The following is a 72089-nucleotide window of genomic DNA, read 5'->3' as shown; positions in this document are numbered from 1 at the left end:
ACTTGGCGAGCTCGTTTCTTACTTTGAGTAATTTGATCTGGTTAGCCGGTTGATCTCGTCAGTGGAGCATCAGATTTGAGAGTGGTTTTGACAGCTCTGACTGCTGCAATTTCAGAACAGAATAGTTTTGGGAGACGAATAGTTTGGGTAGGCAAACGGTGTTCGATTGAGCTACAATTTTGAGAGGATCTCAGGAACTCGTGTATCTACTTGTCTGTCAAATTTGATGATGTTTGATTCAGATGTTTAAGAGCAGTTTACAAAATACTGAAGTGGACAGAAGGTGTGTGTACTCTTGTGGTTGTTGTTGCTATTGTCGGTTGACAATGTAGAGAGTGTGTTGTAAATCTCTCTAGATGTTCTAGAGAAGACTTTGTACTAATCATTTTCATAGTGAGTTGTGTGGACCGGTCGGTCCACAACCAGTGTATTTTTTACTCCTTAACTTGAGGAGGTTTTTCCACGTTAAATCCTGTCACATGTGCATGTTATTTGTGTTATTCCGCTGCTTACTTGTTGGTTGAAGCTGTCATCAAAGTTCAATACAAGTGAAAGGGCTTATGTACTGTACATATTTATCATATCGATGAATTTGTGTAACTCATTGTTGTTGTCCAGCTTCAACACATCAGTACTATTTGGTTGCACGGATTAATGTCCCAACTGGAAGAGCTACCAAGGAGATTATGTTGCTTTGACTGTGATAATCAGATATCCCGTAACTGTTTGACAGTGCAGAGCACGAGTTTTTATGTCTGCCCGTTGTAGTTCTGATCATAGTTTTAAATAATTGACTATAACCTATTGACTATAACCTTATAACCTTTTCATTGAGATGTCGTTAGATGGTATCATATATAAATAGACCGCTATAGCGTATTATAGCTTTTTTATAGCTGATTTAAAGGTCCGTCGTTATTTGCCATAATTCGTTATTTAAACATTGGTTTTGATATGAAGCATGGTCACGGCGAAAAATATCTGGAGTGCAAATTCGAAAGAGGTAAAATTGCGAGTGAGTGCCATCTCCGCTCAGTTGTCCGTGGTTGCCGTACAAGAGCGTGGTCGTGACACTCAACCTCCCTGGTGCTGAAGGTTGCAGTACAAGAGCGTGTTCTGTCTATTGCTTCTGCGAGATACTATCTTAAAGTGGACAACTCGATTATGGAAGAATGGAGGTATTTATTTCCATGTCTTGTCTTCTCTTTACAGTGGAGGTACGTAATACTCCCTCCGTCTCTTTTTATTTCCACGTAATACTTTCTCCGTCTCAGTTTATAAGTCTGACACATGTACTTAGGTCGTCAATTTAACCAACTTAATGAGACATATATATAACAAATAATACATTATTAAAAACTTTAAAGGTTTTATTTTTTAAAGATATATTTTTTATGTTAAACAATATATTTTATATAAGTCATTAATGATCTAGGTACATGTGCATGTCTTACCGTTACCTCGGGACTCTATCTCATCGTATTTACTTCTTCCGGCTACTCATAATGGGGAGTATCATATAGTAGTATCATACATATGATACTATTGTATGATATTACCTTCATAGTGTATAGTATCATAAACTACTATCATAGATATGATCTTATTTATTGACATGCATGACACATAGTACCATATCATTCAAGATTATATGGTATCTATATATGTTACTCTAACCCCCTCTCTTCTTTAATTACTTGCCACATCAATATGTTTACTAGTTCTCAAAAAACAAGATACTAGCTATGATACCCCCACTATGGCCATCATCAGTCTTCACCGTTACTTCGGGAGTGCTCGTTGCAGGCAGAGCGAGAGGGAGTAGCTCACCCCATAGCCTTAATGTGTTGGGGAACGTCGCATGGGAAACAAAATTTTTCCTACGCGCACGAAGACCTATCATGGTGATGTCCATCTACGAGAGAGGATGTGTGATCTACGTACCCTTGTAGACCGTACAGCAGAAGCGTTAGTGAACGCGGTTGATGTAGTGGAACGTCCTCACGTCCCTCGATCCGCCCCGCGAACTATCCCGCGAACAGTCCCACGATCTAGTGCCGAACGGACGGCACCTCCACGTTCCGCACACGTACAGCTCGACGATGATCTCGGCCTTCTTGATCCAGCAAGAGAGACGGAGAGGTAGAAGAGTTCTCCGGCAGCGTGACGGCGCTCCGGAGGTTGGTGATGATCTTGTCTCAGCAGGGCTCCGCCCGAGCTCCGCAGAAACGCGATCTAGAGGTGAAACCGTGGAGATATGTGGTCGGGCTGCCGTGGCAAAGTTGTCTCAAATCAGCCCTAAAACCCCACTATATATAGGAGGAGGAGGGGGGAGACTTGCCTTGGGATCCAAGGACTCCCAAGGGAGTCGGCCGAGCCAAGGGGGAAGGCCTCCCCCTCCCAAACCGAATTCTACTTGGTTTGGAAGGTGGAGTCCTTCTTCCCTTTCCCACCTCCTCCTTTTTTTTTCCTTTCCTCTTTGATTTTCTTTCCTATGCGTATAGGCTCTTCTTGGGCTGTCTCACCAGCCCACTAAGGGCTGGTGCGGCACCCCAAACACCCATGGGCTTCCCCGGGGTGGGTGGGCCCCCCCCGTGAACTCCCGGAACCCATTCGTCATTCCCGGTACATTCCCGGTAACTCCGAAAACCTTCCGGTAATTAAATGAGGTCATCCTATATATCAATCTTCGTTTACGGACCATTCCGGAAACCCTCGTGATGTCCATGATCTCATCCGGGACTCCGAACAACATTCGGTAACCAACCATATAACTCAAATACGCATAAAACAACGTCGAACCTTAAGTGTGCAGACCCTGCGGGTTCGAGAACTATGTAGACATGACCCGAGAGACTCCTCGGTCAATATCCAATAGCGGGACCTGGATGCCCATATTGGATCCTACATATTCTACGAAGATCTTATCGTTTGAACCTCAGTGCCAAGGATTCATATAATCCCGTATGTCATTCCCTTTGTCCTTCGGTATGTTACTTGCCCGAGATTCGATCGTCGGTATCCGCATACCTATTTCAATCTCGTTTACCGGCAAGTCTCTTTACTCGTTCCGTAATACAAGATCCCGCAACTTACACTAAGTCACATTGCTTGCAAGGCTTGTGTGTGATGTTGTATTACCGAGTGGGCCCCGAGATACCTCTCCGTCACACGGAGTGACAAATCCCAGTCTCGATCCATACTAACTCAACGGAGACCTTCGGAGATACCTGTAGAGCATCTTTATAGTCACCCAGTTACGTTGCGACGTTTGATACACACAAAGCATTCCTTCGGTGTCCGTGAGTTATATGATCTCATGGTCATAGGAACAAATACTTGACACGCAGAAAACAGTAGCAACAAAATGACACGATCAACATGCTACGTCTATTAGTTTGGGTCTAGTCCATCACATGATTCTCCTAATGATGTGATCCCGTTATCAAGTGACAACACTTGCCTATGGCCAGGAAACCTTGACCATCTTTGTTCAACGAGCTAGTCAACTAGAGGCTTACTAGGGACAGTGTTTTGTCCATGTATCCACACAAGTATTGTGTTTCCAATCAATACAATTATAGCATGGATAATAAACGATTATCATGAACTAAGAAATATAATAATAACTAATTTATTATTGCCTCTAGGGCATATTTCCAACAGTCTCCCACTTGCACTAGAGTCAATAATCTAGTTCACATCACCATGTGATTCCAACGAATCCAACACCCATATAGTTCTGGGGTCTGATCACGTCTTGCTCGTGAGAGAGGTTTTAGTCAACGGTTCTGAAATTTTTTAGATCCGTGTGTTCTTTACAAATCTTTATGTCATCTTATAGATGCTGCTACTACGTGCTATTCGGAAATGCTCCAAATATCTACTCTACTATACGAATCCGTTTCACTACTCATAGTTATTCGGATTAGTGTCAAAGCTTGCATCAACGTAACCCTTTACGACGAACTCTTTAACCACCTCCATAATCGAAAAAAATTCCTTAGTCCATTAGTTACTAAGGATAAATTTTGACCGCTGCTAGTGATTCAATCATGGATCACTCTCTTCACCTCTCAACAGATTTTGAGTCAAGGCACACATCTGATGCGGTACACAGCATGGCATACTTTAGATTCTACGGCTAAGGCATAGAAGACGACCTTCGTCTATTCTCTTTATTCTGCCGTGGTCGGGTTTTGAGTCTTACTCAAATTCACACCTCACAACGCAACCAAGAACTCCTTCTTTGCTGATCTATTTTGAACTCTTTCAAAAACTTGTCAAGGCATGTATCTTGTTGAACTTCTATTAAGCGCTTTTGATCTATCTCCATAGATCTTTGATGCTCAACGTTCAAGTAGCGTAATCCAGGTACTCCTTTGAAAACTTCTTTTAAACAACCTTGTATGCTTTACCGAAATTCTACATTACTTCTGATCCACAATATGTCAACCACATATACTTATCAGAAATTCTATAGTGCTCCCACTCACTTCTTTGGAAATACAAGTTTCTCATAAACCTTGTACAAACCCAAAATCTTTGATCATCTCATCAAAGTGTATATTCCAACTCCGAGATGCTTGCACCAGTCCATTGAAGGATCGCTGGAGCTTGCATACTTGCTAGTATCTTTAGGATCGACAAAACCTCCTGGTTGTATCACATACAATGTTTGCTCAAGGAAACCGTCGAGGAAACAATGTTTTGACATCCTACGTGCAATATTTCATAAACAATGCAGCAACTACTAACATATTTCTAACAGACCTTTAGCATCGCTACGAGTGAGAAAGTCTCATCATAGTCAACTGTTTGATCTTGTCGAAAACATCTTTGCGACAAGTCGAGCTTTTCTTAATAGTGACTTATCACCATCATCGTCTGTCTTCTTTTAAAGATCCATTTTACTCAATAGTCCTATGACCATCAAGTAGTTCTACCAAAGTCTACACTTTGTTTTCACACATGGATCCTCTCTCGGATTTCATGGCTTCCAGCCATTTGTCGGAATCTGGGCCCACCATCGCTTTCTCCATAACTCGTAGGTTCACTGTTGCTCAACAACACATGACCTCCAAGACAGGGTTACCGTACCACTCTGTAGTAGTATGCGACCTTGTCAACCTACGAGGCTTGCAGTAACTTGATTCTATGCTCGATGATCACCATCATCAACTTCCACTTCAATTGGTGTAGGCGCCACAGGAACAACTTCCTGCGCCCTGCTACACACTGGTTGAAGTGATGGTTCAATAACCTCATCAAGTTCTACCACTCTCCCACTCAATTCTTTCGAGAGAAACCTTTCCTCGAGAAAGGATCCGTTTCTAGAAACAAACACTTTGCTTTCGGATCTGAGATAGGAGATGTACCCAACTGTTTTGGATATCCTATGAAGATGCATTTATCCGCTTTGGGTTCGAGCTTATCAGACTGAAACTTTTTCACATAAGTGTCGAAGCCCCAAACTTTCAAGAAATGACAGTTTAGATTTCTCTAAACCTCAGTCTATACTGTGTCATCTCAACGGAAATACGCGGTGCCCTATTTAAAGTGAGTGCGGTTGTCTCTAATGCGTAACCCATAAACGATAGTGGTAATTCGATAAGAGACATCATAGTATGTACCATACCAAATAGTGCGTGGCTATGACGTTCAGACACATCATCACATTATGATGTTCCAGGTGGCATGAACTGCAAAACAATTTCCACATTGTCTTAACTGCGTACCAAAACTCGTAACTCAGACATTCATTTCCATTATCATATCGTAGACAGTTTATCCTCTTGTTACGACGAACTTCACTCTGAAACAGAATTAAACTTTTCAACATTTCAGACTTGTGCTTCATTAAGTAAATACTCTTGTATCTACTCTAATCGTCAGTGAAGTAAGAACATAATGATATCCACTGCGTGCCTCAGCACCCATTGGACTGCATACATCAAAATGTATCACTTCCAACAAGTTACTATCTTATTTCATCTCAATGAAAACAAGGCCTTGCTCATGTGGTATGATTTGCATGTCACTAGTGATTCGAAATCAGGTGAGTACAAAGATCCATCAGCATGGAGCCTCTTCATGCAATTTATACTAACATGACTCAAGCGGCAGTGCCACAAGTAAGTGGTACTATCATCATTAACTCGTATCTTTTGGCACCAATATCATGAACATGTGTAACACTACGATCGAGATTCAATAAACCATTGAAGGTGATTATTCAAGAAAATAGAGTAACCATTATTCTCTTTAAATGAATAATTGTATTGCAATAAACACGATCCAATCATGTTCATGCTTAACGCAAGCACCAAATAACAATTATTTAGGTTTAACACCAATCCCGATGGTAGAGGGAGCGTGCGACGTTTGATCATATCAACCTTAGAAACATTTCCAACACGTATCGTCACCTCGCCTTTAGCTAGTCTCCGTTTATGCCGTAGCTTTCATTTCGTGTTACTAATCACTTAGCAACCGAACCGGTATCCAATACCCTCATGCTACTAGGAGTACTAGTAAAGTACACATCAACATCATGTATATCAAATACACTTTTTTCGACTTTTGCCAGCCTTCTTATCTACCAAGTATCTAGAGTTGCTCCGCCTCAGTGACTGTTCCCCTCATTACAGAAGCACTTAGTCTCGGGTTTGGGTTTAATCTTGGGTCTCTTCATTAGTGCAGCAACTGTTTTGCCGTTTCACGAAGTATCCTTTCTAGCCCTTGCCTTTCTTGAAACTTAGTGGTTTTACAAACCATCAACTATTGATGCTCCTTCTTGACTTCTACTTTCGCAGTGTCAAACATTGCGAATCGCTCAAGGATCATTGTATCTATCCTTGACATGTTATTGTTCATCACGAAGCTCTCAAAGCTTGGTGGCTGTGACTTTTGGAGAACCATCACTATCTCATCTGGAAGATTAACTCCCACTTGATTCAAGTGATTGTCGTACTCAGACAATCTGAGCACGCGCTCAACGATTGAGCTTTTCTCCTTTACTTTATGGACAAAGAATCTTGTTGGAGGTCTCGTACCTCTTAACAAGGGCACAAGCATGAAATCACAATTTCATCTCTTTATAACATCACTTATGTTCCGTGACGTTTTACAACGTTTTCGGCGCCTTGCTTCTAAGCCATTAATTATTTTGCACTGAACTATCGTGTAGTCATCAGAAACGTGTATGTCGGATGTTCATAGCATCCACAGACGACGCTCGAGGTGCAGCACACCGAGTGGTGCATTAAGGACATAAGCCTTCTGCGTAGCAACGAGGACAATCCTCGGTTTTACAGACTCAGTCTGCAAAGTTTGCTACTATCAATTTTCAACTAAATTTTCTCTAGGAACATATAAAAACAGTAGAGCTATAGCGCAAGCTACATCGCAATTCGCAAAGACCATCAGACTATGTTCATGACAATTAGTTCAATTAATCATATTACTTAAGAACTCCCACTCAAAAAGTACATCTCTCTAGTCATTTGAGTGGTACATGATCCAAATCCACTATCTCAAGTCCGATCATCACGTGAGTCGAGAATAGTTTCAGTGGTAAGCATCTCTATGCTAATCATATCAACTATACGATTCATGCTCGACCTTTCGGTCTCATGTGTTCCGAGGCCATGTCTGCACATGCTAGGCTCGTCAAGCTTAACCCGAGTGTTCCGCGTGCGCAACTGTTTTGCACCCGTTGTATGTGAACGTTGAGTCTATCACACCCGATCATCACGTGGTGTCTCGAAACGATGTACTGTAGCAACGGTGCACAGTCGGGGAGAACACAATTTCGTCTTGAAATTTTAGTGAGAGATCACCTCATAATGCTACCGTCGTTCTAAGAAAAATAAGGTGCATAAAAGGATTAACATCACATGCAATTCATAAGTGACATGATATGGCCATCATCACGTGCTTCTTGATCTCCATCACCAAAGCACCGGCACGATCTTCTTGTCACCGGCGTCACACCATGATCTCCATCATCATGATTTCCATCAACGTGTCGCCATCGGGGTTGTCGTGCTACTCATGCTATTACTACTAAAGCTACATCCTAGCAAAAGAGTAAACGCATCTGCAAGCACAAACGTTAGTTTAAAGACAACCCTATGGCTCCTGCCGGTTGCCGTACCATCGACGTGCAAGTCGATATTAACTATTACAACATGATCATCTCATACATCCAATATATCACATCACATCGTTGGCCATATCACATCACAAGCATACCCTGCAAAAACAAGTTAGACGTCCTCTAATTTTGTTGTTGCATGTTTTACGTGGTGACCATGGGTATCTAGTAGGATCGCATCTTACTTACGCAAACACCACAACGGAGATATATGAGTTGCTATTTAACCTCATCCAAGGACCTCCTCGGTCAAATCCGATTCAACTAAAGTCAGAGAAACAGACACCCGCCAGTCATCTTTGAGCAACGGAGTTACTCGTAGCGATGAAACCAGTCTCTCGTAAGCGTACGAGTAATGTCGGTCCGAGCCGCTTCGATCCAATAATACCGCGGAATCAAGAAAAGACTAAGGAGGGCAGCAAAACACACATCACCGCCCACAAAAACTTTTGTGTTCTACTCGAGAAGACATCTACGCATGAACCTAGCTCATGATGCCACTGTTGGGGAACGTCGCATGGGAAACAAAAATTTTCCTACGCGCATGAAGACCTATCATGGTGATGTCCATCTACGAGAGGGGATGTGTGATCTACGTACCCTTGTAGACCGTACAGCAGAAGCGTTAGTGAACGCAGTTGATGTAGTGGAACGTCCTCACGTCCCTCGATCCGCCCCGCGAACTATCCCGTGAACAGTCCCACGATCTAGTGCCGAACGGACGGCACCTCCGCGTTCCGCACACGTACAGCTCGACGATGATCTCGGCCTTCTTGATCCAGCAAGAGAGATGGAGAGGTAGAAGAGTTCTCCGGCAGCGTGACGACGCTTCGGAGGTTGGTGATGATCTTGTCTCAGCAGGGCTCCGCCCGAGCTCCGCAGAAACACGATCTAGAGGTGAAACCGTGGAGATATGTGGTCGGGCTGCCGTGGCAAAGTTGTCTCAAATCAGCCCTAAAACCCCACTATATATAGGAGGAGGAGGGGGGAGACTTGACTTGGGGTCCAAGGACTCCCAAGGGAGTCGGCCGAGCCAAGGGGGAAGGCCTCCCCCTCCCAAACTGAATTCTACTTGGTTTGGAAGGTGGAGTCCTTCTTCCCTTTCCGACCTCCTTCTTTTTTTTCCTTTCCTCTTTGATTTTCTTTCCTATGCGCATAGGATCTTCTTGGGCTGTCTCACCAGCCCACTAAGGGCTGCACTACTGGAATCAGCTATTTTGCCGTCTGCTGCTTCTTTGCCGTCTGCTGGCTGATGGCAAAGACACTCTTTGCCATCAGCTACCAGAAGCCAGACGGCAAAGAGCTGGCTGATGGCAAATAGTACCTTTGCCATCAGCCACCTCTTTGCCGTCCGCTGACAGACGGCAAAGGTAGGGATGGCCGACGGCAAAGCTGTCCCACCCCACCCCTCCTCTCTCCCCATCCCACCCCGGCCCCACCCACCCCTTTGCCGTCTGCCTGAGTAGCTTTGCCGTCCGTGGCAGACGACAAAGGGGATCAGTGGCAGACGACAAAGGAGATGGACCCCCGAAAAGTTAACGGCGCCGCGCGCCTAGCTCTCTCTCTCTCCCACGCGCTCTCTCTCTCCCACGCACGCCCTGCGCCCCCCCTGCGGGCCTCCTCCTCCTCCCTACGTCCCCAGCAAAGCCGCCGCCCCACCGCTGCCGCCGCCTCCCCCCCACCTCCCCACCGCCGCCCTGCAACCCCCACTGCGGTCCTCCTCCTCCTCCCTGCGCCCCCAGCGCCGCCGCCGCCCCACCGCCACCGCCGCCGCACCGCCGCCGCCTCCTCCCCACCTCCGCACCTACACACCCCACCGCCGCCCTGTGCCCCCCCCTCCTGCGGCCCACCTCTTCCTCGGTGAGTCCTTTTTTCCTTTTTTCGTTTAATTCATTAATTAGGTTAGTTGTTAATTACCTATTGTTAGTTAGGTTAGTTGTTAGTGGTTACGTACTGGTAATTAGGTTAGTTAGGTTACTTGTTAGTTGTTAGTGGTAATTAGGTTAGTTGTTAGTGGTATTACCCCTCGAGCTAGGTTAGTTGTTAGGTTAGTTGTTAATTACCTACTGTGTGTTAGGTTAGTTGTTAGGTTTGTAGTTGACCGTGTAGAGCCCTCCGGTCGCCGCCTATGCTTGCACTAGCCACAACGTTGAGGATATTACAACAGCTCGCAATAGTAGTTGTCGCACCGACACGACATCTCGACGACACCCCTGACACCCGTCACGATGCCCCGAAACCCCGACACGACGCCCCGACACGACATCTCGACGACACCCCTGACACCCGACACGATGCCCCGAAACCCCGACACGACGCCTCGACACGACATCTCGACGACACCCCGGCATGAAATATTTTTTTATGGAACCTGGAAAGTTTTATAAAGTAGTATAGGTAACCTGGAAAGTTTTATAGGTAACCTAGAAAGTTCTATAGGTAACCTAGAAAGTTTTATAGGTAACCTAGAAAGTTTTATAGGTAACCTCGACCCCCGACCCCCGACCCCCGACAACACTCACCCCCGACCCCCTACCCCGACCCCCGACGCCTGCGCCGTGGTGGCCGGTAGCGACTGTTCGGGCAGCCCCCCCCAGCGGCGCGGTGGTGGCCGGCCACACCGGCCAGGGAGTGCCCGCGGCGTGGTAGTGCTGCAGCAGCAGCTGCGGCGGTAGTGGCGGCGCCCCTCCATGGAGTGGCTGGAAGTCCGGGGTGGCCCACGGCAGCGACGGCGGCCCGTAGGTAGTGGGGGCGACGCTCGGCGGCGGGGGTTGGGTCCCAGCGGGGCGGTGGTGGTGGTTTGCGGCAGTGGGGCGGTGGTGGTGTTGAGCGGCGGCGGTGGTGGAGGGAGCGACATGATCAGCCTGGAATCTCTGGATACCAAATTGGTAGGACTAGGGTTCCTACCGGGCCTCCGGCGTAGGTTGTAAGGGCAGGGAGGAGGGGAGCGAGGGCTGGAGCGGACGCGCCGGTGAGATGGCGCCGTCGCGGCTAGGGTTAGGTGCGGCGGAGGCTAGGGTTCCGGCTCCTTGGAGAGCCGAGCAACAGAAGATAATATCTATATATTTTAATATTTATTATTCATGAAAATATTATTATTCATGTCAGTCATTCAATTTTTTTATGTTGTACTAATTTCTTTGAAACTTTATCATGGCAGGTGTTGAAAGATGGTGGGCGCGGGTCCAGAGCGCTCGACGGGTTCTTCCGAGGCGCCCCGCACGAGGGGTGGTACTTCCCTTCCACCCCTATCTCTCCGTAGAGCCTTGGCAGACAGTCTTTCGACACCAGCCGGGGGTTCTTCTTCGTCGGCGGCATTGCCCGCTGGTAGAGGTGCTGGTCTGGTAGGGAAGAAGGGGAAGGGTACAGGGAGAGGTGGTGGCTGCGGAAGATCCAGGAGGACTGTTGAGCCGTCCTCGCCACCACCACCAGCTCATTCACCCGAGCATAGGACTAGTATGGTCGACCCGTTTGCGGAGGAGGCTACGGGGACTCCGGTCCAGGAGCCTCCTGTTCACGGGCATTCGTCCCATGAGACTCCGGTCCAGGAGCAGCCTCGGGTCGAGGTGCATTCGGCCCAGGAGCAGCCGGAGGAGACTACGGTTCCGGAGGCTTCACCCGACGTGGAGAGGTCCGGATGGGAGCCTTGGCCGGATCGTACCGAGTTGCCGGATTGGACCGAGGGTCCGGGTGGCTCAGGGGGCGGGGATGGCGGGGATGAGCTTACGGATAGCGAGGGCGATGTGCAGGTGGACGGGGCCCCGGCTACCGTGTACAAGCGTGGTAGTACACGTCTCCCGGTCGCCCCGGCTACCCGCGAGCAGAGGCCGGTGATAAAACCTGAAGGAGATAGGTAAGTACATTTACCCTTTTTTTAGCTTTTGCCTTCAAGTTTGTTCAAATATCTAATGCGCTGACCTTATCATACTGCAGGGGATGGGTACAACCTCTTGGAGTCCGCAGGCCGAACTCCGTCCTTGGTGTGCTTTGCCGGACAAATTTCCCGGGGTTTGTCACGTTGCCTGGTGAGGGTCAGGTTCCTACACTAGGATTTACCTGGGAGCACTACCAGGCTGCGCAGGCCCCGCTGAAGGAGATTATAGATGGTGTCTTGTGCCATACGAGGGCCGAGATGGTGATCATGAGCTTTTGGGTAAATTATCCTTTTACAGAATCTAAAATTAAGCATATACCTCATTATTGTACTAATCGGTGTTTTCACGTTTGATTGCAGACCTTCTATAGGTGTGAGGATGGATATGAGGAGGCGGCGGCCAGGGTTCTCGAGGTCGAGTGTAGGAGGTTACTACAGAACTTGCGCCACGAGGCTGGGCCGCAGGCTATTCGAGATTACTACGCCACGCGTGGTATTAAGAAGCAGAAGAAGGATTGCCGCGGAAAGTTTCTGAAGAAGGAGCAATACATGAAGGTAATTACCTATTCTTAAGTCCTTCTACGTAGTTTTCTTGATTTCATTCATAGGCGTAGCGCTGAAAATTCTTTCTAATAACTTACAGGTGCTCCCGAGATGGTGTGCGGATAAGATGGATTGTTGGGAGGCGTTGGTTGATGAGTGGTGCACAGGCAGCTGGCGAGCCGTCCACGATAATGCGAAGGATCGGCGTAGCCAAATGGTTGGTGTGCCACACCATCAAGGCAGCGCCAACTTACTTCAGTTTGGACGAAACTGGGTATGTGATTTGCTTCATGATTCATGCAATTCATTCTTATGCTAATATTTTGTTCCTCTCTTTTAGGCGCATCACAATAAGACTGAGATGCCACACTTGTACGACCTTTATGGCATGGCTCATACTGCCTCGTACAAGAAGGCGAAGGCATTCTCTGAGTCTGACCTGGATGATCCCAGTAACTTCACCAACATATCATCCCACCAGAAGCTCGTGGCATACAGGGACGCGGGGAAGGCTACGAAAGGGGATGACTTTAACCCTAGCCAGGAACCTTTGGATCCAGAGCTGGTGATGATATCTGGTGGCGGGAGGCCCCATGGCTCGATAGCCATTGGAGATGGGATAATACGTTGTCCACTCACTCTTCCGGAGATCAAGGCGCGCCAGTCGAGCAACTGTCCTGAGATAACGCGTCGTCCACGGCCAGTCGAACTTGCCATCGAGGTTAGTTGTACGGACTAAGAACACTTTCATCCATTTCATTATGTGTGTCACCATAGATCATTACTGTGGTAGCGAGGAATGGTTTTTCAGGCTGCTCTTCAGAAAGAGAGAGCGGCAAACCAGGCTGCTCTTGAGAAAGAGAGATTGGCAAGCCAGGCTGCTCTTCAGGCTGCTCTTGATGAGAGGGACCAGAGCACGGCACGATTGCTTGAGGAGGAGAGGGCCCGGAATGAGGCGGGTCAACGGGCCCTGTATGAGCTTTTTGTGGTATGTTTTTTTTCACATTAGCCAAATCATGTGTGTAATGTCTGTTTCAATACTAACTAATACGACCCACTCTTCAGGGTCTGTGCGAGAAGAGCGGTCAAGTCCCTCCGCCGATGCCCGTCTTCTCTTCGATTGGCACGGTGAGTTTCATTATAAACTAGTATTAATAATTGAGTGTCATCATGCTAACTGAGACATTGCAAAATATCTTTTCTGCAGAATAACTCCCGAGCGGCATCGCACGACCCTTCTCCAGGGCAACCGTCTCCAAACGAAGCCCGCGCGAGCAACCGTGGTGTTTCTCCTCCTTGATGACCACTACGGTAAGTTTCTCCTCCAAACTTAGCTTGTTTTCCTCTAAAATGAGATAATTAGCCAATTTAGCTCCAAGAAGACATAATTAGGTAATTTAGCTCAAAAAAGACATAATTAGGTAATTTAGCTCAAAAAAGACATAAAGAGGAGGAGGAGGAGGAGGAGGAGGCCAAGGCCAATTTGGCGTCCCAGCCGCCAGAATGTCATCGTGAGGGTGTCGAAGTCCCGGATATGCCTGGCGCGTGGCATGCCAGGGCTTGGAATCGGTCGGCGTAGTCCTGGACCGTTGAGGTAAACGGTAAGCGGCCGAGGGCTGCCAGTCAGCTGCCACGGATGGGGGGGCCAAACCGGAGAAGGCAGAGCTCGCGAAAGCGGTCCCACGGTGGCATGGTGAAAAATTGGAAGCGGGTAATATGGTGAAAAATTGCGGTTGCTCCAAACCTTCTAAAAGCGGCTTCTTGCGACCTGCCCAGAATGCTCAGACATACCTTCGGTTCCAAGAGCTTGTTTATCTTTCGGCTTTTTAAATAAGATAGACCATTACAAAAACAAGGTATAACAATCAACGTTCCTATGAGGATTTTACAACCTGAATACCAAGGGACCACTATTAGAAGAGACCATAATAAGTAAATGCCGGCGCCATCTTTGATAAGTGATTCATTGGCCACTAGATCGATAAAGAACCTCTCAGAAATCCGCTTTTTGCTGAGTCATTCACCAGCCACTAATTCTTTGATACCACCTTATTCTCAAGCCAGGTGGCTCCCTTGATTGGCACTCATGTAAGCTCATCTTGCATGCAAATTTTTGTAGTACTAGGTCCTGCATCCACCAAGAACATTTCATCCCTTAAGCGTAAGCGTAAGCGTAGCTTTTTTTTCCTCCTATTCCTATTGAACAGAAGTATCCAGCAGCGCCACGCCAAAGTGACTTCTGAAGTGCTATGGACGGGACGAAATCAGGCCTTACTCACCAAGTGGTGGTATAAGCTTCATTGCGGATGAAAAGAAGTCCTTTTGTGCGGAGCTACAAAAGGAAGTTCAAGCTCAAGAAATCCTCTCAATAGGGATTGGGCAAGCAATTTGTTTGTTTATTAGATCTTACACGGTTGTGAGACGGGATGTCAAGTCAACCAAGTACGTGTGTGTTCATAGTGTCCCCGACACCTTCCTCATAGCTGAGTATGGATGCTGAAGTTAGCTGGAGTGTGGGTCGAGTGCGTGGTAGATGGAACTCCTATTTACCGCATTTCTTCTTACACTTCCAACTTGAAGAGGAAGAAGCATCTCTCTATGCATTTTCAATAGATAGGAAAGTAAGGAAATCGGGAAAGGTCTGATACAAAAGAAAGGGTTGCAAGGCTTAACGATTTAGAATATAACTGTTGAGGTGGCACTTGTTCCCCCAGGGCAGGGGTATATGCATGTAGCTTTCTTCTGTCACTTCTTTCAGATCAATGAAGTGGAAAAGTAATAAAGTAAGGGACCCTTGTGTACAAAGAAAGTTGTCACTCCAAGAACTCGAAGTCAAGCATGTTAGGGAATATCCAGATTAGTCTTCAACTAGAGAAAGGATAGGAATATCCTTTGCTGAGTTTTCTTCTCCAGCAGATGTAGCGGTAAAAGATTATATTATTTTCACGGTCTAGTTACGTCTTTCCTCTCCCTATCTAAAGAGCACTATTAACATAGACCCTCTCCTGACTCTCTATCATTTTCAGAAAGTAGAAGATCCTTCTCTCTATTCTACTATCCGATCTCGTCTGTTGAATTGATCAGAAATATGGTCATATCTTCGTTATCCCAATAGTAAACCTTCTTACTTCTCTTCGCATATCGAAAGACGCAAAAGATCTATTATTAGCTTATATATAAGTTGTCGAAGGTCCGTAAAAGCCTTGATGAGGAGAAGATGATATTGGAGTTGGATGTTGCCGAGGTGCGTGACGATCACAAGATCAAGATGAATGCAATGCACTTGAAGATTAGAAACATTAGAAAATATGCCATAATAAGCTCCTCCTCTTTCTTCTTCTTCTCCTCCTCCTCCTCCTCCTCCTCCTTCTTCTTGATTTTTTCTTCTTCTCCTCTTCCTCCTCTTTCTTCTTCTTCTCCTCCTCTTTCTTCTTCTTCTTCTACCATAATAAGCTCAAAATGAAAAGAAAGAAGAAGAAGAGATGAAGAAGAAGAGAAGAAGGAGAAGGAGGAGGAGGAGGAGGAGGAGGAGAAGGCCAAGGACCTTCTATCCTTCTCCTCCTCCTCCTCCTCCTCCTCCTCCTCCTTCTTCTTGATTTCTTCTTCTTCTCCTCCTCCTCCTCCTCTTTCTTCTCCTCTTTCATATTATCCTTGCTTTAGTTAACCCAACAATGACATAGTTAGCCCATTTAGCTCAAAAATACCGTAATAAGCTCAAAATGGCATAAGAACCTTGGTTAGCTCATGAATATTATATACTTAGCTTCTTTTCCTCTAAAAGGACATAATTGGAATATTTAGCTCAAAAAAGACATAATTAGGTAATTTAGCTCCAACAAGAGGAGAAGAGGAGAAGAAATAGGCAAAATGAAAAGAAAGAAGAAGAAGAGATGAAGAAGAAGAAAAGAAGGAGGAGGAGGAGGAGGAGGAGGAGGAGGAGGAGGATGAGAACGCCCCTGGCCTTCTCCTCCTCCTCCTCCTCCTCCTTCTTGATTTCTTCTTCTTCTCCTCTTCCTCCTCTTTCTTCTTCTTCTCCTCCTCTTTCTTCTTCTTCTTCTACCATAATAAGCTCAAAATGAAAAGAAAGAAGAAGAAGAGATGAAGAAGAAGAGAAGAAGAGAAGAAGGAGAAGGAGGAGGAGGAGGAGGAGGAGGAGGAGGAGGAGGAGAAGGCCAAGGACCTTCTATCCTTCTCCTCCTCCTCCTTCTCGTCCTCCTCCTCCTTCTTCTTGATTTCTTCTTCTTCTCCTCCTCCTCCTCCTCTTTCTTCTCCTCTTTCATATTATCCTTGCTTTAATTAACCCAACAATGACATAGTTAGCCCATTTAGCTCCAAAATACCGTAATAAGCTCAAAATGGCATACGAACCTTGGTTAGCTCATGAATATTATATACTTAGCTTCTTTTCCTCTAAAAGGACATAATTGGAATATTTAGCTCAAAAAAGACATAATTAGGTAATTTAGCTCCAACAAGAGGAGAAGAGGAGAAGAAATAGGCAAAATGAAAAGAAAGAAGAAGAAGAGATGAAGAAGAAGAGAAGAAGGAGGAGGAGGAGGAGGAGGAGGAGGAGGAGGAGGAGAACGCCCCTGGCCTTCTCCTCCTCCTCCTCCTCCTCCTCCTTCTTGATTTCTTCTTCTTCTCCTCTTCCTCCTCGTTCTTCTTCTTCTCCTCCTCTTTCTTCTTCTTCTTCTACCATAATAAGCTCAAAATGAAAAGAAAGAAGAAGAAGAGATGAAGAAGAAGAGAAGAAGGAGAAGGAGGAGGAGGAGGAGGAGGAGGAGGAGAAGGGAGGAGGAGGAGGAGGAGGAGGAGAAGGCCAAGGACCTTCTATCCTTCTCCTCCTCCTCCTTCTTCTTGATTTCTTCTTCTTCTCCTCCTCCTCCTCCTCCTCTTTCTTCTCCTCTTTCTTCTCCTTCTTCTTCTCCTTCTTCTTCTCTTCTTTTTTCTTCTTCTCCTCCTCCTCCTCCTTCTCCTTCCCCTTCCCCTCCTCCTCCTCCTCCTCCTTCTTGTTTTTGTTCTCCTTTCTCTCTTATTGCTTCTTCTCTTTCTTCTTCAATTTAGCTTATTTTTCATATATGTTGTTGTTCTTCTTCTACTTACTTTCTTATTCCCATTTTGCAGATTGGATGTACTACATGCATGGAAGCTGGCGTTGGAGTGCTTTAGTTTCCTTTTTTATTTGAGTTGATGAACAATGTGTTGGTTCTTTGTATGTGTTGATGAACAATGTGTTGATGAACAATATATGTGGAACTATATGTATATATATATGGATGAAACTTTGTATATGTTGGTTTCTTTCGATATATGGATGTCCATTGATGAACAAATGACATTGGTGAACTTTATATGTATATCATATATGTGTTGTGAACTATATATCATATATGTGCTATGAATTATATATATTATTGCTGTGAAATAACATAAAATAAACAAAACAGTGACAATATGGGCTCTTTGCCGTCTGCTGGCTGATGGCAAAGGCCTTTGCCATCAGCCAGCAGACGGCAAAGGTGCCACATGGCACCCATCTGTGCTTCCTGGGCAGTATTAGCTGGCCATATAGGCTCTTTGCCGTCTGCCTGCTGGGGGGGGGGGGGGCAGACGGCAAAGAAGAGGGCACAGAGGAGGGGCAGGAGTGGAGAGAGGGGGAGGGGAGGACACGGCAGACGGCAAAGATTGACCAGCAGGCAGACGGCAAAGAGCCTCCGTTAACCCCTAACGGAGGCAACGCCTCTCGGCTGCCGTCTCAAGCTCTTTGCCGACTGCTCCTCAGGGAAGCGGACGGCAAAGAGCTTTGCCGTCCGCTTTGGGGGGGCAGACGGCAAAGAATGTCCTATGCCGTCGTAGGCTGACGCAGAAAATTTGCTGGCCGTGACAATCTTTGCCGTCTGTGGTACTGTCTTTGCCGTCCGGGTATTTGTCTTTGCCGTCTGTGATGGTAGACGGCAAAGAAGGTGATTCCTGTAGTGCTGGTGCGGCACCCCAAACACCCATGGGCTTCCCCGGGGTGGGTGGGCCCCCCCGGTGAACTCCCGGAACCCATTCGTCATTCCCGGTACATTCCCGGTAACTCCGAAAACCTTCCGGTAATCAAATGAGGTCATCCTATATATCAGTCTTCGTTTCCGGACCATTCCGGAAACCCTCATGACGTCCGTGATCTCATCCGGGACTCCGAACAACATTCGGTAACCAACCATATAACTCAAATACGCATAAAACAACGTCGAACCTTAAGTGTGCAGACCCTGCGGGTTCGAGAACTATGTAGACATGACCCGAGAGACTCCTCGGTCAATATCCAATAGCGGGACCTGGATGCCCATATTGGATCCTACATATTCTACGAAGATCTTATCGTTTGAACCTCAGTGCCAAGGATTCATATAATCCCGTATGTCATTCCCTTTGTCCTTCGGTATGTTACTTGCCCGAGATTCGATCGTCGGTATCCGCATACCTATTTCAATCTCGTTTACCGGCAAGTCTCTTTACTCGTTCCGTAATACAAGATCCCGCAACTTACACTAAGTCACATTGCTTGCAAGGCTTGTGTGTGATGTTGTATTACCGAGTGGGCCCCGAGATACCTCTCCGTCACACGGAGTGACAAATCCCAGTCTCGATCCATACTAACTCAACGAACACCTTCGGAGATACCTGTAGAGCATCTTTATAGTCACCCAGTTACGTTGCGACGTTTGATACACACAAAGCATTCCTCCGGTGTCCGTGAGTTATATGATCTCATAGTCATAGGAACAAATACTTGACACGCAGAAAACAGTAGCAACAAAATGACACGATCAACATGCTACGTCTATTAGTTTGGGTCTAGTCCATCACATGATTCTCCTAATGATGTGATCCCGTTATCAAGTGACAACACTTGCCTATGGCCAGGAAACCTTGACCATCTTTGATCAACGAGCTAGTCAACTAGAGGCTTACTAGGGACAGTGTTTTGTCCATGTATCCACACAAGTATTGTGTTTCCAATCAATACAATTATAGCATGGATAATAAACGATTATCATGAACTAAGAAATATAATAATAACTAATTTATTATTGCCTTTAGGGCATATTTCCAACATAATGATGGTGCTGGAGTCTTTCGCCTGTCGGCTTGGAGACCGTTTGTTCCACGCTCGATGCATCAACCAGTCGATCACACCCATTAGATGCTGGATCTTGTCAATCAATTTTCTTCTCTTCGGGTTAAAAAAAGCCGACTCCTCGATCTTTTTAATTGAAAAATAACAGAAGTAAAAAAATATCCATATATTTTAAATTATTGTTTTTTCTCAAATTCTAAAAAAGTGTTCGTAATTTTAAAATGTTCATGAATAGACCTGTTCTCGGATTTTAAAATATATTCTCAGATTTAAATATTATTCTTGTTTTCCAAACATATATTCTTGATTCTACAAAAACTAGCAGGTCGCCGGTTCCATCCCCTCAATCTGTTACTTTTCCAATCCAAATTCAGTTGTACTATTTAGGGGCTTTCATATAATTAAATTAAAAGCTACGGTATTTTTCACACACAAAAATTGCTTGGAGATCGCCCAACGCCATTCCTGCTTCATGGCATGCATGTGGGCCGCCGTCATACTGGCACACCTTGTGGGTAAGGCATACACCCGGATATGGTAGGAGGCACCGTATTTGCCCGTTTGGATAAGTTATGTGATCATATTATGTTTTTTGCCAGTGTATGAACTATATTAACAATTCAATGTAAGTTTTATGAACGCCAGTGTATTTTATCTCTTTTTTTTCAGATAAGATTTTTTAATTTAGCAATTGTTTGGTTTCAAGCTGACTTCAACTTCAGACGTATTACCGAAGATATATGGACGATTTTTTCTTCTTCAAATTTTTGGGGCCGAGACTCGAATAAAATGGTCCGTAGAGTATCTATTCTAAATTATAAGATTTGTGGATATTTTAAGGAAACACATAAAACTTTATCATAGTATTACATGCTACCATGCAAATTTTAACATAAAGAAGTATGACCATGCACATGTCAGAACGTGCAAATTTCGATGCTAAAATGACATATGACTCCTGTACCAAAAATAAAAAAACCATACAACTTCAGCTTTGATATTTCTTTTGAAGGCGGAGGCCAAAGGCCTCAATCAATTAATTAAGTATAAGAGAATTGCTCAATTACTGAGCCTTGAATAGTATGCTACTTGGGGGTGCGAGATTATCCTTGGAACAAAGAGTACCATGTCATATTTTGCATTTTAAAATTTATCGTTCAAGGTTTGGCTTTTTTCACTATTCAAAATGTAGTCTTGTACGGCTGAGATCAATCAATCCTTTGATCTGGTACCATCTTTTGTACCATCTATGTTATATACTGTTGTTTGATGTCTTGCTTTATTAGTTGACCCAGCATTGAACAAATACATTAGTTGGATATTGTGTGTAGGTTTTCATTAGTTATGCAACATACCGTGCTTTTCATATGCCTTGAAACTTGGTCTTTTTATGGTATTTTTTAGCCTTTAGTTTCTCGTTTGGGGTGTCAGCCAATCCTGACTCCGCCACTTTATGAGGTTGTTGGAGAATGGATTTTTTCATTGTTCTAACCTTTTTGTTGAAGTTGTGCATAAAATGAACCCGGTTTAAAAATATTTCACGATCTAACCCTTTTTGAAACGCCACAAGCGGTGACGTTGCTGTTCCACTACAAAACGCCACTCAAGTGTGGCGTTTCTTACCACCACCCTAACGCCGGTCTGCTGTGGCGTTTTTATTTCCTCGCAACGCCATGGTTGTCTGGCGTTTCTGGCAAGCATTGCAACGGCAAAAGCTATGGTGTTTCTTCCTGCCTATTTATTATGGGGCCACCCTCCACTCACCACTCACTCTCTTCTTCCACCACTCTCACTCTCTTATCTTCCCGAGCTGCAGCCCCTTTTCCCCCATTTCTCCCCCATTTCTCCCATCTCAAATCCTTTCAAAAGGATTGGTTTGGTCCGTGGATCCGGTATCATTTGCGTTGCTTCAGGTAATCTCCTTCATCTCCCCATTTTTTGTTGGTTGGAATTGTCTATTTGGGTGGTTTTTTTCTCATGTGTTGTAGCCCTAATAATGAGTATAGTTTTTGTAATAATTAGTATAGATGTTCTTAGTTTATCTACTAATGAGTATAGTTGTTCCATTTATGTTGCATTGTATTGGTTGGTTTATGATTATTGATAAGATTTAGTGTTAGGGTTAGGGTTAGGGTTTGGGTAATGCCTAATTTGGATGGACAAGGGTTAGGGTTAGGGTTTGGGTAATGTTTTGTTAGTTGTTTTGTTAGTAATGTGTTATACTTAGCATTGGTAATTTTGTTCCCTTTTTTAGATGAACAAGATTGTGAATATTCATTATGTTGACAAAGAGGCATTCATGAATGTTGGTATTGTTGACAAATATGAGGAAGTGTTGACATTTCATGAGAGTCCTACTTATGAAGAGGTTGTGGCAGAAACTCGGACAAGATTGAAGTGGGTTGATCCAAGTGACCAAGTAGAATTATTAGGAAGATATAATGTTGTGTCTGCACACAAGTGTCGAATGAAGACAATGCCTATCAAGTCCAATTTGCATTGGGTTGCATACAAGGAGGCTGTTGCATCCTCGATAGTCAAGTCACTCGAAATGGTTGCTAGTATGGTTGTCAATGCTCCTCTTTTTCATGTTGACTTGAACCAACCCTTAGTAGATGATTTGAGCCCATATAGTGGTGTGGCACCTATTGTTGAGCATAAAGTTGAAGTGGAAGCCAATGAGTATCCCCAATATGAGTTCGGAGGTAGTGCACCGATAAAAAATGATGGTCATGACTCCAACGAAGAGTATGAGAGGCACCACAACATTGTTGGTGACGTAGAGGCTCAAGTAAGGCATGATGACATGGATCCTGACATTGTGTATCAGCGTGCTTGTGTGGATGAGTTGGATGATGAAGTCCCAGTGAATGAGTTGGACGAGGATGCCTTCACTGAGAAAGAAGCGGAGTGGTATACAAAAATCACCGGTAGGGATCACAAAGTTCCCTTGTTTTGTGATGTTAGCCTTGTAGAGAAGGCTATAGTCGACGGTGGTATGGGCAAGACAATTGAGGCTAGAATGTTCCCAAATAGCACACCCGACGCGATTTCTACGTCTTACCTAAAGAAAGGTTTGATGTTCGAGCACATGCTAGAATTCAAGATGTGGTTGTGTGAGTATGCCGTCAAACACTACATGCCTTTCATAGTTGTGCACTTGGACTGCCACAAGAGATACACCGTGAAATGCGAGGTAGAAAAATGCAAATGGAAAGTCAATTGAAGACTCAGGAAAGATGGTTGCTGGAAGATAAGTAGTTGCAGTGCAACTCACCAATTCACACCGCCGACCGATGAAGCACCGACGACACACCGTCAGCTAACCTCGGAATTCATCGGTTATAAATACTAGAAACATATAGCTGAGGATCCAACCATTAAAGTGAAGTTGTTGATGAGTTGGGTTTACGAGAGGTTTGGATATAAGGTCAAGTACGAAAAGACATGGAAGGCCAAACACGTCGCTTTTAGAATGTTGTACGGTGGATGGGAAGAGGCGTATAACATGCTACCCGGTTGCTGGGCGCGATGGTCTATAGAAACCCCGAAATGTACCACTATGTCCAAGGTACTAAAGGAGTGCTCCATCATGCCTTTTGGATGTTTGGCCCATGCATTGCAGCTTTTGAGCACTGTCGTCTTGTTTTGTCTATAGATGGAACATTCCTGATAGGCAAATACAAGGGCACACTAATGATAGCAATGACACATGATGCTAATGAACTCCATCTCTATGTGCACTCTAAATCGCTATGGGAACTCCATTGTGTGTACTCTTAGTCGCTATGTGATGTTTGAACTTTAATTGCTATGAATCTATGTGATGTGTGTATTTTATATGGGCTATGTGATGTGTGTACTGTTTGTTCTTTAGTAATACTCTTTATGTGATGTGTATACTATATGAATCTTATATCCCATATTACATTTATCAAGGAAAATGCATAGTTGCAAAAGCCTCTGTGTGAAACGCCAGCCTTGTTGGCGTTTCAGCCTCCTGTCAAAACGCCAGAGGCTGGAAGACAGACGAGCGGTAGAAACACGTGGTCGGCTGGAAGACGGACGAGCGGAAGAATGCACAATTCTGTCTTGACTACATGCCCGCACATCGGTGGATGAAACACCGTGGCAAGACAGTAAAGCGGCTAGTGTGCGGCATCGATTGGCGACCTTCTGCACAATGAAAAGACATTGACATGTTAATATGCTAACAGAGCTACGACAAATAAAACAAAGGTTAACAAGGCATCTAACCTGCAAGTAGTTCTAACAAGCCCGTCTGTTTCTGGACCTGGGGCACGGCCAAGCACCACATTACTATCATTGATACATCTCCATAGCTCCATGCCCTGGATAAAAAATATATGACACACCACCCATGAATAAATGACACATGCTCATATTTCAAAGGAGGAACGTATCACTCGGTCATGGAGAGGGCCATAGTCAAGATGCGCTCCAACTGCCTCCCTAATAGAATTGTTGAACGCAGCATCAGCAACCCCTCACTTGGCAGTAAGTCCAAGCAATCCGAACGAGGCCAAGCACCCTTGTGAATAACTCTGTACTCTTTACGCATCCACTCCAAATGCCTTAAATATGTCGCCTCGTCAGTGTCTGGTGTTTGATCAGTTTCAAATCGAGCATTCCTCTGAGCATTCCACATGTCCACCCACATAATGTGGTGCTCCTCCCAATTGATGACACTCTTATTGGTTTGCCGGTTTGTCCTACAAAGCAATATAATAATACATCAATTCCAAAGTTGAGCACAAAAAACTCACTTATGTAGCACCACACTTGTCTCGACGTGATCCGGCGGGCTGCATTGTTGGACTCCGAACTGCTTTGAAACACGATGAGGAAGATGCCACTCCACCGCAAAAAAGCATATCATGGGGCACCGCACACGCCAAAGATGTTGGTCACGAAGGCACATGTTGCTCAGAGGGAACTGCCTAAGTATCGTGTACGTCCTCCAGTTGACCTACATCACAACAAGTCACTCGATCATCCATGAAAAATTTCAGAAAAGTTGCTAAAGCATTTGGCTAATTACCTGTTCATAAGTCAACATGTCAAGTTCGGTTATGTATGCCTTATACCGCCCCATAGCTCCCATACTCGTCCATTGGACATTAGCCCATGTGTGTGCGCTAGTGGGGTACTGTTCCTCATCTCCGTCAAACGGGTACCTCCAAGGTTCTTCTGGAGGAAGGCTGAGGTTACAGCCAACAGGGATACACTCCCACATCCAAACCTGTAGGGCCCAAACGAGACCTCCAAGAGTGGACGTCGGCTTACTCCTCATACATGCTCCATCCAACTACAGATTCAATAAAATGAAAAAGCAACATATACCCATTTAATATAATGAAAATGCATCATATACCCATTGAATAAAATGAAAATGCATGATATTAAGCCGTACCTAACGGTACAAGAAGGCTAGTACCGCCGAACCCCAACTCCACTTAACATCCCAGTCACGAAGAGGATCCAAGAACATCCACGAGGTTGTGTCCCCCGTGCCATCCGAAAACACCACTTGGGTCAAAAGATTCAAGAGGTAAGCCCTGGCGAACCTCTCCACAACAGCCGGACTAGCATCCTTTGGGCACTTGCGAAAATTTCTATGTATCCAAGAGAACAACACACCGGATGGCCTAGGATTCTTCCTGGTTTCATGAGTCCATGGCTCGGGTTCAACACCAACCAATGCTGCAACCCGTTGTCGCCACCCAACGGACCGAACCTGCCCTGTAAGAGCCCTGCCCTCGATTGGAAGCCCGGTGATCATAGCAATATCCTCCAGAGTTATGGTCATCTCACCAAGAGGAAGGTGAAAAGAGTGTGTCTCCGACCTCCAACGGTCCGTAAGGGCGGTAAGGGCCGTGGCGTTCAACCATGGTGGTGTGCCTTTAAAGTTGAGCACAAACTGAAGAAGATCAATTCTTCTAAAATAAGGCTCATACCGAGGGTCATATAAGAGAGATTCATTTGGGTTGTGCCCCCTCAAACAAAGTAGTGGAGGAACCTAAACAAACAAACGCATAATTTGTTACTTCTCTCAACTTGTCACAATATAAAAATCATGGAATATAGAAAAATAATCATCAAGACCAGCATAATTACCTCTCCTCTTTCCACTAGCACCGCACAATGCTTCTGCTCGTAGAAATCATCAAGGCCCGGATATTTATCCGGCTGAAATATCCTACATAATATGAACAAAATTCTTTTAGGCATTAACCTAGTGCCAAAAACAATCACACAACAGGTAGTGCAAAAAACCTAGGCATTCACCTAGTGTCAATAATATGAACAAAACATAGGCATTCACCTAGTGCCAATAATATGAACAAAACTTAGGCATAAACCTAGTGCCAATAATATGAACAAAACCTAGGTTACACCTAGTGCCACCAAAAACTACACCTATTGTCAAAAACATAGGCATTCACCATCACAAATTTAGTTTTACTTTAAAACATATGCATTAACCATCACAAAATAGATTTTACTTGAAAACCTAGGTTACACCTAGTGCAAAAAAAGCTACAAAAATACAAAGGTATTGCAAAAACTAATTGGAGGGATTGGAAGAGCTTACCGGCCTCTTCGATTTGGCCCAAAGAACCCACAAAACGGTTGAAGGAGGAGGGAGATCGAAGGGGGTGATATGGAGGAGGAGGGAGAAGTTTTTCGCCCAAGCTCGAAGGGAAGAGGAGGAAGAAAAGGTGGTTGGTGGGCGATGGGTCGGGCTGGGCAGATATGTCCCCTAGAAACGCCAGGGAGGTTGGCGTTTCTAAGGTGACAACCAACGCCATGATACACTCGCGTTCCAATGAAGGCAGGAAACACCACATTAGAACGGCGTTTCATTGTTGACCTGCAACACCATGGTGTATGACATTTCTAAAAAGGATCAAAACGTGAAATTATTTCGGGGCGAGTTCGTTCTGTGAATTTTTTTATGTCATGTGGGTCAGAACAGTGAAAAAACTCTTGAAGAATGGCAATAAAGGTCGATGGCTGCTTTGTCTCTCGGGAGTTGCGCCCCTAGTTTAAAAACAGGCCGGACCGGCGGATGGACCGAAAAAACCCGGAACCTGCAGCCTCATCGATTTTTTAAGCTAATAAGACCGTTCTACAATCGAACAGGAAAAAATCGGTCAAACCGGGAAAATCAGAAAAATATTTTAATAGAAATTGGAAGAAGTGAGATTCAATCCCAGGTTGTGTGAGTAATACACGAGGCCTCCCCATGGCTCTATAACCAACTCGACTATGCTATTTTGTTGTTTACTACATAAAAATAATTTTATTTGATCATTGTTTCATACCATATTAGCACATATATTATTCAACATTTATTTTTTTTGGCTTAAAAACTGACAATCGAACCGGTGAACCAATGGTCCCACCGGTAAAAACGTGAACCGATTATCTTTTCGGTTCGATTTTCGGTTCGGTATTTTAAACTATGGTTACGCGAGCCCGTATGTGGATCTCTGTGATTCAACGGCGCAACACAGTTGGATCAAATGGCATGCACGCGACCGATCTGGTGTCGCCGGTCGCCGGTGCAGAGTAGTGTTTTTTATTCTCTCCTTTTGACCTGTGACTGTGAGCAACCTGATTATTCACTTTAACTAGCAGGAGAATGGTCAGTATGTGTTTTACACATATCGTATATCGGTGCCTAGCTAGCACGGTGGAGCTGCAATCGTACTACCATGCATGCACGTACGAAAGGTCCATGGCTGCAATTAACAGACACTGAATCAATTTGTCTCCACAGTTTGTAATTATGTGAAACAATGACCACCGAATTGATTTGTTTCACTAGTGTCGACAAACGTCCTACATTATGGGACGGCGGGAGTACCATATATTTGTGGAATGATGAACACCATAACTGTATTTTGTGTCCTATATATGTCTGTAACATTATATCTGTGGAATGATGAACATCAGAAATATGTATGCGGTTCAGTTTCCCTGGAATAGCTACCAAGGAAACTGTTTTGCTTTATCTGTATTACCAGTTTATCACGTAACTGTTTGACAGTGCAGAGCATGAGTTTGTCTATGTGGGGCCGCTGTTGTTTCGATAGTTTGCACCGCTGCGGTACAAATATTTGGACTGCAAATTCAAAAGAGGAAAATATTCCAGCGAGTGTCATCTCTGTTCCAACTTCCTGTGCTCGCGGTAGGTCTGATGTTGTTCCACTCACCAGCAGTTTTAACATGGCCCCTCTTAGATATTGATTTCATGTGAAAAGAGGGGTAAGACTTAAGAGGGACCATGTTAAAATTAGCCTCCACTTTAAGCCATGTATTGCAGGGCATTCTTAATGGTGAGCACTACTGCTATTTCTCAGGGATTTATCTCTTCTGTCACGTGGTCGTGGCGATTCCGCTGAGTTTCAGACATACAAGTGAGTTCATACGCAGAATTGCAAATGTGATACTCAACCTCTATGGCGCTGAAGGATGCAGTACAAGAGCCGGTTCAATCTCGAAGATGACTTGTTTCCATGTCTTCTTTTCTCTCTTGCTCTGTTATTAAAAAAGGCTTTCGCCCCGCTTCATATATAAAGCAACGACCAACAACAACCCGTTGCAGACAAGAACAACCTCTCTTGCTCTGTTACACCATCGGCATTTTCATTGAATAGTAGGTCTGAGTAACTCTTACATTATTACCTCACATGTGAAAATAGGTGGTAAGAGAGATCATATCAAAATTTAGCCTACTTCTTTAGTCTTGACCCTTACCTCCGGAGTTTCCCTTGCAGGCAGAGCGGGAGCAGTCGATCACACCCTGGGCTGGCCATTAGATGCTGGATCCTGTCAATAGATTTCTTTTGTTTCCGTTTAAAAAACTGGCCGCTGGATATTTTTAATTCAGAAATTACAAATTTATAAGTTTTAATATTTTATCCTTTTTATTAAATTCTAAAAAAGTGCTCACAAATTCAAACATTCTGTGTTTGCTTGACATTACGACCTAGTAAGCTTCAAATATGATCAACCCTTCATCTGGTCGCATCCACCATTGGCCTTTCGTTCGAGCGCCCATATGTCTCGCTTTCAGCGAGATAGAGGGAACCGCTCGCTGAAAGATGCTGCAGTTGTGCTGGCCCAGGTGCGCGGGATACAACTTTTTATGATCCTTTAGCATGGCCTTTAATTTCAGCTTCTCTTTTTCTGTATCGCATTCTCTCTTTGCAACAGAAATGACTCAATCAAGACCATCAGCGGGCTCATATGATGCCCGTTGTTCTTCACCTCCTTCTTCTTCATTATCTTCCATTGTAGTATCACCGTATTCTTCAGTGAACATATGATAGTTGTCATCATCATCTTCTTCTTCATTGTCTTCCATCCTAACCCTTCTTTTTCCGTGCATGGTCCAAAAATAATATATGGGCATGAAACCTTTCTGAAGCAAGTGGAGATGATTATTTTTCGAGCTAGAGTACTCCTTCACGTTTCGACCGCTAACGCGTGGACAAGGCATAAAATTATCCACTTTGTTTGCCTCAGCCACATCGATAAATTTATGTAGGCCTGCAATAAATCCGGAACCATGTCGTTCGTCGTACATCCATCGCTTCCGTGCATCGATCTGGCATCATACATAAACAGTGAAATGACCACCGTACATTAACACATGCAATATTATTGTATCAATTACAGATGAAAAGGATAAGGTTGCTAACCTCGGTCGAGGATATCATTTTGTGTGAACTTAAGTGTGACTCGAACGTTAGTCACCGTACATCCATTGGCGGTTTATCTGTATTATGAAATTAAGTATATAAAAAAACCATTGCAGAACATCATGAATAGAGAAATGACCAAATTAATACAAGTTCATCATCACATTAAAACCAAAGCACAGTAGTGATCAAATGTTATTATTACAAAAATAAATACATAAAGTTCTCTCATAAAACAACATCCAACTATGTAAAACATTTAAATGCAACAACAAATGTGATCAAAATCGCAACTAAGGTAACAATTGACCCAACAACATAATGATACCAAGCCTCTTTATCAATGACATATTTTCTAATATTTCTAATCTTCAAGCGTATTTCATCCATCTTGAAGCGCATTGCATTAATATTTAACCGCATCCCATCCATCTTCATCTTGCGATCGTCGACGACATCGACAACATGCAACTCCAGTTCCATATTCTTCTCCTCAATTATTTTTAATTTTTTCTTCAATTATTGTTTTTCTTTTTCAACCAAATTTAACTTCTCGATCTGAATTTCTATATGGGTTGGAATTTCCTGTTCACCTACCTCCTAGATTAAAAAAATATATGTCACGTTGGTCGTCATAATTGTCATAAACACTAAATAAAACAAATAGTTATAAAAGATAATATATACCACATCCTAATCATAGACAGGACGAGGGCCGACGGAGGCGGATACCAAAACCATCGCACTATATAATAACAAGAAATAATGAAAGTAAGTAATTTATACAAGTATCTATCTATATCATACAAGTAAGAAAAAAGTTCTTTAAAAAAGAAGACAAGAATAAGAGGCTCACCACAGTGGTGCTCGCGACGAGATCGGCGCGGGCGATCGACAACGGTGAGGACGGGCACAAGACACTTGTGTAGTTGGTGCACGGCCAAACCTAGACAAATATTGAGCAAAATGGAGCTTGAAGGTCGAGCTTGGAGAGGAGAAAGCTTAAGTAGTGTGGCTCGGGCATTTCATCGAACACCTCATGTGCATGAACTAGAAGGATGGCAATAACATAGCATGCACACCTCAACAGCCAAAAAACAGAGGAGAGGGTGGCAGGGGCGAGGGTATATATAGGCGACACTTTAGTCCCAGTTTTAGACAAAAACTGGGACTAATAGCCTACCATTTAGTCCCGGTTCTGGCCAAAAACCGGGACTAATGCTCCGCGGCACGCCACGTGGCAGTTGTTGGATCTTTAGTCCCGATTTTTGCTCCGAACCGGGACTAATGAGATGAACCAAACCAGGACCAGTGTCGTCACAAACTGAACCGGGACCAATGCCTGCTAGGCATTGGTCCCGGTTTTAGTTTAAACCGGGGCTAATGTGGTTTTCGGCTTCGACCGAAAGACTCATTTTCTACTAGTGGAAGGGCAGTATCACACACTGGTGTATTTGAGGACATGGATACCTACACTTTGATTTTTGTACAATACATTGCAGTATAATATATATTATCTTAACTCGTACTTTTTGATAAATTTCATCTCTAGTTCTTCAATGACAATATTGTTTCCACTTGTTCTTGCTTAAACATATTTCCCAAGCAAAAAAGGCTTCTTATCTTTTGGTTTATTTGCACCATCGTGTGTTGTTAAACTATTTATGCTGCTATTATTCTGGAAATCAAGAGACCATATTCTTAAGATATAATTTAAAATACTATTTCTAGACACTTCTGCTTCAGATTTATGGTTACCATTGATACTAACATCAATTTTTTTTCTTAATATTACAAAAAACATATTTTTAAATATTATTTTTATGCCATGATATACCTGTCATTCTATTGCCATAATGGACGTGCGTGTCAACGTACACCATCGATTATCCAGTTCCCATCCGGGAGATCCTTAAAGTCAAATCATGTGTTGTCGCCATCACTTTTTTACGATCCCAGCAATTACATGCATCGGGTTAGAAACCTTCTTTCTCTGCTGCACAACTATACCCTCCGTGCCAACTCATCGTCCATGGATTGCATCTGAACGCCGAAAGTAACCATCAAATTTGGAGGAGTAAATTGCCAAAAAACTACCATATTTCGCGCAAATGTGTCCAGTGGCTACCACTTTAAGATTTTGTGCGAAAAACTACCAATTTTTTTTTAATATGTGGCAAAAAACTATCAATCTTTTTAACTACCCGATTTAGCTGTTTTAACCGTTTTTCTCAGAAAAGTGGCCCACATGTGAGGTGCCACGCTGGCTGGCGTTGCCGGCCCAGCGCAGACGGCCGTTAACGGCGCCCGCTCGCCGTCTCCGTCGTAGCTGGCGGTCAAATAGGTCAGTTCTGCTCCCTCCTCACTCACTTATCCTCTCCCTCTCCCTCTTCCTCCTGCTCTCACCCTATCACCGTCGCCGCCAGCGCCATTGTTGCCGCTTGAAGTTGAAGATACCGTTCTGCAAAGAGGAGGAGAGCTCGGACGAGGACATCTGCATGGTTTCCATGGATCAACAGCTCTTTGTAAGTACATCACTGTGGAACAGAGATAGGTTTAGGGTTAGGTTAGGGTTAGGTCATCCAAAATGTGGATTCGAAGTTTATTTTGGTTTGATTCCAAGATTCATTTGCAGGAAACCCCCGACACTGTGGTGGATCCATCTTTCTGTGGTTCTTTCCCTGAATCTGAGCCTACATGCATGATGCATCATCAGAGGCCGAAGAAGATGGTAGCTTTCGGAGGCTCTTTGACTGGGAGGCGCTTCCTGGATTGTCCTGTGCAGCAGTTATAAATTTTGCTGGTGGAGCTGTTAAATGCTAAATAAGGTGTTGTTAGCTTAGTTTTGGGAGAGAATTACTTATTTAACTGGATTTAAGAGTTAACTGAATTTAAATGTTAACTGAATTTATGTCTGCTACTAGATATGGTGTTGTTTGCTTAGTTTTGGGAAAGTAGTTAACTGAATTTAACAGATAACTGAATTTATGTCTGCTGCTAGATATGGTGGTGTTTGCTTAGTTTTGGGATGGTAGTTAACTGAATTTAACAGTTAACTGAATTTATGTCTACTGCTACATATGGTGGTGTTTGCTTAGTTTTGGGATAGTAGTTAACTGAATTTATGTCTGCTGCTAGATATGGTGGTGTTTGCTTAGTTTTGGAATAGTAGTTAACTGAATTTAACAGTTAATTGAATTTATGTCTGCTGCTAGATATGGTGGTGTTTGCTTAGTTTTGGAAGAGTAGTTAACTGAATTTAACAGTTAACTGAATTTAAGTGTTAACTTAATTTATCTCTGCTGCTAGATATGGTGGCGTTTGCTTAGTTTAACTATTTTGAGAGAATGACTTAGAGCATCTTCAACAGCCGCGCAAAAAGGCACGCGCGCTGTAAACCGCCATTTTAGCGCGCGCGGGACAGAATGGCGCGCTCCAGCGGCGGCGGGAAAACCGCGCGCGCGGGAACCGCTTGCGTGCGCGCGAAAAGGCGGCAGCTCGCGCGCCATTTTTGTCGCGCCGCTTCCCGCGCGCCTATAAAAGCGCAGCGCTCTGCCGCTCCCTCGCGTGCCGCCACCGCTTCGCTACCGCTCCGCTCTCTCTCTCTCTCCCTCTACCTGTCGTGCCGCTGCCGCCCCAGCGCGCCGCCACCGCTCCAGCGCCCCGCCCCCGACGCGCCACCATGCCGCCGCGCCGCCACCGTTCCAGCGCCCCGCCCCGACGCGCCACCATGCCGCCGCGCCGCCGTTCTGCGTCGGGCTACCGCGGTGTCCGCGAGCGCCCCAACGGTGGGTTCTACGCCGAGATACGCTCCGACGATCTCCGGCTTAGCCTCGACACATACGACACGGCGCACGAGGCCGCCCGCGCGTTCGACGCGACGGCGTGGCGCCTAGGCAGGCCGCGCCGTCAAATGAACTTCCAGGACGTCCACACGCTCCAGCAGGTGTTAGACCTCGCCTCGCCGCCTCGTCTAAACTCCGCACAAGACCGTGCGGAGCACACTGTGCGGCAGCGCCGCCTCCTCGTCGCCCAGGAGGACGAGCGGGTCATGGCGGAGTGGTGCCGGCACCACCCTGAGGACGTCGCCTACGAGCAGGATTATTGGGCAATGCGTCGCGAGGAGGACACGCGCCGGCGCCGCGAGGAGCGGTTGGACAGGAGTCGGCGGAAGGCATTGGCGAGTGCGCAGGCCGACATCGTCAATGCAGGCGGGAGGTCCTTCTTCACTGAAGAAGATGAGCGTTGGTTGGACATCTGACTGTCAACCTCTGACGACACCAACGACGATGATGATGGTGCAGATGATTGGAGCGACTGGGATTAGTTTTATGTTTTCGAACTATCTAGCACCGAACTATCTATCAATGTTTTCGGACTACCTATCTAGTTGCAATCTATGTAAAATAACTTTGTATCCTTTTTATTTTAATGCAATCTATTTATTAAAAATATTGTGCGCGCGGTGCATTTTTGCACGCCGCTGGAGCGGCGCGCGCGCTGTATTATAGCATGGCTGTTGGAGCCAGCGCCTATCCCCGCGCTAAATCAGCCGAAACGCGCGCGGCAAATACATTTTTTTGGGCGCGGCGGGAAGCGCGACTGTTGGAGATGCTCTAGCTAACAGTGAACTGAATTCACACAAGTTAACAGTTAACTGCAGCTAAATTCAGAATGTAGTTGTTAACTGAATTTTGTTCTGTTCTGTAGGATGAAGGTGTGAACTGTGGGGTGGTGGAGTGGGTGGATGCTCCTTGGCTAGAGATTTTACAAAGGTGCCTATCAAGGCTTTGGGAAATGTACCAGGAGCAGAACTTTGGTAGGGTAAAGGATCAACAAGCTCATGACAAAGAGGTGGTGAAGCTAAAGAAGGAAATTGACTTCCTATCAAATAGCTACAGCCAGTTGGTGGAAGATGTATCCAAGCTTTTTGACTATCAAGATGGCAAGATGTCTCATGACATGGACTATACTAGTTAGGCAATAAATAAAAAGAAGAAAGAACTTGAGGATCAGGCAAGGATTGAGATAAGTATGGAAAAGCTGAAGCTTGCCAAGGAGCAGAGGTGCATTCTTCAAAGCCAAGGAGATATCATTCAGAACATGAGGAAGGCCACGAAGGAAGTGCAGGTGGACAGGGACCTACTGTTGGGGAACGTCGCCTGGGAAATAAAAATTTTCCTACGCGCACGAAGACCTATCATGGTGATGTCCATCTACGAGAGGAGATGTGTGATCTACGTACCCTTGTAGACCGTACAGCAGAAGCGTTAGTAAACGCAGTTGATGTAGTGGAACGTCCTCACGTCCCTCTATCCGCCCCGCGAACTATCCCGCGATCAGTCCCACGATCTAGTGCCGAACGGACGGCACCTCCGTGTTCAGCACACGTACAGCTCGACGATGATCTCGGCCTTCTTGATCCAGCAAGAGAGACGGAGAGGTAGAAGAGTTCTCCGTCAGCGTGACGGCGCTCCGGAGGTTGGTGATGATCTCGTCTCAGCAGGGCTCGGCCCGAGTTCCGCAGAAACGCGATCTAGAGGTAAAACCGTGGAGATATGTGGTCGGGCTGCCGTGGCAAAAGTTGTCTCAAATCAGCCCTAAAACCCCACTATATATAGGAGGAGGAGGGGGGAGACTTGCCTTGGGGTCCAAGGACTCCCAAGGGAGTCGGCCGAGCCAAGGGGGAAGGCCTCCCCCTCCCAAACCGAATTCTACTTGGTTTGGAAGGTGGAGTCCTTCTTCCCTTTCCCACCTCCTTCTTTTTTTTCTTTCCTCTTTGATTTTCTTTCCTATGCGCATAGGCTCTTCTTGGGCTGTCTCACCAGCCCACTAAGGGCTGGTGCGGCACCCCAAACACCCATGGGCTTCCCCGGGGTGGGTGGGCCCCCCCGGTGAACTCCCGGAACCCATTCGTCATTCCCGGTACATTCCCGGTAACTCCGAAAACCTTCCGGTAATCAAATGAGGTCATCCTATATATCAATCTTCGTTTCCGGACCATTCCGAAAACCCTCGTGACGTCCGTGATCTCATCGGGACTCCGAACAACATTCGGTAACCAACCATATAACTCAAATACGCATAAAACAACGTCGAACCTTAAGTGTGCAGACCGTGCGGGTTCGAAAACAATGTAGACATGACCCGAGAGACTCCTCGGTCAATATCCAATAGCGGGACCTGGATGCCCATATTGGATCCTACATATTCTACGAAGATCTTATCGTTTGAACCTCAGTGCCAAGGATTCATATAATCCCGTATGTCATTCCCTTTGTCCTTCGGTATGTTACTTGCCCGAGATTCGATCGTCAGTATCCGCATACTTATTTCAATATCGTTTACCGGCAAGTCTCTTTACTCGTTCTATAATACAAGATCCCGCAACTTACACTAAGTCACATTGCTTGCAAGGCTTGTGTGTGATGTTGTATTACCGAGTGGGCCCCGAGATACCTCTCCGTCACACGGAGTGACAAATCCCAGTCTTGATCCATACTAACTCAATGAACATCTTCGGAGATACCTGTAGAGCATCTTTATAGTCACCCAGTTACGTTGCGATGTTTGATACACACAAAGCATTCCTCCGGTGTCCGTGAGTTATATGATCTCATGGTCATAGGAACAAATACTTGACACGCAGAAAACAGTAGCAACAAAATGACACGATCAACATGCTACGTTTATTAGTTTGGGTCTAGTCCATCACATGATTCTCCTAATGATGTGATCCCATTATCAAGTGACAACACTTGCCTATGGCCAGGAAACCTTGACCATCTTTGATCAACGAGCTAGTCAACTAGAGGCTTACTAGGGACAGTGTTTTGTCTATGTATCCACACAAGTATTGTGTTTCCAATCAATACAATTATATCATGGATAATAAACGATTATCATGAACTAAGAAATATAATAATAACTAATTTATTATTGCCTCTAGGGCATATTTCCAACACCTACTTAAGGAAGAGAAGAAGAAGCTGGAGTATCTTATTGCTGATCTGCTAAAAGTTGGGCATTGCACCAAAGAGAAGCTAGAGAGGATCAAGGCAATAGTGGATGAGTGAAGACCTACTATGGTCAGTTAAGTAATAGGCCTATATATATAGCTGGCCTTGGATGTTAGGTGTATATTTTGGGTAAGTGTCATGTGGTTTCATAACCTGAATCAAGATGGATGATATGAGCTAGCTACTGTTATGGTTTAAGAACTTGTTGCTTTTATCTATGATGTAATGACTTTTATGTTAAGACCTACTATGGTAAGTTAAGTTAGTAAGAATGTTTAGCAAATATAGTAGCTTATAGTTTCATAAATTATGTGTGGAAACTGAGAGTAGATAAATATAGTAGCTTACAGTAGCTTATAGTAGATATAAACTAACAGTAGCTTATAGTAGATATAAACTGACAGTAGCTATAAACTAACAGTAGCTTATAGTAGATATAAACTGACAGTAGCTATAAACCGACAGTAGCTTATAGTAGATATAAACTGACAGTAGCTATAAATTGACTGTAGCTTATAGTTTCATAAATATAGTAGCTTATAGTAGATATAAACTGACAGTAGATATAAACTAAAATCCAGACACTGTTAACTGAATTTCAGACACTGTTAACTGAATTTCAGACAGTGTTTACTGAATTCAGACACTGTTAACTGAATTTCAGACAGTGTTTACTGAATTCAGACACTGTTAACTAAATTTCAGACAGTGTCTACTGAATTTCAGACCTAAAACACACAACAACTAAAACAGGGAGAAATATAGCAACAGATAGTACCATCATACAACATGCACCCTTGCACAGATTAGAAATATAGCAAGCATGCACACTGCAACATGCACACCAGCAACAGTTCATACAACCAACAACAACAATATAGAGTACTTCCCATCCAATCAGCAACAGATCATACCAAAAGTAGTTCTAACTTATATACTGAAATATAGCTGCATACCTAACCCTACTTCTAACTTATATGCTGAAATATAGCAGCATACATAACCAGTAGTACTTCTAACAACCTCTGACGGCGCACTTCAGTTGTTCGTGAGGTTCTTCAAGCGCTCTGAGCGGTGCACCACACCCACCACCGGCTTCTTTCGCTCCCTCTTCTTCTTCTTGTTTCCGCTAGTGAAGACTGGCGGAATGATCTGCACTTCAGGGTCGAGGGCGGCCGCCGGCAGCGCGAAGACATCATCGGTCACCCTCTCCATCCTCGAGGCAAGATGGGTAGATCCGGCTGCGGTGCCGTCATCCTCGATGAGTGGTACATCCACCACCTTGCGCGCTGCATCATGTCGGTGGTACGCTGCACCTCCCTCATCGCCCAAAAGATGACGACGGAAGGTGGCACGCAGTAGCCGGGGGGAAGGCACAGAGCTTCTCGTTCTCTCGCATGACCTTGATCAGGCCACGGGCATGGTTGCGCATCATCTCAATGCTTGGGAACCAGCCCGTGATCTCATGGAGCTGCTCGCAGATCTCTTCGTTGTCGTCGGCGAGATCTTGCTCGGCCTTCTGCCAGCCAATGCTAGCGTCCATGGCGCCGGCGGTTGCGTCATGTGGGAGGGGGAGGATATTGGGAGAGAGAAGAGACGGAGGGCGGCGGTTTCTGTGTAGGAGGAGATGGGGAAGTAGTGCGAAGAGACGGTGGGCGGGTGGGTGGTCTTGTCATCATTTACAGTAGCCAGCCTCAGAAACCGAAACGGCCACCACTTGCAAACAACACATCACAATAGCTAACACTAAATACAGAAGTAGTAGTAACATGACAAGTTCCTATTACTATCCCATTCGCATTGCTCGCAGCATTTCTACCCGAGGTGCTGTGTTCGAGCCCCAGGCCTCCCCTTTTTTTGGTATTTTTTTAAATCAATTGGCCTACATCAAATTCATCTTAAACAAACCAGCAATCTTAGTAGCACATCACAATCTTAGTAGCACATCACAATCTTAGTACAAACCAGCAATCTTAGTACATCAAATATAATACATCAAATGGGATAGTAATACAATCTTAGCAACACACAATCTTAGTACAATTCATAGCAAAACATAGTTTCAATGGTTTCCACTTGCATTGAAATAGGATTCAAACCTGCTAGTAGGTTTCCTCTTCCTCTTGCCTGATAATATCACAGCAGCTCCAGTGGATGTTCTAGGTGCACTGAATCCCCTTCTTGATGCCCTTGCTGGTGCTCTTGGAGCTGCTGTTGAAACTGTTGATGCTGGTGCTCTTGGAGCTGCTGTTGAAACTATTGATGATGTTGCTCTTGGAGCTGCTGTTGAAACTGTTGATGTTGTTGCTCTTGGAGCTGTTGTTTTTTCTTTCTCATTGTGTTAGGACCAAGTGGTGGAGCAGTTGAGGCTGGGATGTGTGAACTTTGGTCTTGATGTGCTCTTTCTGGAGGTAATTGGGTAGCACTAGAGGAACCATTGAAAATTGCTCTATTCTCCTGCATGGCAAAATAAAAACAGTTATTGATTAGACCACACCTAACCTAAATTCAGGAAACATATAATGCAAAATGTGAAATGACCTGATGTATGTTCTTTCTCATCTGCAGACTTGGTTTCAGAGCTTTCCCATAGTTTGTAAATCTATGGCCTTATAGACCACAATTGCTGAATGTAATTGTTCCCATCCTACTTGTGTCCTTTGGTGCACGCACCTCAAACTATCCCTTCCTCCTAGCTGTCTGTTTCCTGCCTAATTTTTCTTTGAACACTGGGGGCTCAATATCCTGGGTTTGGGTGTGAGGCCAGAATTCAGGACCAGGGACATGGTACACAATGTCTTTGTATGCTTCAATATAAAGTGGTTTTTTGAAAAATTCATGCACAGAGTCCTCTGGGTGCATATGAACCTTGCTCATTGCTGCTATTGCATGACTGCATGTCACACCTGTCATGTCCCACCTCCTGCAGTCACATGATTTGGTAGCAAGGTTCACACATTACTGTTTCTCACCACTAGACACTTGCCAAATGTCAGGACCAGCCTTATGTGCCTCACAATATTTGGCATACTTCTTATTCTCCTCCTGTCGTGCTTTTGTCACGGCAGATGTCCTCGTGAATGGACTTTCTCGCCAATTCTATCAATGGGCAAAGATTCATCTCCTTGTAAAACTCTAGCTTTTATTGCATTATAATCAAGAACGAGCCTAATATCATGTTCTTCAAGGCAAAGAGCATTAATCTCGTTATTTTGGTTGAGCAACGGAGTTACTCGTAGCGATGAAACCAGTCTCTCGTAAGCGTACAAGTAATGTCGGTCCGAGCCGCTTCGATCCAACAATACCGCGGAATCAAGAAAAGACTAAGGAGGGCAGCAAAACGCACATCACCGCCCACAAAAACTTTTGTGTTCTACTCAAGAAGACATCTACGCATGAACCTAGCTCATGATGCCACTGTTGGGGAACGTCGCCTGGGAAATAAAAATTTTCCTACGCGCACGAAGACCTATCATGGTGATGTCCATCTACGAGAGGAGATGTGTGATCTACGTACCCTTGTAGACCGTACAGCAGAAGCGTTAGTAAACGCAGTTGATGTAGTGGAACGTCCTCACGTCCCTCTATCCGCCCCGCGAACTATCCCGCGATCAGTCCCACGATCTAGTGCCGAACGGACGGCACCTCCGTGTTCAGCACACGTACAGCTCGACGATGATCTCGGCCTTCTTGATCCAGCAAGAGAGGCGGAGAGGTAGAAGAGTTCTCCGTCAGCGTGACGGTGCTCCGGAGGTTGGTGATGATCTCGTCTCACCAGGGCTCCGCCCGAGTTACGCAGAAATGCGATCTAGAGGTAAAACCGTGGAGATATGTGGTCGGGCTGCCGTGGCAAAAGTTGTCTCAAATCAGCCCTAAAACCCCACTATATATAGGAGGAGGAGGGGGGAGACTTGCCTTGGGGTCCAAGGACTCCCAAGTGAGTCGGCCGAGCCAAGGGGGAAGGCCTCCCCCTCCCAAACCGAATTCTACTTGGTTTGGAATGTGGAGTCCTTCTTCCCTTTCCCACCTCCTTTTTTTTCTTTCCTCTTTGATTTTCTTTCCTATGCGCATAGACTATTCTTGGGCTGTCTCACCAGCCCACTAAGGGCTGGTGCGGCACCCCAAACACCCATGGGCTTCCCCGGGGTGGGTGGGCCCCCCGGTGAACTCCCGGAACCCATTCGTCATTCCCGGTACATTCCCGGTAACTCCGAAAACCTTCCGGTAATCAAATGAGGTCATCCTATATATCATTCTTCGTTTCCGGACCATTCCGAAAACCCTCGTGACGTCCGTGATCTCATCGGGACTCCGAACAACATTCGGTAACCAACCATATAACTCAAATACGCATAAAACAACGTCGAACCTTAAGTGTGCAGACCCTGCGGGTTCGAGAACTATGTAGACATGACCCGAGAGACTCCTCGGTCAATATCCAATAGCGGGACCTGGATGCCCATATTGGATCCTACATATTCTACGAAGATCTTATCGTTTGAACCTCAGTGCCAAGGATTCATATAATCCCGTATGTCATTCCCTTTGTCCTTCGGTATGTTACTTGCCCGAGATTCGATCGTCAGTATCCGCATACTTATTTCAATCTCGTTTACCGGCAAGTCTCTTTACTCGTTCCGTAATACAAGATCCCGCAACTTACACTAAGTCACATTGCTTGCAAGGCTTGTGTGTGATGTTGTATTACCGAGTGGGCCCCGAGATACCTCTCCGTCACACGGAGTGACAAATCCCAGTCTTGATCCATACTAACTCAACGAACACCTTCGGAGATACCTGTAGAGCATCTTTATAGTCACCCAGTTACGTTGCGACGTCTGATACACACAAAGCATTCCTCCGGTGTCCGTGAGTTATATGATCTCATGGTCATAGGAACAAATACTTGACACGCAGAAAATAGTAGCAACAAAATGACACGATCAACATGCTACGTCTATTAGTTTGGGTCTAGTCCATCACATGATTCTCCTAATGATGTGATCCCGTTATCAAGTGACAACACTTGCCTATGGCCAGGAAACCTTGACCATCTTTGATCAACGAGCTAGTCAACTAGAGGCTTACTAGGGACAGTGTTTTGTCTATGTATCCACACAAGTATTGTGTTTCCAATCAATACAATTATATCATGGATAATAAACGATTATCATGAACTAAGAAATATAATAATAACTAATTTATTATTGCCTCTAGGGCATATTTCCAACACCTACTTAAGGAAGAGAAGAAGAAGCTGGAGTATCTTATTGCTGATCTGCTAAAAGTTGGGCATTGCACCAAAGAGAAGCTAGAGAGGATCAAGGCAATAGTGGATGAGTGAAGACCTACTATGGTCAGTTAAGTAATAGGCCTATATATATAGCTGGCCTTGGATGTTAGGTGTATATTTTGGGTAAGTGTCATGTGGTTTCATAACCTGAATCAAGATGGATGATATGAGCTAGCTACTGTTATGGTTTAAGAACTTGTTGCTTTTATCTATGATGTAATGACTTTTATGTTAAGACCTACTATGGTAAGTTAAGTTAGTAAGAATGTTTAGCAAATATAGTAGCTTATAGTTTCATAAATTATGTGTGGAAACTGAGAGTAGATAAATATAGTAGCTTAGAGTAGCTTATAGTAGATATAAACAAACAGTAGCTTATAGTAGATATAAACTGACAGTAGCTATAAACTAACAGTAGCTTATAGTAGATATAAACTGACAGTAGCTATAAACCGACAGTAGCTTATAGTAGATATAAACTGACAGTAGCTATAAATTGACTTTAGCTTATAGTTTCATAAATATAGTAGCTTATAGTAGATATAAACTGACAATAGATATAAACTAAAATCCAGACACTGTTAACTGAATTTCAGACACTGTTAACTGAATTTCAGAAAGTGTTTACTGAATTCAGACACTGTTAACTGAATTTCAGACAGTGTTTACTGAATTCAGACACTGTTAACTGAATTTCAGACACTGTCTACTGAATTTCAGACCTAAAACACACAACAACTAAAACTGTTGGGGATATTACCTGCGGTTATGACCCGCCAAATATGGGCCGGATCACCGTTAAGGCGATTCATCCTTTAAGGCTAGTTGGGCTTCTGCCCGGGCGGTTTGAAGTTGTAAGATGGTTATGATTTGTAAAAGGACTCTGGGATCGGAAAGACGGCGACTTAGAGATCGCGGTGGTCACAATTTGTAAACCAGCTGGGACTCTTGTAAACCCTAAGGCTTCGACCTATATATAAAGGCGAGTCTGGAGGGGGAGAGGCAGGTTAGAAATCATCGAGTGCTAGGTTAGGGCGAATCACGCCTTCCTTGTAATCGAATCCACATCAATACACACAAAGCAGGACGTAGGCTATTACCTCTTCTCGAGGGGCCGAACCTGGGTAAATCGCCGTGTCTCTCCCGCTTAACCCCTTTGAGTCGCCACCAAGGTGCGATGGCTCCAGTACTAAGTCCTTTCACGAGGACATCTGCCGTGACAAAACCACGACAGTTGGCGCCCACCGTGGGGCCTACGCACGGTGGAGTTGAGTTCTCAAAGGAAGCCCTACCAGGGTTTGGGAGTTACGCGGCGGCGCTCATGACTTGGAGCCGACGCGGCATAGCCTACATCGACAACCAGCGGTGGGGACCCGAAGCAAATTCCTTGGAATCAGGCTACAGGGTCCCCTTCGGCAAGATCAACGTCTTCATCGGCATGGTCGGGTCACCCATCCCTGAGCTGGACGTCTCCTCCGACACCGTCGAGCCGGCCAGGTTCGTTCATCCAGTCGTAACAGGGAATCTGACCCGCCCCGTCTTTGTGGGGTTCACGCAGGGCTCGGAGGAGCCGGAACATGCGGCGGCTCAAGGAGTCACCCCCGTCAACTCTGACGACGAGTCATCCATGGGCGATTCGGACTCCATCCGGCCCCTCCACGGGGACGGCCTCGGAGGCTTGTCATTGGCCATGGATCCGGAAACCCTCGATCGAACCCACCGCCAGATCGCCATCTACATGGCCGGGGCAACTCAACCCGCGCACAATCCAGCCGGGGGCGATGGAACCGGCGGAACGTCCAAAACGGCGTCGGCGATCCTGGTGGAATTAGCAGCAGAAATCACGAGGCTAATGTCAACCCCCCTGACGCCAGAGAACCAAGAAGAGGTAAACGCGGAGCTAGCAAAATTGAGGGAGGCGGTGGCGAAGGCCCACCAGGACGCAGAGACAGAGTCCGCCAGGATGGAGACTCGACAAGCCCAGATTACGGCCGAGAGGATGCGTCTGAACACCGACAACTGGCGGCTCGAAAGACAGCAGCGCGCATCCGACGCCGTCCATCAGCGGCGACACCAGGGACGCCTGCCCCATGACCTAAATCCGACTCGCTTGTTCAACACTCCCCAGACACCCGGGATGGGAGCCGCCCCAGCAGGAGGGCCGGTACGCCCCCCTAACCCGCCAAACCAGCCTACCGAGGGTCAAATCCCTCGGTTCCGTACCCCTCGAGGTCACTTCTCGAACCCGGTGGATAATGTGCTTGCCTCAACTCACCATCTCGAATCTCTCCCGATCCATGGCAACACCCCCGCCGAGATCGAGGCAAGGAACGCCATCGAGATGTTAAAAACGGCGGTGGTCCAAAACGCGCAGTTCTCGCACAGCCCCGAGCGATTGCATTCCACCCCCCAGGCGAGTTACACCAGGGGCTGGCCGGAGGACCAGCCAGCCGTAAACAGCGCCCCACGACAAGACAACCCGCCGGATCGGGACCCGCCGGGCAGAGGTCCCCCTAACATCCAAGACATCCAGACTCCTCCCGCGGGAACCAAAGGGCGAGTGGGGGTGCCCTGCTTATCCCTGGCCCTTCGAAATGAAAGGATGCCCAAGGATTTCAAAGGACCAAGAAAGGTGCCTAATTACACACCGGACCTTGAACCGACATCTTGGGTCGAGGGCTATGAGATCGCCATGGACATGCTCGACGTGAACGAGGCGGTTTGCGCCAGATATTTTACCATGATGCTCGAAGGATCGGCGCGCACCTGGCTGAAAAACCTACCCCCCAATTCCGTCCAGTCCTGGGCCAAGTTGAAGGAGCGTTTCATCAAAAACTTCCGGGGAACCTGCAAACGGCCAATGACGATCGTCGACTTACAACACTGCGTTCAACGCCCGGATGAGTCGGCGCACCACTAGTCGCGGCGAGTCGCAGAAATCATTCACTCATCCGATGGCATCACGGCAGCAGAAGCTGTGCTTATCCTCGAGCACAACTGCCACTATGAACCACTGGTCCAGCAGTTGGGGCGACTCAAGCGGAAGGTCCAGGATATGGGCGAGCTAATGGATACCCTTACCAGGTACGCCGAGGCTGACGACACCAAGGATCCCGGTGAGGATGGTAAAGCTAACTCACCCAAAAAAGGCGACTCGGCCAAGAGCCATGCCCGCCTCCAAGGCCGGAACCGTCACAACCAGGGGAGCAACGGGAAGCGCAGGTCGCATGAGGAGCCCTCGGACCTGGTCGCCAACACCAACGCCAACGACGGCAAAAAGAAGAATCGGGGCTTCAGTGGAAAAAGGCCGCGTAACTACGAAGAGCTGCTTAAGGGCCCATGCCCGCACCACGCCACGACCGACGGCCCGGCGAGTCACTCTTGGGAGAACTGCTTCGTGATGCGAGAATTCCGGGCTGAGGCGATCAAAAAGAGCCAGGCCGAAGATCCGAACCGTCGCCCGGACCAACTCGCCGCACCCAACCAAAGGCACAACCCCTTCGGCGGTTTTCCCGAACAGGAGGCACAGGGGGGCCCGCAGCCAGGCGGCGGCCAGTACCCGGTGCATCACCACCACCGGCGGTATAACCCGCCGGGAAATTTTCAGCAACCACCCCCACCAGGGGCCCCGCAGGATCAAGACGACCACGGGGGTTTCCGCAATAACCCTAAACAGCTAAGTAATGGACAATATCATGTTTTTACCACTAATGCCTGCAGGCGTGATAAAAAGGTACATCACCGGGCGTTCAGCGTGGTTGAACCGGCAGTTCCCCGATACCTCCATTGGTCCGAGCAGACCATAACGTGGAGCAGAGAGGATCACCCGCCACGGATTGATAACCCGGGCGACTTGGCACTGGTCGTGGCTCCCCAAGTGGGGGGATACACCCTATCGAAAGTACTAATGGATGGTGGCAGCAGCATCAATATCCTGTACTTCGACACCTTCCGGAGGATGAATCTGTCAGAAAAAGACTTGATGCCTTCAACCACGGTCTTCCACGGCATCGTCCCGGGCAAATCGGCTTACCCCATAGGCCGGGTTAGGCTCTCAGTAGCGTTTGGAACCACGCAAAATTACAGGTCGGAGTCTTTGACCTTTGAGGTGGTCAAACTAAAAAGCCCGTACCATGCTTTGTTCGGGCGACCGGCTTACGCTCGGTTTATGGCCCGCCCGTGCTACGTCTACCTCAAGCTCAAAATGCCGGGTCCCAACGGGCCTATCACAGTTGACGGAGATAGAAGGATTGCGAAGGAGTGCGAGGAAGGAGACGCGGCTTATGCGGAAGTCGCCTGTGCGGCGGAAGAACTCAAAAATCACCGAGCCAATGTTGACCCGGCCGACATGTCGCCACTGAAAAAGCCAACTACAGGTTCCGAGTCTCCCCTCAAGTTCAAAGCAACGGATGACACGAAGACAGTCGACTTCGTCGCCGGCGACTCATCCAAGCAGTTTACCATTGGGACAGGCCTGGATCCCAAATAGGAAAGCGCGCTCATCGAATTCATCCGTGAGAATCGGGACATCTTTGCATGGAAACCCTCTGACATGCCGGGTGTACCAAGAGAATTCGCTGAGCACCATCTTAATATTGACCCAAAGTGCAAACCTGTCCAGCAATACCTTCGCAGGTTTAACGAGGAGCGACGGAAGGCGATTGGGGAAGAAGTCGCCCGACTCTTAGCTGCTGGGTTCATCGTGGAAGTTTTTCACCCCAAATGGCTAGCTAACCCGGTGTTGGTACTCAAGAAGAATGGCACGTTTCGCATGTGTATTGACTATACGGACCTCAACAAGGCTTGTCCCAAGGATCCTTTCGCCCTTCCCTGCATCGACCAAATTATCGATTCGGTGGCGGGATGCGAGCGTTTGTGTTTCTTGGACGCCTATTCGGGCTATCGTCAGATCAAAATGGCTGTGGAAGATCAGGAGAAGACTGCTTTCATAACCCCGTTCGGGGCCTTTTGCTATGTATCAATGCCGTTCGGGCTCAAGAGCGCGGGGGCGACTTACCAACGCTGCATCCAGAATTGTCTTCATAGCCAGATTGGCCGCAACGTCCACGCTTATGTTGACGACATCGTGGTCAAAACCCGCCGGGGGGAAACGCTTCTCGAGGATCTTAAGGAAACCTTTGATAATTTACGAGTGTATCAGATGAAGCTAAACCCTACCAAGTGCGTTTTTGGCGTGCCCGCGGGAAAATTACTAGGTTTCTTGGTATCAGAGCGCGGCATCGAGGCTAACCCAGAAAAGATTGAAGCAGTTACCTCACTCGGCAAACCGACGAACGTTAATCAGGTTCAGCGATTGGCGGGTCGTGTAGCAGCACTCAGCCGTTTCGTGAGCCGCCTCGGCGAAAAGGCGATTCCTCTCTACCAACTGTTGAGAAAATCGGACCAATTCGTATGGACAGAGGAGGCTGACGAGGCATTTCAGGCCTTAAAACATCAATTGGTTAACCCGCCGGTCCTGGCGGCCCCCATTGAAAAAGAGCCTATGCTCCTATACATCGCCGCGAACTCTAGAGCGGTCAGCGTGGCTATGGTCGTCGAGAGAAAGGAGGAAGGAAAGGAATACCCGGTTCAACGCCCGGTGTACTTCGTCAGTGAAGTGTTAACTCTTTCCAAACAGCGATACCCACATTGGCAGAAGCTAGTCTATGGGGTGTTCATGGCGAGTCGAAAGCTCAAACATTATTTCCAGGAACACCCGATCACCGTGGTCAGTTCCGCACCCCTTGGTGACGTCATCCAAAATCGCGAGGCAACGGGGCGAATCGCCAAATGGGAAATAGAGCTCGGGTCACATCATATACAGTATACCCCTCGCACAGCCATCAAGTCCCAGGCACTAGTTGATTTCGTCAATGACTGGACGGAGCTTCAAGTCCCGGAGGATCGGCCTGACCTTACCTAATGGACCATTTATTTTGACGGATCCAGGCAGTTGGAAGGTTCGGGGGCGGGTGTGGTGTTAGTATCCCCCCAAGGAGACAAGTTCTGCTACGTCCTCCGGCTCATGTTCCCTTGCACAAACAATGCGGCAGAGTATGAAGCCCTGCTTCACGGGTTGCGCCTGGCAAAAGAGATGAACCTCACCCGAGTCAGGTGCTTTGGGGATTCAGATTTGGTGGCGCAACAGGTTTCGGGCACTTGGGACTCTCGAGATCCTATGATGGCGGCTTATAGGCGGGCTGTATCCAACGTGGCGAGCTATTTTCATGGCTACCAGGTTGATCACATTGACCGGCAACTCAACGAGGCAGCCGATGCCCTCTCGCGACTCGGCTCACAGAGAAAGCCGGTTCCCCCTAATGTATTCCTGGATGTCCTGCATAAACCATCTGTGACTGTCCTCACGGAGGAGGAATTGGCGATACCAGATCCCGAGTCTCAGCTTGTGGCGGTTCTTCATGTTGCTCCGGATTGGGCTCTGCCTTACTTAGCTTATCTTGCTCGTGGCGAATTACCTACTGACGAAGTTCTGGCTCGCCAGATTGTTCGACGCAGCAAGTCCATGGTCATCATTAATGGCGAGTTGTATAAACGAAGCACTTCAGGAGTCTTTCAGCGGTGCGTTTCTTCCGAGGAAGGGTGCGTGATCCTAAATGACATCCATTCTGGGGACTGTGGGCACCACGCCGGGTCACGTTCTTTGGTATCAAAAGCTTTCCGGCACGGTTTCTTTTGGCTGACGGCTCACGCAGACGCAGAAGACATAGTGCGGCGGTGTGAGGGGTGCCAACGATATGGGAAACAGGCTCATGTGCCGGCTCAGGAATTAAGGATGATCCCCGTTACTTGGCCTTTCGCGGTCTGGGGGCTGGACATGGTCGGTCCTTTTAAGATGTCTTCCAACAAGAAAACTCACTTGTTAGTGGCGGTCGATATATTCACTAAATGGATTGAGGCGGAACCAGTCGGGGCTTGCGACGCAGAGACCGCGGTAAAATTCCTGAAGAAGTTGATTTTCCGTTTTGGATACCCTCACAGCATCATTACAGACAATGGTACCAACTTGTCCCAAGGAGCGATGTTGGACTTCTGTCGCCGTGAACACATTCGGCTGGATGTCTCTGCAGTTGCTCACCCACAGTCGAACGGACAGGCCGAGCGGGCGAATCAGGAGGTCTTGCGAGGAATCAAACCTCGGCTCATAACTCCCCTAGAAAGAACTCCAGGGTGTTGGGTGGAGGAGTTACCTTCGGTATTGTGGAGCATCCGGACCACCCCAAATCAGTCCACGGGGTTCACCCCTTTCTTTTTGGTGTATGGAGCAGAAGTCGTTCTCCCTACCGACATAAGGCATGATTCTCTTAGGGTCATATGTGGAGCGGGACAACGAGCGGGCGCGTCAGGATTCTTTGGATGCTTTGGAGGAGGCACGCGACTTAGCGGCGGCTCGCTCGGCGATTTATCAGCAAGATTTGCGGCGTTATCATAGTCGCCGAGTGAAGAGTCGGATTTTCCAAGAAGGAGATTTGGTGCTTCGATTGATTTAAGATCGGGCAGGCATGCACAAACTTTCGTCCCCTTGGGAAGGGCCTTTTGTGGTCAGCAAAAACCTCCGCAATGGTTCCTATTACTTGATGGATCTTCGGCCTGATCGACCGACCACGGGGGCTGAGTCAACCCGCCCCTGGAATATTGCCCATTTGCGGCCTTACTACACTTGAGTTTTTAAAGCTCCATGCTTTGTAAGTTTTTCAGTTTCATTATGAATTAATATAATGTTTCCCTATCTTGGGGGCTTCTTTAAAAGAAAGCAATATCATCCTGTTGCGACCTTATGAGCCGACAGAACTTGCATTAAGGGTGGGTGCACGGGCTTTCTGACTCACCTCCCCCTGTCGCGACCGTATGAGCCGACGAAACCTGCATTAAGGGTGGGTGCACGAGTTTTTTGACTCGCCTCCCCCTGTCGCGACCGTATGAGCCGACGAAACCTGCATTAAGGGTGGGTGCACGAGCTTTCTGACTCGCCTCCCCCTGTCGCGACCGTATGAGCCGACGAAACCTGCATTAAGGGTGGGTGCACGAGTTTTTTGACTCGCCTCCCCCTGTCGCGACCGTATGAGCCGACGAAACCTGCATTAAGGGTGGGTGCACGAGTTTTTTGACTCGCCTCCCCCTGTCGCGACCGTATGAGCCGACGAAACCTGCATTAAGGGTGGGTGCACGAGCTTTCTGACTCGCCTCCCCCTGTCGCGACCGTATGAGCCGACGAAACCTGCATTAAGGGTGGGTGCACGAGCTTTCTGACTCGCCTCCCCCTGTCGCGACCGTATGAGCCGACGAAACCTGCATTAAGGGTGGGTGCACGAGTTTTTTGACTTGCCTCCCCCTGTCGCGACCGTATGAGCCGACGAAACCTGCATTAAGGGTGGGTGCACGAGCTTTCTGACTCGCCTCCCCCTGTCGCGACCGTATGAGCCGACGAAACCTGCATTAAGGGTGGGTGCACGAGCTTTCTGACTCGCCTCCCCCTGTCGCGACCGTATGAGCCGACGAAACCTGCATTAAGGGTGGGTGCACGAGCTTTCTGACTCGCCTCCCCCTGTCGCGACCGTATGAGCCGACGAAACCTGCATTAAGGATGGGTGCACGAGTTTTTTGACTCGCCTCCCCCTGTCGCGACCGTCTGAGCCGACGAAACCTGCATTAAGGGTGGACGCCTGAGCTTTTTGACTCGTCTCCCCCTGTCGCGACCGTATGTGCCGACAAAAATTACTCGTGATACGACTTGGCCTTGGCGGACTAAGTACTGCAGCCGTGTCTTTGATAAAGGTTAACCAAATATTTTAACCCGCCCCAAAGGCGGTACAAGGGTTTTTTTTGCAGATGTCGTCAAAAGATAATACTGGCTATTACATGGCTCTTGGGCCAAATTCAAGGAGATTCTACTTTACTAGGTCCTGCTTTGAGCTCTGACCAGCCTCGATTTGTAAATCGCCTAGCACCCAGTTACAACGGGATAAAGAGGCAAAATCGTCTTCCTCAGTCAAGATTGAGTTCAGGTCCGCTTCCCAGTCGAAGGGATTTTTGGGTCGCCGAGGGGTCAGGTTGGTCACCACGAAGGTTGGCGGGCTGATCTTCTTGTTCTTCTCATCATAAGCCGCCTGATATTTTGTCAAGTCAAGGCTGGCGGCGAGCTGAGTGGCGGCCAGTCGAGAATCCTTGACGACCTTCTGGTAATCTTCTTCCATGAATTCCGAGCCATCGTCTTTGAGCTGAGGGAAGCCGGCAACCACCTCTTCCAGGTTGATTTCCGGAGCGTACGCCGAGCAGCGACTCAGAGCCGTCAGGACCCCCTTTCAGGCGGCTGACCGGGTTAACTCGTCAATTTGGGGAGGCAGCGTGGATAAGTATTCAAGGACCTTTTTTATGGAGGTTATGGGCTCCTTTGCACCTATCACAGCTTTGACGGTTAATACGCTGCCCGTGTACAGCTGTTCCGTCAGCGTATAGATAGCCTTCAGCATCAGCACGCTGTCCTCTTGGAGATTGGCGACTCTCGAACCTGAGGTCGAATAACCGGTAAGTCAACGGTAAGGAATTTGTTCAAAAGAGAAGACAGGATTCGAAAGTTAGATAAAAACTTACCAAAGATGGCTTGTGTCATGTTGGAAATATGGCGTTTTAAGCCGGATAACTCCTGCTGCACAGTCGCCAGTTTTGCCTCTGCTTTGTCGGCTCGTGCCAAAGCAGCATTTCGATCAGCCCGAGTTTTTTCTAACTCGGCTTTGAGTTTTTCTGCTTCAACTAGAGCCAACTTGTATTTGTCCTCTGATTGGGCTCGGGCATCCTGCTGGTCCGCCAAATTCTTCTTTAAATCGCCCAGAGCTAGCTCGGCTTGGGCTAGATGTTCCTGTTGAAAGATTTTAAATGAAGACAAGTTTCAGAATTATTGCAAGGCAATACCCCTGACACTTGGGGGCTAATGTATAATTTTCTAAAGGAAATTATACAGGAATCAAGACCCGACTCATCGTTTTACTGATGACTCGGCCCTTGGGGGTTACTGGTCGTGAAAGCCTGTTAAAAAGACCCGACCCATCGTTTTACTGATGACTCGGCCCTTGGGGGTTACTGGGAATAGTAAAGTATAAAATTTACCTTGTGCTTGTGATTTAACATCTTAAGCAGGTTCTTCTCCATTTCATAACTCGTCTCCAGGCGACTTGCGAAGCCAGAACAGAGTTCTTTGAAGTCCAGACCTGCGTAGTCAGAAAGTTTCGCCTTGGAAGGCCCAGACTCAGGAGTCAATGGTGGAGATGATGCTGTGTGCTTGGAGAGGATCGTTGTTGCCGGCTTGGAGAAACCAAAACCAGTAATGGTTACGGCATCTGGTTCTTCAGCTGTTGCCATAACGACTGGCGATTTAGGGACATCCGGTGACCCTTTGGGCGAATCAGGGAGGTCCGCTTGGATTATTGGCTCTTCTTGGCTCGGGTCATCTTGGGTCGGAGCGGTTTTCCTTGGAGGCTCAGGAGTGGAATCAGGGATTGATCCGCTGGTCTTCCTTTTTTTGGCTTGCGCCCTAATGAAAGAGACAGTTATGTTAATAATTCGAAAGCATGTTTTTCTCAAGGATCAAGACAAGAAAATTACCCTGGGACTCGGATCATTGGTGGAAGCGTCGACATCACTGAGTCGCCGGAAGTAGGGGGAGAATCCTGCGGAATTTATACATCGATAATACAGGCGGGTTATGATTGTGATCCAAAGCAACACAAACAATGATTGCACAAAATAAGGAAAAGGGGGGAAGTACCTTGCTTGTTTTCTTTTTGCTCGCTGTTGGCAAACCAGGTGTTAAGTCGCCGGAATGACTCCGTGTTTTCCATTTCGAGGCGTGCTGCATTTTCTTCAGTAAGAAATTTGGGTCCAAATGGGCATTTGGATGTGAGAGAGGTATTTATCCACATATGCGCCGGGCCGGCTTAGGTGGTGAAGGAGATGAATCGGAGGAAACGGAAATTACCTCGACGGAATCTTCTTCACTCTCGTTATCTTCATTCTGTTATGAGAAGAGTAAGAGATGTAAATGAAAGCTGGAAAGGTTATGGGTGGCGAGTGAAGAAGAGGACGAATTGGTACCTCTGAGAGAGCGTCGCCGGCTTGGGATTCGTCGACTTCGGATGGTTCGGCCGCGGTTGATTTACCTTTGCCTTTGCTTTTCTTGGAGGGCGGCTTAGCACTTTTCATAGCTTGTTTCTTAGGTCTCCTAGACCAGAACTTGTCGCCTTTCTGGAAAGGATATGGCGTGAGGTCAAGATGGCAATAAGGCGGATGAAATAAATTGGCGAGTTAGATTTGGTTACCTTGGGTGCCGGGTTGATCTTGCAAAAGGGCCTGAGGCCGATTTGGTCGCACTTTGCTGCAGGTTCACCAGTCAACTTCCTGATGATGGCGACGATATCTTTTTCCGTCAACGCTGTGTGGAAATAGCATTGGGGATGATCCAGAGTACCGTCAAAGTCGCACATCAGGCCATCTCGGCGGCTCAGAGGGAGAATCCGCCATTCAACCGAGCAGCGGATCAGGTCGATCCTGGTGAGACCATTGTTGGTCAGAGATCTTAACTCGGACAGGACTGGGATAAAATCTGACTCTTCTTCTTCAGTGAGTTTGTCGGAAGCTTGAAATTGACTGGAAGGCGGGTTGGTCTGTAGCCCAGCAGCTTGTTCTCGCCGGCAGGGGACGTTTCTTTGCAGTAAAACCACGATTCGCCCCAGCCTTTGGGATGGCTGGGCATAGTGAGTGAAGGGAATGCGCTGTCCCTGCGGCGTTGAACATTGACCCCGCCAAGCTCCAAACTAGGACCATTGTGGAACTCTGTCTGGCGATTCAGGTGGAAGAAGTACCAGAACAGAGGGACAGAAGGTTCGATCCGTAAGTAAGCTTCGTAGAGAACTTGGAACTGACATAGATTGCTGATGGAGTTGGGTCCCAAATCCTGGAGTCGGATGTTCATGAAACTCAGGGCGTCCCTAAGAAATTTGGATCCTGGCGGCTTGAAACCTCGTTCCAAGTGCTCCACAAAAACCACTATCTCCCCTTCCTTGGGGCGGGGGAGGTCTTCTCCTAACCCGGTGCGCCATTCGATGACTTCCTGGGGATCTAAGCAGCCGGCTTTCACGTAGTTCGCCAACACTGCATCGTCGACCTTGGTGGGAAGCCAGTCGCTCTTGAAAACGGCGCCCATGCTACAAATGGGTAAGAATGGCATTATATGTCTCGTATGCTCACTATGTGAATAGGGGGCGACTCTCCGCTTGACCCGCCGGACTCGATAGCCGAGTCAGGCCGATGTGGCGGTTTATAGGGGCAGGGCTATTCTCGAAGAGTACTCTGTTGTTTCCGAAGCACTAAGGAAAGGACGGAGTTCACAAACAATTTTCTACGAACGGTTAATGGGAAATAGATCTGTCGGACAGTTGTCAGGGTTCATCAGCGGGGCTCAAGCATGAACAGAGTACTGTTGGGATAATGCCTATTGCTTAAGTAAACTAGCGTGTTTGGTTAAACTGCGAGAAGATAGGTGGATAAGACTGTTTAAGAAGCCGGAACCCTAACGGTGTTTGAGCTAATCGGTTCGGAAGTGACATTAGTTGAAGACGAAGGATTTCCTTTGTCAAGGGCAGAAGCAATAACAGTTCAACAACTAAAATGGTGGCGAACTTTAAAGCTATGGCAATGGCGGCGGCAAGAACAAGAGCCGAATCTACCCTTCGAGGAGGAGGCAATGGCCTAACCTGAAGATCTTGGTCGAAGAAGGTTGGTGGCGATGGAGCCTGGCGACGGTGACGACGTGCGGGCGGCGCTGGAATCCCTCGAACGGCGCCGGAGCTCTTCGAAACAGCGGCAACTTGCAGGCGGCGCCGGAGTTCTTCGGACGACAGCAGCTTGCGGGCGGCGCCGGAGCTTCTCAGGCGGCGGTGGCCTGCGGGCAGCACCGGAGGTATCGGGCGGCGACGGCCTGCGGGTGGCACCGGAGTTCTTCGGACGAAGGCGGAGATTGCGGCCGGCGGCGGGCCTTTCGGGATGCGGCGCGTTTTTTTCCTCGCTGTGATGATAGGGGAGAAGTCGACGGGACTGGTAGGTGGACGGTGTCAGCCCTGTCCCTTCCGCCTATTTATAAGGATGGGCGCGGGGATCGAGGTGCCGTGAGCGGGAACCGTTGAGAAAGACAAGATTCGCCATAATGACATCTGAAATTTTTGGGATAATGATGCGCCCAAAGGATCCGTTGAGTTTGTGTTGGAGTTCCCGAAGACCGAGGACTAAGGAGAGTACTGCTGGGGAATGTGTAGGCGACTCAGAGACTTTTTTCCGGCACCAATTGGCGAGTTAAGATTTCTGGTGCAGGGAGGAACGCAAGAGAGTGAATCGCCTTTGACTAAAATGATGGTATTGGCATGAAAATTCAAGTCAATTTGGGGCCTAATGTTGGGGATATTACCTGCGGTTATGACCCGCCAAATATGGGCCGGGTCACCGTTAAGGCGATTCATCCTTTAAGGCTAGTTGGGCTTCTGCCCGGGCGGTTTGAAGTTGTAAGATGGTTATGATTTGTAAAAGGACTCTGGGATCGGCAAGACGGCGACTTAGAGATCGCGGTGGTCACAATTTGTAAACCAGCTGGGACTCTTGTAAACCCTAAGGCTTCGACCTATATATAAAGGCGAGTCTGGAGGGGGAGAGGCAGGTTAGAAATCATCGAGTGCTAGGTTAGGGCGAATCACGCCTTCCTTGTAATCGAATCCACATCAATACACACAAAGCAGGACGTAGGCTATTACCTCTTCTCGAGGGGCCGAACCTGGGTAAATCGCCGTGTCTCTCCCGCTTAACCCCTTTGAGTCGCCACCAAGGTGCGATGGCTCCAGTACTAAGTCCTTTCACGAGGACATCTGCCGTGACAAAACCACGACAAAAACAGAGAGAAATATAGCAACAGATAGTACCATCATACAACATGCACCCTTGCACAGATTAGAAATATAGCAAGCATGCACACTGCAACATGCACACCAGCAACAGTTCATACAACCAACAACAACAATATAGAGTACTTCCCATCCAACCAGCAACAGATCATACCAAAAGTAGTTCTAACTTATATACTGAAATATAGCTGCATACCTAACCCTACTTCTAACTTATATGCTGAAATATAGCTGCATACCTAACCCAGCCTACGTCCTGCTTTGGTGGCGACTTAATGATTTCTAACCTACCCTCTTCTTCCCTCGGACTCGCCTTTATATACACGTCGAGTCCCTAGGGTTTACAAGGGTCCTTTCCTTTATACAAATCGTGACTCTTACAATCTCTAAGTCGCCACCTTTCCAAAGCTTGGAGACCTTTCCTACTATGGATTCTTTTCGAAAGTCGTAAACCGCCATACAACCTTCGGCCTTACCAGGCCAAGGCCCGAACCACATTTCAGATGGATCGCCAGCTTTGGTGACCCGGCCCAACTAGGGCGGGTTATCAACAGATAATATCCCCAACATTAGGCCCCAGATTGACTTGAATTTCCTTCATGCCAATATCCTTACTCAATTAAGGGCGATTCATCTTCACTCCTCTTATACACCATGCACTTAAACCGCCATCTATTGTGGAAAAACTTGAGTCGCCAAACTATTTCTTGTTGGCACCTCCTTATCCCTTGAATCCCGGAAAGGATAATGACGTAATCCCCAACGGATCCTTTGGTATCGTTATCCCAAAAATTTCGGGGCGCCATCATGGCGAATCTTTATCTTTTGGTAGTTCCCGCTCGTGGCGCCTCGATCCTAGCACCCGACCTGATAAATAGGCAGGAGGAAAGGACTGGGCGCATTCCACCTACCAGTCTTGTCGCCCTTCTCTTCCCCACTATTGCAGCGAAGAAAACCCTCATCGTCTCCAGAGAGCTCCGCCGCCACCCGAAGACCTCGTCGCCATCCAAAAGCTTTGGTGCCGCCCGAAGACTTCGTCGCCGCCGAGCACCTCGTTACGGCCGAGCAGTTCGTCACCATCGACCGCCTCGCCGCTGTCGAGCACCTTGTCATCGTCGAACACCTCGTCGCCACCCGGGGTTTTCACATCCGACTGAGACCTCCATCATCGTCCGCGCATCTCGTCGTGGCCGAGCAGTTCATCACCGTCGACCGTCTCCAGCCGTATCCACCAGGTTAGCTTTCTGCCATTTAAGAACAGATCCAATTTTCTTTTCGAAGTTCATCCTTACTGCGTTCTTGGTGCCTCTCCGAATGGCTTTACCTGTTCCTGATTAGTTGGTGGCGATGATAACGAGAACAACGATGTATTTCATACCTTTATTTGTTCGGCCTCTACTCGCATAGTCAGAATAGGGCTTCACCAAATCAATATTACTGTCCCCACCTTAGCCGCAGGTTGTTATATGTAGTCCTTTTCCGCATTCATTTCTGTCTGCCTGGTAGATCCATAATCTATTGTTTGTCAAGTGAAATCTGTTTGTAGCCTCATACTTCACCATTTTGACAAATACCACTGATGCTCCGAAACATCGCTCCTTTAAGTAGCAAGAATTTCATAAGTCGCCCCTGGCAACCTGACCCGGACAAATTATTTGGCGAGTCAAATGAAATTGTTTCACCATTTTCAGTAGATGTTTGACGTGTCAATTCACCCGTAATTTTATCCCTTTGTAGCATGGGCGCCATTTTCAAAAGCGACTGGCTCCCCACCAAGGTTAATGATGCTATACTAGATGATTATGTGAAAACAGGAAATTTGGACCCTCAGGAGGTTATCGGTTGGCGCACCGGGTTAGGAGAAGAAATCCCCAATCCCAAGGAAGGGGAAATAGTTGTTTTTGTTGAACACCTTGAGCGGGGCTTTAAGCCGCCAGGATCGAAATTCCTCAGAGACGCCATGGCTTTTATGAATGTCCGCCTCCAAGATCTAGGGCCCAACTCGATAAGCAATCTATGCCAGTTCCAGGTGTTCTGTGAGGCTTACTTGCGGATGGAACCCTCAGTTCCCTTATTTTGGTACTTCTTCCACTTAAATTGCCAAACAGAATTTCACAATGGCCTCAACCTGGAGATTGGTGGTGTCAATGTTCAACGCAGCAGGGATAGCCCATTTCCATCACTCGCCATGCCAAGCCACCCCAAAGGCTGGGGCGAGTCTTGGTTCTATTGCCAGGAGACTTCGCCTGAGGGCGAGAACAAACTTCTGGGTTATAGGGAAGATCGCCTTCCAACAAATTTCGAACTCCCAGACAAGCTCACCGAAGAGGAGGAGTCAGACTTTATCCCAGTATTGTCCGAGTTAAGATCTTTGACAAACAACGGCCTTACTGGAGTTGACTTGATCCGTTGTTGGGTCGAATGGCGTATCCTCCCTTTAAGTCGTTGGGACGGGTTAATGTGTGAATTTGACGACACCCTAGATCATCCTCAGTGCTACTTCCACACGGCTCTGACGGAAAATGACATTGTAACCATCATCAAGAAGCTGACCGGCGAGCCCGCGGCAAAATGCGGCCAAATAGGTCTTAAACCTTTCTGCAAGATTAAGCCGGCACCAAAGGTAAATAACTTTAACCCGCCTTTTGTCTCTTATTCCTTACGTCTTATTTGAACTATGACCTCTTATAAAATATGCCATTTTGGAAAGGTGATAAATTTTGGTCGAAGAGGCCAAAAAAGTCAGCCATGAAGCAAGATAGGCCGCCTCCAAAAAAGAAATCCAAGGGCAAGGGCAAAGCTGTTGTTACCTAGCCATCTGAAGCCGATGAATCCCAAGTCGGCGACGCACCTTCGGAGGTAAAAAGTCTATCCTCTTTTAACTCGTCATCCATTACTGATAACTTTGTATTTACACCTCTGTATCTCTTGCGTAGAATGAAGACAATGAAAGCCAGGAGGATTCTGTAGAGGTAATTTCTGTTTCCTCCGACTCATCTCCTTCTCCACCTAAGCCGGCCAGGCGAATTTGTGGGAAAGTTCCCTTCTCACACCCAAATGCTTGTTTGGATCCAAATTTTCTTCTGAAGAAAGCACAACACACCTCAAATCGGAAGACTCGAAGTCATTCTGGCGATCTGGTGTCCGGTTTACCAACAAGAAACAAGAAAAGGCCAAATGAGGTATCTTTTAATAACACTTCTTCGGGTCTTTTTGGATCGCATTTGTAACTCGCTCATATCTTCGAAGTATAACTTTTTGCAGAGTTCTCCTCCTACATCTGGCGACTCAGTAATGTCGGCACTTCCACCGATGATCCGTGTCCCTGGGTAAACCTTTGATAATATTTACTTTTAGTTTGATGGTGATAAATTTTCAGTCCTTTAAACACACCCCCTTCTCCTTTCAGGGCACAGGCGAAGAAAAGAAAAACTGGCGGGTCAACTCCCATTACAACTTCGGAGCTTATCGAAAAGTCGGCGCCGATCCAGGATAACCCGGACCAAGACAAACGTGAAGATCAAGTGGATCTCCCCAGCTCTCCCAAGGAAACCATGGATGCACCTACCCGCCAAGTCCATTGACAACAATAGAAGACCCGGACGCTGTAGTTATCACCGGTACTCGCTTCTCTAAACCGGCCACAACGGTTTTATCGAAGCATGTATCATCATCAGCTCAACCTATTCTTGAGCATGAACTTTCCAAGGCTAAGCTCTCCCAATATGAAAATCTGGAATTCAAAGAACTTTGCTCTGGCTTTGCAAGCCGTTTGGAGGCGAGTTATGAGATGGAGAAGAGCCTGCTTCGGATGCTGAAGAACAAACATGAGGTACATTTTGTTGTACACTATATTATACTCATTAACCCCCAAGGGCCGGGTCATTAGTAAAAAGATGAGTCGGGTCTTGATGATTTGAAAAACTTTCGACCTGTAACCCCCAAGGGCCGGGTCATCAGTAAAAAGATGAACGGGGTCTTGATGATTTGAATTTTTTTTTACCTGTAACCCCCTAGGGCCGGGTCATCAGTAAAAAGATGAGCCGGGTCTTGATGATTTGAAAAACTTTCGACCTGTAACCCCCAAGGGCCGGGTCATCAGTAAAAAGATGAGCCGGGTCTTGATACTGTATAATTTTGTCTAGAAAATTATACATTAGCCCCCAAGTGTTAAGGATGTTGCTTGCAATAATTCTGAGACTTGCCCCTTAACTATATGCTTCAACAGGAATCACTTATCCAAATTGAATCAGCCCTTGGCGACTTGAAGAAAAGTTTATCCGATCAGCAAGATGCCCAGGCCAAATCAGAAGAGAAGTATCAACTGATCTTATCTGAGATGGAGAAGCTAAAATCCGACTTAAAAAGTGCTCAAGTTGATCAAGATGCTCTAACAAAGCGAGCAGAAAGAGCTGAAGCCAAGTCGGATACTGTGCAACAGGAGCTGTCTGGCTTAAAGCGACATATCTCAAACATGGCGCAAGCCGTCTTCGGTAAAAACCAACTCTTGACCTTTGTAAACAAATAGCTTTATATAAATCGCTGACTATCGTTACCTCTTATACAGGTCCGAGAGCCGCCAACCTTCAGGATGATTGCGTCCTGATGCTGAAGGCGATTTACACGTTGACGGAGCAGCTATATACCGGGAGTGTGATGACTGTGAAAGCAGTGATGGGCTCCAAGGAACCTATAACATCAATAAAGAAGATGCTTGGCTGCTTATCCACTCTTCCTCCCAAAATTGGCGAGTTAACTCGGTCACCCGCCCGGAAAGGAGCGCTGACTACACTGAGTCGGTTCTTAGCATATGCTCCAGAGATAAACCCAGAAGAAGTAGCGGCGGGCTTTCCTCAACTCAAGGATCATGGGTCAGAATTCGTTGAAGAGGACTATCACGTGTTGTCAAGGACTCCCGTTTGGCGGCGACTCAGCTTGCTGCAAGCCTAGATTTATCAAAATACCAAGCCGCCTACGACAACAAAAACAAGAAGGTTAACCCGCCAACCTTTGTGACGACCAGCTTAACTCCGCGTCGACCCAAGAATCCTTTTGACTTGGATGCAGATCTCTCATCAGTGCTGACCAATGAAGATGAGTTCGCCGCGTTATCCAAGTGTAACTGGGTACTGGGCGACTTGTAAATTGAAGTTGGCCAAAGCTCGCAGCAGGCTGATCCAAGGGCATCAGTAGAATAACACCTCATTGATTTGGCCATGAGAGCCATGTAATAGGTCTTTTTAGGAATCAAAACTGCTTCTGTGATATCTTAAAAAACCCTTATGTCGCCCTTAAGGCGTTTTGAAATGCTTGATCCGCCGTTTGAGGCTTTTATCATAATACTTGACCCGCCATTGAGGCGTTTTTATGATGCTTAATCCGCCACGGCTAGAGTGATTTTGATCATCAACCTGTTCTATGCTTGAAAACATATATCAAACCATCTCAGTGAGTAATAGGTGATAACAAATAGCAATCGCCCCAAGATATTTTGAGGCGAGTCAGAAAAAAGTCTGAAAAACCTCGTGGCAGTGCCAGGGAGGTAAAAAATAGAAATTTTGTTGGCTCATAAGGTCGCGACAGGATAGGGCGAGTCAAACAAGCTCAAGCGCCACACAAGGGAGACTTTTGTGTCAAAAGCTCAAGTATTTAGACCGGTTGATCAGGCACAAGTCAAGCTTCAATGAAGCGGGTTCAATGAACCAATGGTTTCTCTATTTTCCATGCGAGGCGCTTGCCGGTACTAGACATGTTTTAACCAAGGCAAGTTCAGGGTCCATGAACGGAATAACTCGCCAAGAGTTCATGGGTCCATATGGCGATTCGGCCAACACACAGTCCAGTATAACCATTTTAATGCGGTAATTTTCCGCAGGCCAAATTAGTAGTAAGGCTGATCTCAGTGAGAGGAAGCCCCCAAGTGACCTATGATTAAGGAAAAGACCGTCATAGGATTGTAGAAGCGTATACGCTATTACCACAAGACGACTTGGGGATACATTGTCCTCAAGTAAGTCGGTCTAATCCACAGAATCATATAAGACGCCTATGTTTGAATCGCGCGCTTGTGGCGACTTCGATCCTCTTTGGCTTTATCAATACCCAGTTTCGTAATAAGCGCATCGTGGCGACTTAAGCTCTTCGGTATGGATAGCGTCCATGTTTGGGCGACTTGTTGATAAAAGAATAAAGATTCATACCTTTCAATAAGATGAATTAGCAGGAAAGCCCCCAAGTCAGGAAGTATTTAATTTTATTGCTTTATAGGAAAAGAAAAACTTACAAAACGTAAAGCTTAATAGCTCAAGTGTAATAAGGCTGCAAGTGGGCAACATTCCACGGGCGAGTCGACTCAGCCTCCGTGGTTGGCCGATCAGGCCGTAGATCCACCAGATAGTAAGACCCGTTGTGAAGGTTTTTGCTGACGGTGAACGGTCCTTCCCATGGTGGCGGTAACTTATGCATGCCAGTGCGATCTTGTATCAGCCGAAGCACTAAGTCGCCTTCCTGAAAGGTTCGGCTCTTGACCCGGCGGCTGTGATAACGCCGTAAGTGCTGTTGATAAATGGCTGATTGGGCTGCAGCCAGATCACGCGCTTCCTTTAAGGCGTCCAAAGAGTCTTGATGCGCCAGTTCGTTGTCTGCTCCACGTAAGCGGCGACTCTAGGCGAGTCATGCCTTATATCAGTGGGAAGAACGGCTTCTGCTCCATAGACCAGAAAGAAAGGGGTAAAACCCGTAGACCGGTTAGGGGTGGTTCGGATGCTCCATAGTACCGAAGGCAGCTCCTCAACCCAACACCCCGGGGTTCGTTCCAAGGGAACCATGAGTCGGGGCTTGATTCCCCATAAAACTTCCTGGTTCGCCCGCTCCGCCTGTCCATTGGACTATGGGTGAGCAACTGCAGAAACATCAAGCCGGATGTGCTCACGACGGCAAAACTCCTGCATTGCCCCTTGAGACAGATTAGTGCGATTATCAGTAATGATACTGTGCGGATATCCGAACCGGAAGATCAACTTTTTCAAGAATTTGACCGCCGTCTCCGCATCGCAAGCTCCAACAGGCTCTGCCTCAACCCACTTGGTGAATTTATCAACCGCCACCAGCAAATGGGTTTTCTTATTGGATGACATCTTAAAGGGGCCAACCATGTCTAACCCCCAGACCGCGAAAGGCCAAGTGATGGGAATCATCCTTAGTTCTTGAGCCGACACATGAGCCTGTCGCCCATAACGCTCGCATCCATCGCATCGACGAACTATTTCCTCTGCATCTGCATGAGCCGTCAACCAAAAGAAACCATGACAGAACGCCTTTGAAACCAAGGAACGTGACCCGGCGTGATGCCCACAATCTCCGGAACGAATGTCATTTAGAATTATGCACCCTTCTTCGAAGGAAACACATCTTTGAAAAACCCCGGAGGTACTTCGCTTATATAATTCGCCGTTGATGATCACCATGGGTTTGCTTCGCCGAACAATTTGGCGGGCCAACACTTCATCTGTAGGTAACTCGCCTCGGGCGAGATAGGCCACATACGGAAGAACCCAGTCCGGCATAACATGGAGAGCCGCCACGAACTAGGACTCAGGATCTGGTATCGCCAACTCCTCCTCTAATGGAGAACTTACGGAAGGATTATGCAAAGTATCCAGAAAAACATTAGGGGGAACCGGCTTTCGCTGGGAACCGAGACGCGAAAGGGCATCAGCCGCCTCGTTAAGGTGCCTGTCAATGTGATCACCCTGATAGCCATGGAAATGACCCGCCACATCGGACACAGCCCTCCTGCAAGCCGCCATCATAGGGTCTCGAGAATCCCAAGTGCCTGAAACTTGCTGAGCCACCAGATCAGAGTCGCCAAAACATCTGACCCGCGTAAGGTTCATCTCCTTGGCGAGTCGCAAGCCGTGAAGTAAAGCTTCGTATTTCGCAGCATTGTTGGTGCATGGAAACATGAGTCGGAGGACATAACAGAATTTGTCTCCTTCAGGAGATACCAGTACCACGCCAGCCCGTGAGCCTTCCAACTGTCTGGATCCGTCAAAATAAATAGTCTAGTATGTAAGATCAGGCCTGTTTCTGGGGCCTATAACTCGGTCCAATCATTGACGAAATCAACCAAGGCCTGAGATTAGATGGCCGTGGGAGGGGTGTACCGTACGTGATGCGGCCCAAGTTCAATCGCCCACTTGGCAATCCGCCCCGTTGCCTCCCGATTCTGGATGATGTCCCCGAGGGGAGCGGAACTAACCACCGTGATGGGATGTTCTTGAAAATAATGATTAAGCTTCCGGCTTTCCATAAACACCCCATACACTAATTTCTGCCAGTGTGGGTATCGCTGCTTGGAAAGAGTTAGCACTTCGCTGATAAAATACACCGGGCGCTGCACAGGGTATTCCTTTCCTTCCTCCTTCCTTTCAACGACCACCGCCACACTTACTGCTTTGGAGTTTACCGCAATATATAAAAGCATGGGCTCTTTCTCAGTTGGGGCGGCCAGGACCGACGGGTTAACTAGTTGCCGTTTCAAGGCTTCGAAATCCTCATCAGCTTCATCTGTCCAAACAAAATGGTCAGATTTCTTTAGCAATTGATAAAGGGGAATCGCCTTTTCTCCCAGGCGGCTTATGAAGAGACTTAAGGCCGCAATGCGGCCCGCCATCCGTTGGACTTGGTTAACATTTGCTGGCTTCCCAAGGGAAGTAACCGCTTCGATCTTGTCCGGGTTAGCTTCGATGCCGCGCTCAGACACCAGGAAGCCCAACAATTTCCCTGCAGGAACACCAAAGACACACTTGGTGGGATTTAGCTTCATCTGATATACCCGCAGATTATCAAAAGTTTCCTTGAGATCTTCCAATAGCGTCTCCCCCTGGCGGGTTTTAACCACAATGTCATCGACATAGGCATGGACATTGCGTCTGATTTGGCCACGGAGGCAATTCTGGATGCAGCGCTGATAAGTCGCCCCTGCACTCTTGAGTCCAAATGGCATGGACACATAGCAAAAATCCCCAAAGGGGGTTATAAAAGCTGTTTTCTCTTGATCCTCCACGGCCTTCTTGATTTGGTGATATCCAGAATAAGCGTCCAAGAAGCACAAACGTTCGCATCCCGCCACGGAATCAATAATCTGGTCGATGCGGGGAAGAGCGAAAGGATCCTTTGGACAAGCTCTGTTGAGGTTCGTGTAATCAATGCACATACGGAAGGTACCATTCTTCTTGAGTACCAAAACTGGGTTAGCCAACCATTTGGGGTGGAAAACCTCCACGATGAATCCGGCGGCCAAGAGACGGGCAACCTCCTCCCCGATTGCCTTGCGTCGTTCCTCGTTGAACCTACAAAGATATTGCTGGATAGGTTTTGCCTTTGGGTCAACATTAAGATGGTGCTCAGCGAATTCTCTCGGCACACCAGGGATGTCAGAAGGTTTCCATGCGAAGATGTCCCAATTCTTACGGATGAATTTGATGAGCGTGCTTTCCTATTTGGGATCCAGACCCGTCCCAATAGTGAACTGCTTGGTTGAATCTCCAGGGACAAAATCCACCGTTTTAGTGTCATCTGTTGGTTTGAACTTGAGGGGCGGCTCAGCATCTGTCGTTGGCTTTTTTAGGGGTGACATATTGGCTGGATCAACATTCGCCTGGTGGTATTTGAGCTCCTCTGCAGCACAAGCGACTTCTGCGTAAGCCACATCCCCTTCTTCACACTCTCTTGCAATCCTCCTATAACCATCAACCGTGATGGGTCCTTTAGGGCTAGGCATCTTGAGCTTAAGGTAAACATAGCATGGGCGAGCCATGAAACGGGCGTAAGCCGGCCGCCCAAACAGCGCATGATAGGGGCTTTTTAACTTGACCACCTCAAACATCAGCGACTCACTCGTGTAATTAGATGCTGTTCCGAATGCGACTCTGAGCCTGACTCGGCCTATGGGGTACGCCGATTTGCCTGGGACGATTCCGTGGAATACCGTGGTTGAAGGCATCAAATCTTTCTCCAATAGGTTCATCCTTTGGAAAGTGTCGAAGTACAAAATGTTGATGCTGCTGCCACCATCCATCAGTACTTTTGACAAGGTATATCCCCCAACTTGGGGATCCACAACCAACACTAAGTCGCCGGGATTGTCAACTCTTGGCGGGTGATCCTCCCTACTCCATGATATGGTCTGCTCGGACCAGTGGAGGTATCTAGGGAGTGTCGGCTCAGACACACTGTACGCTCGATGACTCACCTTTTTATCACGCCTGCAAGCATTGGTGGTGAAAACATGGTATTGCCCATTGCTTAACTGCTTGGGATTGTTGCGGAAGCCGCCATTATCATCCTGGCCCTACGAAGCCCCCTGTGGGGGTGGTTGCTGAAAAACTCCTGGCGGGTTATACCGTCGCTGGTGATGCACTGGATACGGGCCGCTGCTCGGCTGTGAGCCACCCTGAGCCCCCGGTTCGGGGAAACTGCCGAAGGGGTTCTGACGTTGGTTGGGCGCACCGAACTGTTCCTGCCGTTGGTCCGGGTCACCGCTTTGCCCTTTTTTGATCGCTTCTGTCCGAAACTCCCACATCACGTAGCAGTCCTCCCAGGAATGAGTCGCCGGGCCATCTGCCATGGCGTGGTGCGGGCAGGGGCCTTTGAGTAACTCATTATAGTTGTGCGGCTTTTTGCCACTATAACCCCTACTTTTCTTCTGGCGCTGGTTGCCATTATTGGTGTTGGTGTTGGCGACTAAGTCTGAAGACTCTTCCTGCTGCCTTCTCTTGCTATTTGCTCCCTGATTATGGCGGGCCCGTCCCTGGAACCGGGTATGATTTTTGGATGACTCGCCCTTTCTTGGTGAGTTAGTCTTGCCGCTATCCTCGCCGGGATCTTTGGTGTCGTCCGCCTCAGCGTACTTGGTGAGGGTATCCATTAGCTCCCCCATGTCTTCGACCTTTCGTTTGAGTTGCCCCAACTTCTGCACCAAAGGTTCGTAGTGGCAATTCTGCTCAAGGATCAACACAGCCTGAGCTGCCGTAATACCGTCTGACGAGTGAATGATTTCCGCGACCCGCCGTGACCAGTGGTGGGCCGACTCATCGGGGCGTTGAACGCAGTACTATAGATCGACAATTGTCATTGGACGCTTGCATGTTCCTCGGAAGTTTTTGATGAAGCGCTCTTTCAATTCAGCCCAAGTCTGGATGGAGTTGGGAGGTAGGTTTTTTAAGCAAGTACGCGCCGTCCCTTCGAGCATCATTGTGAAGTATCTGGCACAAACTGCTTCGTTTACGTCGAGCATGTCCATGGTGATTTCATAACTCTAGACCCACGACGCCGGCTCAAGGTCCGGAGTGTAGTTAGGCACCTTTCTTGGCCCTTTAAAATCCTTAGGCATTTGCTCATTGCGAAGGTCGGGGGCCAGGCACGGCACCCCCACTCGTCCGCCGCTCCCAACAAGAGGGGTTGGGGCGACTTGGATGTCCGAACGATCCCGGCCTGGCGGGTCTTGATGATCAGGCGAGTTGTCGTGGGGGATGAGCCGCGGTCCGCTGGTTACAGCGGGCTGGTCCTCTCGACGACTCCTAGTGCGGCTTGCCTGGGGAGTGGAATGCAGCCTATCTAGGCTATGTGAGAACTAGGCGTTTTGAACCACCGTCGTCTTCAACATCTCAATGGCGTTCCTTGCCTCTATCTCCGCAGGAGTGTTGCCGTGAATTGGAAGGGATTCCAAATGGCGAGTTGCGGCAAGGACATTGTCCACCGGGTTGGAAAAGTGACCTTGAGGTGTCCGGAATCGGGGGACGTGATCCGCAATTGGCTGGAACGGCGGGTTAGGCGGCTGGCTTGACCCTCCCCCCGGGGCGGCTCCCGTCTCGGGAGTTCGCGGAGTATCGAACAGGTGGGTCGGGTTGAGATCAGGAGGCAAGCGACCCTAGTGCCTCCGCTGATGGACGGCGTCAGATGCGCGCTGGTGCCTTTCGAGCCGCCAGTTGTCAGTATTTAAGCGAGCTATCTCAACGGTAATTTGAGCTTGCCGGGTCTCGATCCTGGCGGACTCCACCTCGGCATCCCGCTGAGCCTTTGCCACTGCTTCTCTTAGTTTCGTCAATTCCGTGTTTACTGCCTCCTGGTTTTCCGGTGTGATGGGGGTCGCCATGAGGCTTGTAATTTCCGCTGCCAATTCCACCAAGATAGCGGCCGGGCTTCTAGACATCTCGCCAGTTCCATCTCCACCTATCGGGTTTGGCGAGGGTTGAGTCGCCCCAGCCATGTAAACGGCGATCTGACGGCGAGTTCGGTCAAGAACTTTGGGGTCCATGGCCAGCGACAAGCCCCCAAGACAGTCCCCATGTAGAGACTGGATTGAATCCAAATCGCCCATGGACGATTCGTCGTCAGTGTTGACCGGCGTGGTTTCCTGGGTCGCTGAGTGTTCTGGTTCCTCAGATCCCTGCGTGAATCCAACAAAGACCGGGCGGGTTAGATTTGGCGTCACGACCGGGCGGACGTACCTGGCTGGCTCGATGATGTCGGAGGAGATGTCCGGCTCAGGCACGGGCGATCCAATCATGCCGATGAAAACACTGATCTTGTCGAAGGGGACCCTGTAACCAGATTCGATCGAATCCGCCTCGGGCCTCCATAGTAGGTTGTTGATGTAGTACTTTCCACGGCGGCTCCGAGTCATGAGCCTCATCGAGTAGGTCCCAAACCCTGGTAGGGCTCCCTTTGAGAACTCAACTCCACCGTGCGCAGGCCCCACGGTAGGCGCCAACTGTCGTGGTTTTGTCACGTCAGATGTCCTCGTGAAAGGACTTAGTATTGGAGCCATCGCACTTTGGTGGCGACTCAAAGGGGTTGAACGGGAGTGGGACGGCGATTTACCCAGGTTCGACCCCTCGTGAGGAGGTAACAGCCTACGTCCTGCTTTGTGTTGTATTGATGGGGTTTTGATTACAAGGAGGGCGTAACTCGCCAGACCTAGCACTCGATGATTTCTAACCTACCCTCTTCTTCCCTGGGACTCGCCTTTATATATAGGTCGAGTCCCTAGGGTTTACAAGGGTCCTTTCCTTTATACAAATCGTTACTCTTACAATCTCTAAGTCGCCACCTTTCCAAAGCTTGGAGACCTTTCCTACTATGGACTCTTTCCGGAAGTCGTAAACCACCATACAACCTTCGGCCTTACCAGGACAAGGCCCGAACCACATTTCAGATGGATCGCCAGCTTTGGTGACCCGGCCCAACTAGGGCGGGTTATCAACAGATAATATCCCCAACACCTCTAGTTTCTCTGAATAGTTGGGTGTGACTATCCACCTGCTGTACTCTGTCTTTTCCCTAGTCTTTTGCCTTTTGATCATTTGCTTAGTCCTAATTCCTTCAAACATTGTCCTAATTGGTTTGGCCCTAACATCAAGGATCATTTTGTTGAAAACCTCATTAAGGTTGTTCACAACAAGATCAGTTTTGCAATTATAATCCATTGCATACCTACACCAAGTCTCCTTTGGAATTTTCTCAAGCCACTTCCAAGCACCCTCACACTCTGCTTTCAGCAATGTCATTCCTAATTCATGGCCATGTTTGGGGAATGAGTAGCTAGCCTTATCTACTAGATTCTTTAGTTCTGCTGCTCTGAAGCCAACAGACTGAAAATTTGCATATATGTGCCTAAGGCAGTATCTCTGAGGGGAATCAAGGAACACTTCATTTATAGCCTTAAGAAGACCCTATTTATAAATTAGTAACTATCAGAATCTTCCTTGTCAACCACTACTAGAAATATTTCTGAACTACTACAAGAGATAGGTGCATACCTTTTGCCTGTCAGAAATAATGGTGTAGGTTCCAAATTTGCTTCCACTTCCAATGCAGCATCTTAGCTGGGCTAGGAACCATGTCCAACTATCACCATCTTCCTTGTCAACAACACCAAAGGCTATGGGGTAGAGGTTGTTGTTGCCATCTCTTCCTGTGGCTGCAAGAATTTGTTGTCCAGTGGTTAGCTTGATGAAGCAACCATCAAGCCCTGCATCCATAACCAAATTAGATACCATAATTTTTCTCCAAGGAGACATTTTCAAGAAAACACAGTTTGTAAATATACCTATAAAGGGCCTGCATCCATTAAGAAATCCTTGCTTTGATGCATGCAAGCAGTAGAACATGTACTTAAATCTAGGAGTTGGTGCAGGGTTTTCTGGGTCCTCAAATGTTGTAACTATACACCTGCTACCAGGGTTTGTATCAATAACTGCTTGTAGGTAGTCCCTCAGTCTATAATATTGCTCCTTCTGGTCACCTTGCACAACCTTAATAGCCTTCCTCCTTGCCCTATATGCCACACTCCTTGATACATCAACTGAAAAATTGACTTTGCTGTTTTTAATAAGTGCATCCACAGGTGCTCTTGGATCTACTCTAAGAGAAGGCTCAACTGCTTTGGCAAGCCACTTAGCAGTAACCTTTGTGTTCTCTGCTGATGATGGACAAGTGTGCTCCATGTTACACTTCTTAATGCAAAAAGTTCTTTCATGAGCTATCCTGGAGGCACACATGTAAAATTCACACCCATGCTCTCTCTGTGAGCACCAAACAATAATTCTGGTTGGGGAGTGACGTCAGTTGTGCTTCCCTGGCAATGGCTCCAGAAAAGTGTTGATCCTGCAATCTCTAGTGTTAGCTAGACGAATGCTTATGACAACTAACCTTCTCCTGCAACGGCACCAGAAGAATGCTGATAGCACTCCCCGACAATGAAATTGGAAGAATGTTGTTGATGGCCCACCAGCGCGTGGGTTCGCAGCAGTTTTCGAGGGTAGAGTATTCGACCCAAATTTGTAGGTAAGACAGTCAGGAGGTGAGAGTATACTCTCAAGTATTAGCAGCTGAATTTGTCAGATTCAACCACACCTGAAAGATTAGTATCTGCAAGCACAGTAGTAACAGCAAAGTAGCGAGTAACGACAGTGTAACGAGCAATAGCAGTGGCAAGGAACAGCAGTAGTGACACCAGTAGCAAGTAGCAACAGTAGCAGCAACAGTAGCAGCAGAGCAAAACAAGTAACAATAGTAGCAACAGTAGTAGTAGCAGCAACAGAGCAAGACAAGTAACATCAGTAGCAACAGTAGTAGCAGCAGCAGAAGAGCAAGACAAGTAACAACAGTAGTAGCAGCAGCAGCAGAGCAAGACAAGTAACAGCAGTAGCAACAGTAGTAGCAGCAGCAGCAGAGCAAGACAAGTAACAGCAGTAGTAGGACAAACTCGTAGGCAATGGGTCGGTGATTTGTTTGATGATATTCATCATGCAACAACTATAACACGGAGAGATATGTGGCTAGCTCCCGTTCGTCAATGTGATGTAGGCATGCATTCCGTGTGTCTTCATACGTGCTTAGGAAAAAGAACTTGCATGACATCTATTGTCCATCCCTCCCGTGGCAGCGGGATCCAAAAGGAAACTACGAGATATTAAGGTTCTCCTTTTAATAAAGAACCGGACCAACACATTAGCACTTGGTGAACACATGAACTCCTCAAACTATGATCATCACCGGGAGTGGTTCCGGTTATTGTCACTCCGGGGTTGCCGGATCATAACACATAGTAGGTAACTACAACTTGCAAGATCGAATCTAAAACACACATATATTGGTGACAACATAATAATTTCAGATCTAAAATCATGACACTCGGGCCCTAGTGACAAGCATTAAGCATGGCAAAGTAGTATCAACATCAAATCTCAGAACATAGTGAATACTAGGGATCAATCCCCATCAAAACTAACTCGATTACATGATAGATCTCATCCTACTCATCACCGCCCAGCGAGCCTACGAATAGGTTACTCACAAACGACGAAGAGCTTCATGGAATTGGAGAGGGAAGAAGGTTGATGATGATGATGGCGACGATTTCCCCTCTCCGGAACCCAAGACGGACTCCAGATCTGCCCTCCAGATGAAGAACAGGAGGTGGCAGCGCCTCCGTATCGAAAACACGATGAAAACTTCTCTCTTTTTATTTTGTCTGGGACGAAAGACAACTTATAGAGCTAGAGTTGGGGGCGACAGGTGCCTGTGGGCCCCACAATCCTGCCCACCGCCACCAGGGGGTGGTGGCGGAGCAGGGGCTTGTGGCCCACTGGCCCACCCCCTGAGGTGGAACTTGACGCAGATATTTTTGATATTTTCCAAAACTGCTCCCCGTAAATTTTCAGGATGTTTGGAGAACTTTGATTTCTACACAAAAATAACACCAAGGCAATTCTGCTGAAAACAGCGTCACTCCAGGTTAGTTCCATTCAAATCATGCAAATTATAGTCCAAAACAAGGGCAAAAGAATTTGGAAAAGTAGATACGTTGGAGACGTAT

Source organism: Hordeum vulgare, chromosome 5H (assembly GCF_904849725.1).
Source record: "Hordeum vulgare subsp. vulgare chromosome 5H, MorexV3_pseudomolecules_assembly, whole genome shotgun sequence".
In the NCBI taxonomy this organism is placed as follows: domain Eukaryota; kingdom Viridiplantae; phylum Streptophyta; class Magnoliopsida; order Poales; family Poaceae; genus Hordeum; species Hordeum vulgare.
Note: the sequence above shows the minus strand (reverse complement) of the source record.